We start from the raw sequence: 72,089 nt of genomic DNA on the forward strand, positions 1-72,089 counted from the left end.
AGGAGCCGTAGGTCACACTTGCAACCCAAAAACAACATTTTTTTCATTCCTTTAAATTCTTAGGTGTTACATTTATGAAAAGGGATTATTTATAATCTTGGTTGCTTTAAGATTAGCATTAATTAAGTTGTGAAAGGTTTTCTCACAATAAGGGATCATGGTTTGGTGAAAGGTTTTCTCACTCATGCATGATTCAAGATTTAAGGAGCTTTTCAATGATGTTTTTAGCTTGGATTAGTAACTTAATTGTGTTTTCCACGGATGATGATATGCTTATATTTATATGTTTAGCTTTGTGAGTTCTCATACTACGAGGACAGTGTAACCTTTATTGCTTTCTTATGTCTCTTAGGCTCGGATGTTGAACGTGCTGTACGAGTTACATTCTGACCACTCCTCTTGATGTAATAGATGGTTTGTCAAGACTATGTTAGACTTCCACTTTTAAATTTCAAACTCTTTTATTCGTATGAGACTCTTTGCTTTTATCTATTATATTGTGTATATGTCTGTCAAGTGGCTTGTGTAGGGTCTCTCGGTGTCTCACCCCTCATGTCTCGCCTAAGGTGTACTTTGGGTCGTAACAGCTGACCATCGTGATTGCAGAGGTTAGAACTCTCAATCGCAATGACCAAAAGAAGGTCAACTCAGTCAACCCTTCATCGCTATCGCGACCATGATGCATAAGGGATCAGGTCCTCAAAAACGTGACCAAGGGCCTTTGAACACTAAGGGTAAAATTACCTACACTAGCTGATGCACATTAACTGGTTTTGGCAAGTTTTTAATCTTCGGTGGAGTGTTTAGAATTTGTTCAGAACCCCGTGCACTCAAATGAGTTCATTATTCCAGACTCAATGGAGCAGTTTAAATTTCCATACGAGGTCATCTTAGTAAAAAGTGGGTCCCACACCCAAACTTTATTTTAACCCAAAATCCACAGAGGGCTCAAAATCGGCCCGAGAGCCTCGGGATCTGCAAAAAGGTCGTTCTAAACACAATTCAATATTTTAAAGCTAACCGTGGTGACGGTACTGTTCATCCATGCGAATCATTCCACTATCCTAATATTACCCTTTCGATGCTGAAGAAACCGTCAAAATTGGATTCTAAGGTCGCCTTCCAGAACCCATAAGTCATAAATGACCTAGGGTCACTATAGGAACACTCTAAACGACGAGCAAAAGGCATAAACAAAGAAATGACCTAGAGGGTCCTTACAAAGAGTTGGTGAGTACCCTTGTTTTAACCAGAAATGATATGATAATGGGTCTATAAAGGATAGGATTAATCGTTCGAGGATGTAAAAGGGTTTTTAAGTGTGAGGTGGTGATCAAGAGTGAAGTTATGCATTCAAACACCATAGCTTACCCCATGTTTTAGCCACATTTTGAGTGTAATCTAGTAAATAATCATGTGTTTATTGATTATATGATGTCATGAGTTAATATATATGATTAGGTTGATTTTCGGCCAAAAATAGCAAGAAAAGACCCATACGATGGATTGGAACACAAAGCGCAATAATCTAGACTAAGATGAAGAAAGAATAGATGCAAGAAGAACACAAAGATAGTCCTCACACCGTGCATGTACACAAATTGAACTGTAGAGATTCAACAAAATGAGGCTGGATTTGAGAAATGGACCCCGCGATGTGAGGTAGTTCCTCTCACAATGAGTCCCGCCTTCTGAGAACCTTATTTATTGGAATGGGTATGACCCAGTCAATTTAGAGTCCAATCGAGATTAAGATTTTGACACTATTATAATATATATGTCTTTTGAAAACACATCTAGGGTTACGAAGTATTTCTAAGGGTTTGGAATAACTACAAGATATTAGAATTAATTGTTCTTAGTTTTCAGGTTTTACTTTCTAGTTTTAGTAGATTATTGTTGAATGAAAAAGATTATCTTGCCAGAGGTGCATTAATCAAAGGTTCATATTACTTTCTATTGTATTAATGCTATCTATTAGTTTAAATTACTATAGTTATTATTTACTGCTAGTTATAAGTATATAAATTCATAATTAGGGTTATCGAACTTAGAGTACGAATGACGACAATAAATTAGTTACAATAAATATCTTTCTTATGAAGGGCTGATGATTGTGTATTAAGTTCCTTTCGCAATGGAAGGTTTCTTTAAATAGTCGACAACATTAAAAAGAACTTGGATCTATTCTAACTTGTTCGACAAAAGAAGTTAAGATTAGGAAAAATGATCATTACTAGGGATTTGGTGCTACGTGCCAACCACCATCTAATAATTTAAGCTCGAGAGACGATAGTTTATCTGAGACTTTTGATGAATGGACAAATTTACTCGACACCCAAGTGCAATTGTCAGTTTTGCACAATAAACACACCTGAATAAATTGATAGTAAAATTTTGTCTGAGTTTCGTTATCTAATAATTATAACCGTAGTTCACATTTATTATTGACACAAATCCAACTTGTCAAAGTAGTTAGCAGATTCTCATAAAAAAATCCAATTTTCCAGTGATAGTTACTAATTTGAATCTCAACATTAAATTATATAAGAACTCTAGTACGCTCTCTAAGGGATACGACCTCAACCTAGTTGGGTTACTATATTTATCCATCGACCATATAAAAATAGCATTTTGAGTTCTAGTTGGTTTGATTTTACTTTTTTTTTAAATTGATAATATTTGGTAAATATATATTTAAATTCAAAAGCACCATGTTTTGCCTGTAAACTTTGTTGTAACCTCAATGATATACAAGGGTTGTTTCTTCAAAGAAACAAAGCAATGAAGCATAATGGATTATTGTTTGGTTAGTTAAAAGAAAAGGATTACCTACGTCGTGCTTCCTCCGCCATTGTAACAACCCTTTCTATCTCAGCAATAATAGCTTCTGCCTATGCGATTGCAGCTTCTGCTTCTGCAATTGCTTGTGCTAATTAAGGTCCTGTTGTGGCTGCCTTGGAATCTCTTCTGACTTCCAAACTTTGCTTTCTCCCATTCTGAATCGAAAACCCATCCTAAATTGAAAATACAACAAGATTTGCGACTACAAAATTAAAGAACAAGTTACAAGGGGTTTGATGGTTTGTTTACAACAAAGTTACATGAGATTAATTTGAGAAATAGCCACCTTAGTTTTTATTTATTTAGTTTTTAGGTTTAGGGTTAGAAAAAGTGGGGTTGGGTTGTGGGGTGATGTACCTTTTCATCACTTTAAAAATTTTGGGGATAAAAATACAAGTATATAAAATATCATTTTCATCCCAACACTTCAACATTAAATAAATTCATCCCTCCAAAATATTAAATTACAATCCCAAGGGATATAAAAAAATGTTAGTGTAGGAATTTTAATATTCTATTATTTTACTTCTTTGAATTGCCACATTAACAATTTCTTTTTTAATTGTTCGAGTAACTAGCTACTTTGTTACAATGTATAGCATTGGTGCCTAATTACTGAATGGTCAATTAATGACCAGAGGCATTATGGCATATTGCTTTAGGAACGTTGCAGTGAATGTTGGCAATGAAACGTTGGCAATGGTCATATAGTAACATCTACACATTAGTGCATTTGTTGCCCTTCACCATTACTTCTCCATTATTCCTTTTAACATATGTAACTCCTAGGCCATTTATTTTTTCTATTTAATATACCATTATTTTCCTATCAATTGGTAGGAAGACTTCCTCAACTAAAAGTAGTGGTAGTCTTCATTTGTTTTATACACTAGAAAATATAGAGTGCATAAAGCTAAGTCTGTCAAAAAGAGAGTTCTTATTAGTTGAAGGGAGGTGTTTTTTTTGTGGAGCTTTGGACTAAACTCTTGTCCAGAGTTGTTGAATTATATTTTGTGATTAGACAATTATATCCTTGAGGGGACAAGTCAAGAATGATTTCTGCTGGACCGGTGAAAAATATTTGTTGCAGTGGGCTTGAATCTCCTTAAAAAGAGCGAGATATCCGCGCCTCAGCCAAAAGAGATTTTTATTTCTTCATTTTATTTTTCAATTGTAATATTGTAATGTAATTTTTTCACTAACAATTTTAAGGAAATTCATAATGGCTACAATTGAAAAAACCGCGAATGTCAAGATGGGAGACCTCACAAGCCATTTCGGTTCAATGGTAATCATTTCAAAAGATAAAAGGGTAAAGTACTTTTCTAGTTAAGTCTTCTCAATGTTCTTATGTGTTAACTGAGAAGAATACTAATAATGTAGACATCACCTCTATGAATGATGATGAAACTATTTCTCATCTAGAGAAAGTGGAAAAGTACGATGGTGATTCCTATAAGTGTCGGTATTATATTATTAATTGTTTATCTTATAATTTTTATGATTATTATGATAGAACTTATTGTAGTGCAAAGAAAATTTGGAAAATATTGCAGAGTAAGTATGATACCAGAGAGGCTGGAATGAAACAATATGTGGCTGGTAGATTTTTTCGTTTCCAAATGGTGGACAACAAATCAGTGGTAGACCAAGCTCAAGACTTTATAATGATTGTTGAAGAGCTAAGGTCTAAGGAGGTCAAAATTGGAGATAACCCTATTGTTTGTGGCATAGTAGATAAACTTCAACCTTCTTGGAAGGAATTTCAAAAAGCAATGCGCCACAAACAAAAGGAAACCTCTCTTGAGACGTTGATAATGAAAATCCGTATGGAAGAACAGCCAAGGGGCCAAGATGCACTTTTACAACAAAAGAGAGCAATATCACAACTAAGATAAACTTAATTACTTCAAATAATACTACTCCTGAAACTCACTAAAATACTTCTTTGAACCTAAGAAGAAAAAATTCAAGAAAAATAGTGGTAGACCTCCCAAGAAAAACAATGGTGAAAATAACCAAGCTCAAAATCAACAAGTTTAAGATAAGGTAGCATGCTTTGTTTGTGGCAAGAGTGGACATATTGCTCGATTTTGCAGATTCCGGAAACGTGGTTCTAACCCTCCGGCAAACGTTAGCGAAGAACCTTTTGTGGCGGTGATTACCGACATAAACATGGTTGAGAATGTTGATGGATGGTGGGATGATTCTGGTGCAAACCATCATGTCTGTTATGACAAAGATTGGTTTAAAACATATACTTATTTTGAGGATCCCAAAACCATCATTCTTGGTGATTCTCACACAATTCAAGTGCTTGAAATGGGAGATGTTGAAATGTGTTTTACTTCTGGAAGGGTATTAACTTTGAAAGATCTCCTCTATACTCCTTCCATAAGGAAAATTTTGATGTTTAGTTTTCTTCTTAATAAAGCAGGCTTTAAACAAATTAGTGAATCTGATCAATATGTACTTGTGAAAAAGGGTATTTTTTGTGGTAAAGGGGTATGCTTGTGATTGGATGTTTAAATTGAATGTTGAAAAGAATAAAGTTTCTACTTCTGTTTATATGCTTTCTTCTACCAATTTTGGGCATGCTCCTTTGTGTCATATTAACGATCGTTATGTTGGAATCATGAGTGGTTTAGGATTGATCCCAATGGTTAAAAAGAATGTTGAAAAGTTTGAGGCTTGTAGTAAAGTCAAAATCACTAAAAGACCTCATTTTCAAGTTAAAAGAAGAACTAATTTGTTAAAACTAGTTCATACTAATATTTGTGAACTTGGAGGAATTTTACTCGTGGAGGTAATAGGCATTTTATCACTTTCATTGATGATTTTTCTAAGTTAACGTATCTTTACTTGATGAAAAATAAAAGTGATGCTTTTGAAATTTTAAAACTTATCTCCATGAGGTTGAAAATCCGTTTGGAAAAAAATAAAAAGAATTAGAAGTGATAGAGGCCGTGAATAAGAGTCAAATGACTTGAATTCTTTTATTAGATCATTGTGAATAATTCATGAAACTGCTCCTCCTTATTCTTCTTCATCTAATGGTGTAGGAGAAAGGAAAAATAGAACTTTGGTTGAATTGACTAATGTCATGCTTATTGAGTAAGATGCACCTTTAAATTTATGGGGTGAAGCTATTTTGATAGCTTGTTATGTGTTCAATCGTGTGCCTCATAAAAAGTCTAAATTGACACCTTTTGAATTGTGGAAAGGTCACAAGCCAAGTTTGGGATATTTAAGAGTTTAGGGTTGTCTAGCCTTTGTGAGGTTAATGGATCCCAAGATTACAAAGTTGGGTAAGAAAGAGACTACTTTTGCTTTACTTGGTTATGCTTTTAATAGTACAATAGATTTTTTTAATCTTGAAGATAATGTTATAATTGATTCAGGTGATGCTATTTTTCATGAAAATAAATTCCCTTTTGATTCTAAAAATAGTAGGGGTCAAAGAATTAAACAAATTTTTTTGTCACCAACTAGTTCTTCTACTTCTACTTTAAAAAATAAAGAAATTGATGATTTTGAGTTAAGAAGAAGTAAAAGAGCTAGAGTAGAAAAAGATTTTGGTCCTGATTTTTATGTATTTAATGTTGGAGATGACCCTCTCACTTTGAAAGAAGCATTATCTTCACATGATATTGTTTTTTTGGAAAGAAGTTGTAAATGATAAAATGGAATTAATGATTTCAAATAAAACTTGGAAATAAGTTGATTTACCACCGGGTTGAAAAACAATTAGTTGCAAATGGGTCTTAAGAAAAAAAGATAAACCCGATGGATCTATTGATAAATATAAGGCTAGAGTAGTTGCAAAAGGTTTTAAACAACTAGAAGGCCTAGAATTTTTTGATATTTTTTCACAAGTAACAAGAAATACATCTATAAGATTTTTAATTGCTATGACTGCATATTTTTTATTTGCAAATTCATCAAATGAATGTAAAAACTATTTTTTAAAATGGAGACCTAAATGAGGAAATTTATATCGATCAACCTGAATATTTTATAAAAGCAGGCCAAGAAAGTAAAGTATATAAACTTACTAAATCCCTATATGGCTTGAAACAGAGACAAAATCAATGACATGAAAAGTTTGATTCCTGCATGATTCAAAATGGTTTTAAAACAAATCAGTGTCATAAGTTGCATATATCATAAGTCTTGAAATAATTCATATGTGATTATTTGACTATATGTTGATGATTTATTGATCTTTGGCTCTAACATAAATGTTATTCATGAAGCTAAAAATATTCTTAGAAGCCAAATTGATATGAAAGATTTTGTTGAGACAAATTATATTCTTGGAATAAAAATAACAAGAAAATGTGAGGGAATTTCCTTGACTAGTCACATTATGGTGAGAAATTTTTTTAAAAATATAACTTTCTTGATTGCAAGCATGTTGTAACTCTTTTTGATTAAAGTGTTCACTTATTTCCTGTTGAAAGTGAAAATGATGTGATAAATCAATAGGAATATGCTATCATAATTGGAAGTTTGAGAAATATGACTGATTGCACTAGGCCTGACATTGCATATGGAGTAGGAGTACTTGGTAGGTTTACAAGCAAGCTAGGTAATGAACATTAACATGTTATAACTAGAGCTATGAGATATTTATTTCGAACAAAAAATGTGGTTTGTTCTATAAAAAATATCTTGTTGTGTACTTGAAGGGTTTTCTGATGTAGATTGACACACTTTATCAGGTGATTCCTGTTCTACCCACTAGTTATGTCTTTACTTTAAGTGGTGGTGATATTTGTTGGAGATAAAAAAAGCAAACTATAATTGCTAACTCTACCATGGAAATTGAACTAATTTCTTTTGCTTCAGCTAGTGAAGAAGCAAATTGATTAAGAGATTTATTATTTCAAATACCTTATTTTGAAAAATCAATTTCTCCCATTTTAATTCATTGTGATAGCACCGCTGTGATTGGTAGAGTTTAAAACTGTCATTACAACGGTAAATCCAGATCTGTAAGGAGGAAACACAATAATGTAAGATCATATTTGACAAATGGTATCATTAATGTTGACTATGTCAAATCTTGTGATAATCTTGCAGATCCTCCTACTAAGACCTTAACGAGAGAAATGGTCTGAAGCACATCTAGGGGGATGAGATTGAAGCCTATAGATCCTTGAGTCATATATAAGGAAACCTAACCTGGGGACTAGAGATCCTATAACCAGGTTCAAAGGGAAAAACTAATCATATGATGACTTGTTGTGAAAAATGCACTATTTTTTATTATCTCCCTATTATGTGAGTGCATTGTTTCCTGTAGTAATTTATGAAGGTTGAGTTTAGAAAACTCTTAATGAAAATTTGTAGTCCGTATTGGTGGAATGCAAAACTTACAGGAGCGCTCTCGACAGATTTCACCTATGTGAGTGTGGAAGTAGGACGCTTCCTATGAGAATTGAGCTTATTCTCAAAAGCACTCATGAAACTGCGATAGCACAGGCCGCAACGTGCTGGATTTTGAAGCTCATGTCAACACCTTAATTATTGTGTGTGACTAGTGATATTTTATTTCCACAATGCAGTGATAGTTCAAGTCTGAGACCACTACGATCCTGGAGTAAAAATTATTGTTTCACTAAGTGAAGGTTCAATGAAGATCACACCTTCATTATGCATAGTAGTCTTCCTTCAACTGATATAATCTCTTGTCTAATATTTAAATGAGAGGGGGATTGTTAGTGTAGGCATTTTAATATTATATTATTTTACCTTTTTGAATTGCCACTTTAATTATTTCTTTTTTATTGTTGGAGTAACTAGCAGCTTTGTTGCAATGTATAGCATTGGTGCCTAATTACTCAATTGTCAATTAATGACAAGAGGCATTATAGCATATTACTTCGTGAACTTTGCAGTGAATGTTGGCAAAGGAACGTTGGCAATGGTCATATATTAACATCTTCACGTTAGTTCATTTGTTGCCCTTCACTATTACTTCTCCATTATTCCTTGTAACCAATGTAACTCCTAGGCCTTTTTTCTTTTCTATTTACTACACCATTATCTTCCTATCAATTGGTAGAAAGATTTCCTAAACTATAAATAGTGGTAGTCTTCATTTGTTTTATACGCAAGAAAATATATAGTGCATAAAGTTTGTCAAAAAGAGAGTACTTATTAGTTCAAGGGAGGTGTTTTTTTTTTGGGAGCTTTGGACTCAACTGTTGTCTAGAGTTTTTTGAGTTATATTTTGTGATTAGGTTGTTGTATCCTAGAGGGGACAAGTCAAGAAAGGACTATTGTTGGACCTGTGAAAAACATTTGTTGCAGTGGGCTTGAATTTCCTTAAAGAGAGCTAGTTATCCGCGCCTTAGCCAGAAGAGATTTTTATTTCTTCATTTTATTATTCAATTGTAATCTTGTAATTCTGTTATTTTGTAAATGTTCCACTAAAAAACTATTTTAAAATATTGGGTAAACATTTTCGAGAAAACCTCAGAATGTTCTAAGAGAACTCTTCGTCTTCCATGAACCTGCTTTATCAAAATCATCAACCTCCATAAAACTGATCATTCTCCAACAAAACATCCATCTTCCATTATTGAAAAACAAGAAAAGTGAGATCCTATAATCGTTCCTAAAAAATGAAGTGGAGTGTGTCTTTTTTTTATCAATCTTCTTCCCCAAGTTCAGTTGAATATTTTTCAATCTTCTTCCCCAAGTTCAGTTGGATCTTTTTCAATATTCTTCCTCTCAATTAAGTTTAATCATCTTTTCAATAAGTTTTAGCCTATTTGATTTTCCTATTGCGATAGTGTAGCGAAGTTTATATTTTTTCTTAAAGTTCTGGAAATCTCACCCATTTTAGTTCATGCTTTTTATTAATATCGACAAAAGTAACTTGTCACTAAATCATTACTTTAATTAGTGGAACCATCAATTTTCTCTAAAGTTATATGTGTTTCGTAGTCAAACAAAAGTAGTTTCTTCACTAAAGACGTTTCTTTTATATACGAAAAGATATTTTGTCCCCAAGTGTGTAAAATAGTGACAATTTTGTGACTTATAATTTTGTAGTTAAAATCTATCATGCCGTCACCAAAACAAATATTTTATTGACACAATAAAATTGTCACTAAAAATTATCATAATTAGTCACAATTACAGTTATGATATAATTCATATATAATTTGTGGTTAGAAATAGATTTTATTGTTAATGAAAAGACAATTCTAATACAAATGTTTTGTCACAAATGTAGTCAATTTATTACAAAGATGTGAGTATGCTGAACAATATAATACAATGTAATTTAACCACTATGTCTTTCTCCTATCTTATGAGCTTCACTTGTTTTGATCAAATCAAAACTTTGAGATGTTATTCCCAACTTTATAGATTTGTTGATGAAACTGCATTAACACACCTCCCTTTACCAATTGCATGTCTCATATAATTTTTTCCATAGACTACTTCATTTCGCAAGACCTTTCTTTCTTTCCATGAACTTTCTTGGTTTCAATAGAATCTGCATCTTAAAAAAGAAAAAAACAATTCAGAATACCATCATAAATGCGAAAAATGTTTAATACACAAATCTTTTTTCTTGAAGCGTATTCAAGTATATCCCATATATGCTTGTACCTCAACTTTAATTAATTTATGAAAAAAATTTCTATTCAGTAAAGAAAAAAGAACATGTAAATTACCCAGGCTAACTAGATCCTGCACTCCAAGTTCTGCAATAGTGGCCTTGAGTTTGGTCAATATTTTTTCAAGAACATCAAATATCTCCTAGCAACAACATACCTAGTGAAACCCAGTGAGTGACGTCTAGAGAGGGTAGAATATACACAAATGAGGTCTAGAGAGGATAGAATGTACACAAATTTTACCAATACCTGGTGGAGGTAGAGAATGTTTTCGAAAGACCCACGGCTCAAGTGCATCCAAGTAAAAATAGAAGAAGAAAAATGAAGCAAGCATAACACTTAATAATAAAAAATAGTGTAGATTCAATAAAGCATCAGTTCATATATAAAAAAACATTGTGCGGAATATTTGCATAGTTAGTAGATATAGCTATTTACAGTGTAAAGTGCAAGTTATGATATCAATCAACTATGTCTTACTCGCAAATTAGTTGGGGTTATCATACAAATTCCCCAACTCTACAATAATACCCTAATGCAATAAACAAAACTAGCAACGATATCATTAAAGGGAAGCACAATGAGCCAAACTCAAATATTAGTTGGGGAAAGTACTTCACTAGTAAATGAAATTAATTTGGTTGTCAAGAGATACAAACCAACACTCACTTAATGAATTAATGTAATATATGCCCCCCTATTAATTGAAATAAGAAAAAACAAAGGAAAAAAAAGATATTAGAAGAAGAAAGGTGAGATGAAATAGAACGCGAATAATGTCTACTAGAAGCCCCAAAAGGGTTTTCCCAAATTACTATCTCATAGTCATATGTTCTGACATGGACTAGAACAACATAAAGAATTTTAGAACCTTTGGAGGCACACCGGAAAGAACATATACTGCCAACAAGTATAAGATCAATCTGGAAAAACAAATATCATGCACGAGTAGGACACTTGTCCATTCTCCATATTCTAAATAACATGTTTATGGAGGTAACGCTTTCAACCATTATTAAATCCAAAGTTCAGAATTTGGAAAAAGAACTCTTTCCTTCCAAGGTTGCACTACTACAACTTCTTACCATGAGTTAATTAGTTATTACTCTCTTTGTCCCAAAATACTTGTCACATTTTGCTTTTGAGAGTCAAACTATATGAACTTTGACCAACATTTTAATGTGAACTCTTTCACCATATTAATATGAAAACAATTACAACTTGTAGTACTTCCTATATAGATTTTCAATATCTAAATTTTTATTTTAAAAAAATTTAATCCAATTTAATACTATTTTGGGACAGAGAGAGCATTTAACAGCTGATGATATTAAAATATCATAAGAGAATTTCTTTAGGAGGGTCTTTCAATGCTCTATCCTTTTTTTTTGGTCAAGAAATCATGTAACATATACTTTCTTGAGAGAAAAAAAAAAGAGGAGCACTAATTGGGGCCAAATCTATGATATAGAAGCTAACCTCCAATGTCAGCAGCCAAGAGAATACCATCTTGAATCTTAAGTACCTTAGAATTGGTTATCACTCAAGTAATGTGTATTGACAATAAACTACTTATAAGACAAAAAAAAGCAGCACAATGAGCAAAGTCCTAATCAACATTCTTAATAAGAATTGTGGCAGTCTGGTAGTCCAAAAATAAGGATGACAATAAGCTTGAATAAATAGCTCCAAGTTCCTCGCTGACACTAGATTCTTAATATGTATTTGGGGTAAAACATACCATTCTAAGGATATCCCTTCACCGGCCCTCATAAGGTAGCAAGAATAATTCTGCAAGACTGCTGGCTGTTTGAGAAAATAAAGTAGATGCCAAACACAACACAATGCTCCACACAAATTACAAAACATTGAAATCTACACACATATATATATATAAAGATATGTACAAAGTAAATCAAATAGGCCAAAAATTCCAAACTCATGGAAACACCTTTTTGATACTTCATTTCACTTTCAAATACTCATTATTCCTTTTTTTTCATCTATATCTTATAATAAATTTATTCCCTTACTTACTCTTTCAAATTTTAACTGTTTATCCAACAAATTTCACTCTATTGGCTCTAAACAAAAAATATTTTATTGCCCAGGAGACTAACATCAAGGGCAAAAAATAACTGTTCATTCATATGGAGATGGGGTGGAGAACAAGATTTCAAACAAACACCCAATCAAATAGGTAGCAGGCAATAGTCAAATGCCTAAGTTGTCAATATTGCCCATGAATTGATTAAATTGAAGAATTATCTTTAATTGTTAGCTTGATTTTTGGTGTAACTTGTGATGATTATGTACTCACACATATTAGATGTTTCAGGAACTCTCGATGAAATTGGAGTTGGAGTGAAGAAAGAGGGAGAAAAAATGAGCAAGAAAACCACTAAGGGAAAAATCAACAGTGCTGGGCGCACTGAGAGGCGTGCCACGCCAGAGGATGCCGGACTAGGGAATTTTTGGGGCACGCTGCTGGGCGCGACGCGCCAAAGGATGCCGGACTGGGACATGTTTGGGGTGCGCTGCTGGGCGCGACGTGCCAGGACTTCAAGAATGTAGCCACCTTTGTGGCGCGATGGCAGGTGCGACATGCCAAGGAAATGCCGACTTTTCCAACTAAAAAATCATTAAATAGGATTCCTAATTATAGTGGGATTTGACTCCAACATTTCTAACTCTTATAAATAGACTCCTAGGGCTCCATTCTGAGGGTCAACTTTTTGATTTAGTGTTCAAGAGCAAGAATTAAAGTTTGTACTAGGTTTTGAATCCGTAACTCTTCTACTTTCCAGAAATTGCATGAACTATTATATTTTCTTGTTTTCTTATAGCATGAGTAGCCAAACGCCTTAGTTCTGGGGCTGTAGCTACGAATTGATTGTTGATTATTTGAGGTTGTTGAATTAATTTTCCGTTGTCACTACAAGTTACTTCTATATTCTTGTTTTAGTATTTTATGCTTGCGCACCATAACATAAATATATTGTCTAATCTTAAAATAGGGAGAGGAGAGGTTACATAGACCAGAGAATATAGAGAGCTTGGTCCACCCATTAAATTGAGGTAATTAGTGTTCAGGAGTGACGCCCAGACAAACACCTTGCTTGGTTATGAAATAGAATGAAATATAAATGCTCATCAGTTAATTTATTTATCTCCGCTCAAAGATGTAGTTAGATAGCTAACTGGGGTAGGCGACGAGAGGCGTATAACCCGGATCATATCATCAACCCTATAAACCAGTAACTTGACAACTAAAATTAGTTCTAAGCCAATAATATGATACATGATATTCTTTATATGCTGCAACCCTAGAATTGATTTTAACTTTCTTGAAACATTATATCAAAGTCGTTCACAATTAGTTACTTTCAATTAGTGCATAATTATTAGTAGATAAACAATATATCATCAACTCTTGAAAATGTTACTTTTTACTTTTAGTTGTAGAATTAAGTGAATATAAGTTGATCATAAATCCCTTGGGAATGATAACTTATTTCTTTAAGAATCTATATTACTTGCGCGACCACGTACACTTGCGTGTATATTGGGGAGCAACAAGATTTTGGTATTTATTGATATGGATGAATGGGATAAATCGTGGTTGGTTGATGAATGCATATTGGGGAGCAACAAGTTTTTGGCATTTATTGATATGGATGAATGGGATAAATCGTGGTTGGTTGATGAATGTCCTTTTTGTGATATATGTGGTTTTTAATATATTCATTGGAATGATTGTCCTAAATCTTATTCCTTTCCCCCGAATCCCTATTATGATTCTTCTGTTATTTGTGATGTTGGTAGGGGCAATGAAGTGGAGAATGCAAAACAAGAGGAGCGCAATGTGAATTCACATACGGAATGTACGGACATGCTGGACAAAGTTAATTCAAAAATCGCTGAACAAATGTTCGAATAGGTGGAAGAAGTAGTATAAAGCTCTAATGTTGAGGTACCCATTCCTCAAAAGAAATTACCAACTCCATTTCCACAAAGGCTAACGAAGAAGAATGAAGATGAATGCTTCGGTAAGTTTCTCTCTCTCCTTAAACAGGTTCACATTAATCTACCTTTTGGTTGACATTTTGCAGGGTATCCCAAAGTATGCTAAATAGGTAAAGGACATTATGGCGAGCAAGAGGAGGCTCACTGAATATGAAACTGTAGCACTTATTGAGGAGTGCAACTCAAGGATCCAAAATAGACTGCCCAAAAAGTTAAAAGATCCGGGTAGTTTTACTGTGCAGATTACAATTGAGCAAAGTGTTCATGCTCGGGGGTTGTGTGATTTAGGGGAAAGTATAAATTTGATGCCCTTGTCTTTGTATCAAAAGCTTAGGTTAGGTAGTCCAAAACAAACCATTGTTATTCTCCAACTCACTGATAGATCCATTGCTAGGCCAGAGGGGGTGGTAGAAGATGTGTTAGTACAAGAAGGTTCATTGATTTTTCTGATAGATTTTGTGGTCTTAGACTTTGAACTCGATTCTGAAGTTCCATTCATTTTGGGACGACCTTTCTTGGCCGTCGGTAGGGCATTGATTGATGTAGCAGCTGGTCAACTAACTATCAAGGCACATGATAAGGTTGAAGTAATTGATGTTTACCGTGCTTTAAAATTACCTTCTATTTATGAAGAGTTGTCTGCTATTACTGTGGTTGATCGCATAGTAGAATCACAAGTAGTTGTGCCCGAAGATCCTTTAGAAAGAGTGTTAGCGGGTCATGATATAGAGTGAGACATTGAAGCTTAAGAGATTGAATCATGCTTAAATCTAGCACTAGTAGACACTGGTAGGAATCAAGTGGAGTCACTAGATCGCGAGTTGGGGCCCCCACCAAAGCCATCAAAAGAAGAAGCCCCTACGTTGAAACTAAAAACTATGCCGGCACACCTAAGGTATGCTTATTTGGGTACTAATGAGACTTTGCCTGTTATACTTTCTGCAGAATTTTCTGACTTATAGGTTGATGCGACATTGATGATCTTAAAGCGGATGCTAAAAGCAATTGGATGGCAGATGGTTGATATTCATGGGATTAGTTCGGCATTATGCATGCACATAATTTACATGGAAGACTGTGATGAAAGAAGTGGTAAGAAAGGAAGTAATAAAGTGGCTAGATGTTGAAATTGTGTACCCAATCTCTGATAGTAAGTGGGTAAGTCCGGTACAATGTTTTCCCAAGAAGGGAGGTATGACAGTGGTAAGGAATGAAAAGAATGAATTGATTCCTACTAGAATAGTGACCGGGTGGAGAATGTGCATGGATTACCTAATACTAAATGATACTACCCGGAAAGATCACTACCCCGTTCCCTTCATTGATCAAATTCTTGACTGACTAGCAGGGCAGGAGTACTATTGTTTCTTAGATTGATAGTTCGGTTACAACCAGATCTTAATTGCACCCGAGGATCGGGACAAGACCACGTTCACTTGTCCTTATGGCACATATCCTTTCAAATGCATGTCATTCGGACTTTGCAATGCACTGACGACTTTACAAAGGTGTATGATGGCCATTTTTTGTGATATGGTGGAAGACTTTGTTGAGGTGTTCATGGATGATTTTTCCGTCCTTGGGGAGTCTTTCGAGGAATGTCTCCGAAATCTTGATAAAGTACTTGCTAGATGTGAAGACACTAACTTAGTTCTAAACTAAAGAAAAACATCACTTTTTGGTAAGAGAGGTGATAGTGTTGGGGACACAAGGTGTCTAAATCTGGTCTAGAGGTTGATAAGGCTAAGGGAGAAGTTATTGAGAAATTGCCCCCTCCCATTTCTGTAAAAGGTGTGCATAGTTTTGTTAGTCATGCAGGTTTTTATAGGCGATTCATCAAGGATTTTTCCAAGATTGCCAGACCTATGTGTAGTCTTTTGGAGAAGGAGGTGAAGTTTGACTCTGATGAGATGTGTTTGAAAGCTTTTGAGATGTTGAAAAGGAACTTAATTGAGGCTCCCATCTTAATTGCTCCTGATTGGGGATTACCATTTGAACTCATGTGTGATGCAAGCAACGTAGCAGTGGGTGTAGTGTTAGGACAAAGAAAGAATAAAGTGTTCCACTCAATCTATTATGCAAGCAAGACCTTTGACTCTACACAAGCTAATTACACAGTGACTAAGAAGGAGATGCCAATTCTAATGTTCGCCTTCGACAAGTTCAGATCGTATTTGGTAGGTACTAAAGTGATTGCTTTTAATGACCATGCAACTATTAGGTACCTATTCAACAAGAAAGACGATAAACTAAGACTGATTCAATGGATATTGCTTCTCCAAGATTTTGACCTTGAGATCAAAGATAGGAAAGGTACTGAGAATCAAATAGTAGATCACTTATCTAGGTTGAAGGATTTTTCACATGTGAATGAAGGTGTGCAAATGCGGGAAGAGTTTTCGGATGAACAATTGATGGCATTAGATATCTCTCAAGTGCCATGGTATGCAGACATTGTGAATTTGACAGTAAGTGGCGATTATCCTCCGGGTGAAACCACCCAACAAAAGAAAAAGTTCAATCATGATGCCAAGTTCTATATCTGGGATGAACCATTCTTGTCCTTATATTAGGAAACACTTCCTTTAGTTCTTACAGGGTTAAGAAGAAGATGCCCCCTCACGCTGTCTTCGTCGCTCGCTCGGCCTCGGCCTCGACTTCGGCTTTGGATTTGGATTTGGAAAATGATGTGTTTGATTGATAATATTTTTGGACGAAATTTATTTAATCAATCTTGTTTATTCATTTTCTGTTCTCTTATAAATTAATTCATAATGTTAGTTAAATAACAGAATTAATTTGGCGCAACAAATTATTTGAAATTCATGCGTAATGGTAAATTCGTTTGAAAATATGTGTTCCTTCCGAAAAGTCGTTACTTTTCCCAAAAGACACAACGTTCTGGAAAAGATGGGTTTGAAAAGATTTTTCTGAACAGACGTATTCCTTGCTGTAAATGGCTATAAATAAGAGGTCTTTTTCCATTTTTCAAATTGCAAATTTTTCCTCTCTGCATACATTTTCTTACATAATCAAAATTGTCGATCGACTGAGTCTGTGTGTGCTCTTGTTGTTGTTCTTGCGTTCACTGAAGTTATTGAAGTTTGAGGTACCGCTACTTCTTTAACAAGTTAATCCATTTTATCTTGGGAGGAATTAATCTACAACCTCAGGTACAGTGAGGGGATTAAATTTCTTAAGGAAACACAGTGGTTTCTGTGGACTCGAATTAAAAATCATTCTGTCTATTTCATCTTTTTCTGTTTCTGTATTTTTAACTAACCTGAATACAAGAGATGACAATCTTAAGAAATTTAAAGTTTCTGTATTTAAGGTTTCTGGAGATTAAAATCTTTATGGTTTTCTACTCTCTTTGAATTTTTAAAATTCATTCAATTAACGATTAAAAGAACATAGAAACTTTATCGTTAAATCAGAAACAGTCTGTGTAAGAATTTATTCCTTACTATTAGTATTTCACATACCAAAATCTTCTGCTATTTGTGATAGAAAAATGAGTAATTCAAGTCAAGTAAATGCTGAAACAGTAAATGCTGCAACAACATCGATTGCACACAATCGTTCAATTGCTGCCCTTGCACCGGTTGAAAAACCTGCAAAGTTTTGTAGAGTCGATTTAAAAAGATGGCAGCAAAAGATGTTCTTCTATCTGACTACTTTGAGTCTGCAGAGGTTCATTAATGAGAACGTTCATGTTATGTCGGATGAAACTCCGCCTGAAGAAAGATTCTTGGTAATAGAAGCATGGACACATTCTGATTTTTTGTGTAAAAATTATATTCTGAGTGGCCTGCTGGATGATTTGTACAATATGTACAGTAATGTCAAAACCTCAAAAGAACTCTGGGATGCTTTAGAAAAGAAGTACAAAACAGAAGATGCCGGATTGAAGAAGTTCGTTGTGCCAAAATTTCTGGGCTATAAGATGATAGACAGTAACATCATCTTCACCCAAGTTCAAGAATTGCAGGTCATTATCCTTGATCTCCTTGCTGAAGGTATAATTTTATTTAATACCTATGTTAAACATGTTAAGTTTATTCTTAATACTGACATAATCTTGAATGTAGGATTGGTTGGGAATTATGCTTTTCAAGTGGCTGTCATTATTGAGAAGTTACCTCCATTATGGAAGGACTTCAAAAAATACTTGAAACATAAACTCAAGGAGATGACTGTTGAAGATCTCATGGTAAGGCTGAGAATCGAAGAGGATAACAAGGCCGCAGAAAAGAGGTAAAGTGGTAATTCAGCAATATCTGGAGTAAATATTGTTGAACAAGATCCCACAAAATCAAAGAAAAGAAAGAAAGTATCTGGTCCAAAGAGCAATCCTCCTAAGAAGAAATTCAATAGAAGCTGTTTCAATTGTGGCAAACGTGGTCATAAGGCTACTGAATATCGGGGTCCCAAGAAAGATAAGAAGAAGGATCAAGCAAATTTTGCTGAATCCGAAGGAGAGATAGACGATCTCTGTGCAATGCTTTCAGAATGCAACTTGGTTGGAAATCCGAAAGAATGCTGGATAGATTCTGCCTCATGCCATGTTTGTGCCAACAAAGAATTATTTGCGTCATACACTCCAGCACCAGCAGATGAGAAGTTGTTTATGGTAAACTCCATTGTTGCAAAGGTGGAAGGAATAGGCAAGGTCCTCTTAATGATGACATTAGGCAAGGTGGTGACTTTGAACAGGGTCTCGTATGTTCTAGAACTGTCAAAGAACTTAGTTTCTATACCAGTCCTGACTAAGAACGGATCCAAATGTGTGTTTGTTTCTGACAAAGTTGTAGTGAGTAAGAATGAAATGTATGTAGGAAAAGGTTACCTCATTGAGGGCCTCTTTAAACTCAATGTAATTGCAGTTGATATGAATAAAGATTCTACTTCTTCTTACTTGCTTGAGTCTAAATGTTTATGGCATGAATGGTTGGGACACATTAATAACAAAACCTTCCGAATATTGATTAACTTAAATCTTTTGCCTAAATTTGAGTGCAATAAATCAAAATGTCAAGTTTGCGTTGAATCTAAGTATGTTAGGCATCCTTATAAGTCTGTTGAAAGGAATTCATATCCCTTAGAACTGATTCGCACGGACATTTGTGACATGAAGGCAACACCAACACGTGGTGGGAAAAAGTATTTCATAACTTTTATTGACGATTGCACTAGATATTGTTATGTCTATTTGCTAAATGGTAAGAATGAATCAATAGATGCATTTAGGCAATATAAAACTGAAGTTGCAAATTAGTTGAATAGAAAGATCAAAATGATTAGAAGTGATAAAGGTGGAGAATATGAATCTCCATATGTAGAAATATGTTTGGAAAATGCAATCATCCATCAAACTACTGCACCTTACTCTCCTCAATCTAATGGAATTGCAGAAAGGAAAAACTGAACTTTAAAGGAAATGATGAATGTCTTACTTATAAGTTCAGGTTTACCACAAAACTTGTGGGGGAAAGCTATCCTTACAGCAAATCAAATACTCAATAGAGTGCCTCACACGAAGACACATGCTATTCCATATGAGAAATGGAAAGGTAGAAAACCCAACTTGAAATATTTCAAAATGTGGGAGTGTCTAGCCAAAGTCCAGGTTCCTATACCTAAGAGGGTGAAATAGGGCCTAAGACTGTTGATTGTGTATTCATTGGATATGCCACAAATAGTGAGGCATGTCAATTTTTGGTCCATAAGTCCAAACATCCAGATATTCATGATAATACGGTAATGGAATCAGATAATGCTGAATTTTTTGAACATATCTTTCCGTATTAAACTAGACATGAGTCATCTAGCGGGGGGTCTAAACAACCCAAGTAGAACCAAAAGAAAATGAAACCAATTAATAGAGTGCAAGGCACAGTAAATGTCAAAGGACAGCTACTTCATTTGGATCTGATTTTGTAACATTCCTTCTTGAAAGTGAGCCTCAAACATTCAAGGAAGCAATGTTATCTAGTGACTCAACCTCTTGGAAGAAGGCTGTCAATAGTGAGATTGAATCAATCTTAAGCAATCATACTTGGGAGTTGGTTGATCTTCCTCTAGGAAGCAAACCCTTGGGTTCAAAGTGGATCTTCAAAAATTAGATGAAAGATGATAGAACTATTGACAAATATAAAGCAAGACTTGTTGTCAAAGGCCTTAGATAGAAACAAGGTCTTGATTATTTTGACACATACTCGCCAATGACTAGGATTACATCAATTCGGATGTTAATTGCCCTAGCTACAGTATACCGTCTTGAAATCCATCAAATGGATGTTAAAACCGCCTTCTTAAATGGAGAGCTGGAGGAAGAGATTTACATGGAACAGCCTGAGCGCTTCGTAGTTCCCGGTAAAGAAAACAAAGTATGCAAACTTGCTAAGCCACTTTATGGACTAAAAAAAGCACCGAAACAATGGCATACAAAGTTTGATCAAACTATGTTGTCAAATGGATTTAAGATCAATGAATGTGATAAATGTGTTTATATTAAAGACACTCCGAATCAAGAAGTCATTATATGCCTATATGTAGATGACATGCTGATAATGAGCAAGGACATTACCAATGTAAAAGCTACTAAGCGTATGCTCGCAAGAAAGTTTTATATGAAAGATCTAGGAGTAGCCGATTTGATATTGGGAATTAAGATTAACAGAACTCCTAACGGTCTAGCATTGTCTCAATCTCATTATATTCAAAAAGTACTTGAAAAGTTCAAGTATTTGAATTTCAAAAAGGCAAAGACCCCAATTGATGTGAACCTTAATCTTGCTAAGAATAAATGTGAAAGTCAGTCTCAATTGGATTATGCCAGAGTATTGGGAAGTTTGATGTATGTCATGAATTGTACTCGACCAGACATAGCCTGCGCTATAAGTAATATAAGTAAACTGAGTCGATACACAAGTAATCCCAATCAAAATCATTGGTTGGCAATGAAGAGAGTTCTGGGGTACTTAGAAGACACTCAAAACTATGTTTTGCATTACAACAAATATCCAGCAATTCTTGAAGGATATAGTGACGCAAATTGGATTACTGGGTCAAGTGAAACGAAATCCACAAGTGAATATGTTTTTACTATTAGTGGAGGAGCAATATCTTGGAAATCATTCAAACAAACATGTATAACTCGCTCTACAATAGAGTCTGAATTCATCGCTTAAGACAAGGCTGGTGAAGAAGCTGAATGGCTCCGAAATTTCTTAGAAGATATTCCATTTTGCCCAAACCAATGGCCTCTATATGCATACACTGCGATAGTCAAGCTGCAATAGGAAGGGCTGGAAGCATTATGTATAACGGGAAGTCTCGTCACATAAGACGAAGACATAACTCTGTTAGACAACTACTCTCTAGTGGAATTATCACAATTGACTATGTAAAGTCAAAAGATAATGTGTCGGATCCACTTACAAAAGGCCTAACAAGAGAGGAAGTTGAGAGATCATCAATGGGAATGGGACTATGGATGAGAACAAGTCATCGTGGCGGTAACTCTACCTAAAAGACTGGAGATCCCAAGATCTAGGTTCAAGGAGATCAAACAAAGTCATAAATGACGGTTCAGCATTGTCAAAACTTATTTTATGGTCCATTCTCATGATGAGACAGTGTTCAATAACTAGGATAAAGGCATAAGAACTTTTTAATGGTTTCTAAGTTTGATATAGGGTATATCAAATAGTGTATCTACGGGATAACACAGTTAGAAACTACCTATGTAGGTGTGAAGTGTAAGCCTCTTCAAGGAGAATTCGGTAAGGCCAGTTCTCTAAGCACTTATTAACCGAGATGTGTTAATGGGTGAAACGAACAAAACAATGAGAACCAAAAAAACAGTTCAAGGGTTGATTGTGTAACTTATGTTGTCTAGGTATATACCAAAGCTCGATGGTTCAAAGATATCAAATCTACCGATTGACCAAGTATATCCGATATATGTTCACTACGAAAAGTTTAAAGGGAAACCTATTTATCCAGATCCGATTAACCCTTACTTACAAGACACAAGTTTCATGCATATGTTTTAACTATAGCCATTCCCCATTCATGTGGGGGATTGTTGGATTTAACAAGGTGTGAACGAGAAATAAAAAGAGAAAATGGAAAGTGGAGGAACCAATGAAAGTGGGGGAACCAATTTTGGAGGGAAAAATCAAAAGTCATTGCAAAGTGCAAATGAAAAATCATTTTTACCATATTGGTAGAAGAAAGGAAATTGTTGTCCTTATATTAGGAAACACTTCATTTAGTTCTTAAAGGATTTAAAAGAAGATTCCCCCTCGCGCCGTCGTCGTCACTCACTCGGCCGTTGCTTCGGCTTCGGCTTCGGATTTGGATTTGGATTTGGCAAATGATGTGATTGATTGATAATAATTTTGGACAAAATTTATTTAATCAATCTTGTTAATTCATTTTCTTTTCTCTTATAAATTAATTCAGAATGTTAGTTAAACAACAGATTTAATTTGGCACAATGAATTAATTGAAATTCGCGCGTAACGGTAAATTCGTTTGAAAGGATTTGTTCCTTCCGAAAAGTCGTTACTTTTCCCAAAAAATACAAAGTTCTGGAAAAAAAGGGTTTGAATAGATGTGTTCGTTGCTGTAAATGGCTTTAAATAAGAGGTTTTTTTCCATTTTTCAAACACTGCAAATTTTTCTTCTCTGCGTACATTTTCTTACATAATCAAAATTATTGATCGACTGAGTCTATGTATGCTCTTGTTGTTGTTTTTGCGTTCGCTGAAGTTATTGATGTTTAAGGTACCACTACTTCTTTAACAGGTTAATTCGTTTTATCTTGGGAGGTATTAATCTGCAACCTCGGGTACAATGAGGAGATTAAATTTCTTAAGGAAACATAGTGGTTTCTGTGGACTCGGATTAAAAATCATTCTGTCTATTTTATCTTTTTATGTATTTGTATTTTTGACTAACTTGAATACAGGAGATAACATGGTATTCTTCATAAGGTTTCTATAGCTTACCATCCTCAAACGAGTGGCCAAGTGGAGGTTTCAAATATAGAGGTGAAGCAAATTTTGCAGAAAACGGTGAATGCGCAAAGGAAAGATTGGTTTGAGAAATTAGATGATGCGTTATGGGCATATAGGACTGCATGTAAGACACCAATAGGGACTTCTCCCTATCACATAGTATTTGGGAAAACATGTCACCTTACGGCAGAATTATAACATCAAGCATATTGGGCAATCAAGAAACTGAACTTAGACCTCAAGCTAGCCGGTAAAAAGAGAGTGAATCAACTGCATGAACTTGAGGAGTTTATGTAACACCCCTAAATACTAGACCAACATTCGCATGTCGATACACCATTGTTTAATCACTACTGTATGTTTTACTCTCATTTTGGGAACTAGAAATGTTGTGATATTTACAAACTTGCTTAACATAAATTGTGATCGTAATTTAAGGTATTGTATTGGGGTATTTGCGTAATATTCTAGTTGGAAATATGTATAACTTGAAACGAAGGTGAGGGTTATACATATAGGTATATATGTATGCATTTTGGGCAGCCAACCTTTTTTTGGGCATTCACCTTTTGGAGGCAGCTGTGCATATGGTAAACATCACTATTGAGACTATATGTTTACACCTCCTCTATAGTGAAATTCGTGTTCCTTATCACTAAGAAACCTGGTGAACTCTCTCTAACAATACTGCTCTCAAAATCACAAGAGAAAAACTTGGTCCTTTTGGCTGGAATTCGAGATACACCCTTCTCTTTGGTGAGTAGTTGAAATCTGTTTTTGAGCTAAGTAGTGTTTAGTACTTTTGGAATATCTCGTTCTCTAGAACTCATATTTCAGTGAATAAATATGTTTTGGAGAGCTAATTCGTATACCTACAATTCTTATGTTTATGTAAAACTCTAATTTAGCTGTTATGGATTCGAAATATGGGATGCAACATAGGACAAGTTATGTCCAGATTTCGGATTTCGAAATCATGTATGAACAACTTTTAGTGTATCGATGATATATTTTTGTACAAAATATTTGCAGTGATTCTTGATTGTTTGCAATCTTAAGAGATGTACCTACATCTTTCATGAAGGATATACAGTCCAGTTTTGCCGTTTTCCTTTTCAAATCTAAGTTGCAACATGAGGTACTAGGTTGGCCAGAATTACTGTTTTGGGAGCATAGTCGTATTTGTACAGCCTAAGCTTACTTGTGATGATAATCCTGTTTTACATTAACATTATTGAGCTACTAGGGATTAAACAAGTTATTTAATTTTATTTTAAGGTTGTATATACTCGTGAACAAGTTGAGGACCTTGATACGTTGGTTGGTCTACGGTTTGAACTCTTGAAATTGTGTTGGACTGTTTCTAAGCTAAGCACTGAGGTTTGTGTATAAACTTGTACTTGCACTCTTTTAAATGCTGGTATATCTGAAAGTTGATCTTGGTACCTTGGTTACCTCTTGTCACTTTGCATTGCCGTGTTGGTATCCTTTAAGACGTTAAAGACTCTTGTGTAACTTGCCCACTTGTACGGATTGTTTGATTACTTGGCACTCTTGTTGGGACTTTGTTCTTCTTGTGGCTGTGAATTTGTCACTATTGGCATGCCTCTTGATTCGGATCATTTGCCATCTTGACTCTGGATTTTTAATTCGTCTTAAGAATGGAAGTTGTCCATTTTAAGTACGAACTGGAAAGTCATTTTTAATATGGTTCTTGGTTCTCTTGATTATTGGGTTTTGACCCTTCTTGATACAGGGTGTCGGCCCTTCTTGATACCTACTTGTGCTTGGTGCGACGACATGATGTATATATTGGGCAAGCCTTGTTGTTGAATCTCTTGGAAAACTGTGCTATGAGCGTTCTTGACATTTGGATCTTTAAATATCGAACTTGATACTCTTTATATATTGTTTGCTTGATTTATTTATTATGTTCAATTATGCTGCCCATGACTTTAGAAAGGTAACTTTGTGAATCTGATGGCTCTAAACCTATAGTTTTTGCACCACTAAGCTATATGCTTAGCAATAGTTGTTTCTATCGGAGGGAATGTTCGAGAAGATGCGTGAAGCTGGCCATTGGAGATGGAGATTTTGAGATCCTTAAGGAATATCATAATTGCATATAGGCATCTATATTTTGTATAAACCATGGGACTTGTACATGATCTATGTGTTGTTTATTTACATGAAATTTTGAGGACTAATTTGATCATGTCACCATGGGTTGCAATATAAGTATGTCTATATGTTTTGTTCATTTGGGATGTGCAAACCCAAGGCTTGTAATACACGAAAGATACTATTAGTTTTGAATGTTTGTGTAAAGCATGAACCGACTGATTTCGGTACTCGGAAGTTGGTAATATTCTTGTTATCTCATCGTTAAGTGTGAGGATAATATATGCATGAAAAAGCTCGTCAGTTATTTGCTTAAATTATTCTGGGAGGGTTTTTTCGTCATAAGTTAAATTCCGCGCCATGTCAGTCTTAACATTAAATAAATGTTTAAATGGACAAGATGTATATCCTTAACTAAATATTCGTTATGAACCTAATCCCTCTACTAGATTAAAATCAATATGGCCATAGTTAACCTCTTTTAAATGTCGCAAGTATTTAATTAGATTTCTTGTTTAAGTGGTAGTATCCTTTCGAAAGGGTCGCTACAGTTTAGGCCCCACGCTTATGAGAATGCCAAGCTATACAAAAAAAAGACAAAGAGGTGGCATGACAAGCACATAGTAGCTCTTACCTTCAATCTAGGAGATAAGGTACTACTCTTTAACTCTAGACTAAGGTTATTCCCCAGAAAACTAAGGTCGAAGTGGAGTAGTCCTTTTGAAGTGGTCAGAATGACACAACATGGGGTTGTTGAACTTATAGGTAAGACTGACCTTACGTTTTTTGTCAATGGGCAAAGGGTGAAACACTATTTCGGTGAGGATTCGGATCGTGATCGGGAAGTGTTTTATTAAGAAAATATATTTTGGACTGGTTTAAGAGTCGCCACTTAATTTTTAAGAAAAATTAAGAAAACTTATTTTTCAAAAGATTAAAACAGGGAAATCGATTGAAAATATTTAAAGAGGGGTTCGGGGTTCATATTAGCATTTCGGGAAGGGTTTGAAGGCACCCGAAATACCCGCTAATATGCGGTTATCAGATGATTAATCATTTGGCTAAAACAATTTTAACTTAGCTTGACTTTGCAAAATTGAACTACTTAGTACCATTCTAAGGGAGAAAAAGGAAATGTTGACATATTATCGAAGTGAGGTATTTTTGTAAAATTATTTATTTGTTTGTTTATTTTCTAAGTCAAGTAAAGACGAATAACTTAGTTAAGTGATTAATTCAAAATGGGTATCTTTCGGGGATTTGAATCTTTCGACCTTAAGATTAGCGGCAAATATTAACAAGCACGCAAATACAATAAAATAAAGAGGGAGAGAGACTCGAGCCCAAGTTTGGTTTTTCTGTCCGCCTGGACCAATACTTGGGCCCATCTTCATTTTGGGCTTTCGGCCCATTTGAGCCACTTGCACCTGTCCTAAGAACTAAAAAGTATAGCAAATAAGTGGGTTTAGGCCCAAAAATAACAAAATACAATTTTTGAATTAAGGGTGGACCTTTAGCCCAAATTCTTCAATTTTTCGATCTGTTGCTTCTTTCAGCTTCGGTACTTGTTGGTCGACTTTTATAGTTGGCTAACTTGGATGAAAATAGAATTGGGCCTCCATGACCCAAAGGAAAATGCAAGGAGAGGGTCCATAGAACCCGGACAGATTTTACATGCAAACACAAAAATGGGAATTTAGTAAGTGCAAACAATATGCAAATTATGATCAAATCAAATTTTATATTTATATTTTTTTTAGTCTCTGTCAATTCCCAATTCCATGTATATTCTCATATTGACAAGTTATTTAAAGAACTATTAAAACTTATAGGCAGCAAACGGAGCCATAGGAATTTATCCTTGGAATTAAAAAAAAAAAATCGGCATGTCACATAATGAAAGGTTAACCACCGAAAAAGGACCATGCTTGCAAATGACCTCGCAAATCCGACTCTAACAAAGACAAAATTTGGAAACTAAAGTAAGAAATTCGGATTTTTCGCTTTCACTCAATTGACAAACAGTAATCAATTCTAAACAAGAAATATTAAGCGAAACATGGTGGAGACTTGAACCGAAGATCGTTCTAGGCAGTGAAATCCCAAACCCCCCAAGACAACATAGATGAAGGAAAGGAGAAACAACCAAATATTATCATATCAAAAATATATACATGAAAACGATTTTTTGGCATGCTTTGCAAAAGGTAAAAAAAATAAAAAAAAAATAATAATAAAAATCTAATAAGAGGTCATCAAGGAAAAAGGAGACAGAGCAAACCACCATCGATTAATTTGACAACCAAATGTACAAATGAAAACATACACCTAAGATGATTACATTTGGCTAAGGAAATAAGACGTGGAATCATAAAAAATGACATAGATTAACTAATTCATGTTGGCATGTTCACTGGACTTGTACTCCAAAAAAAGAAAAATAAACAAATTTTATACTATTATAGACTTGGAACAAAATAAGATCAAAATATAAAATAATTATGGCTACATTATTACAAATGGCCCTTGTATCAACAAGCTAAGGAAAATCTAACTTAAATGCTCCACCTAAAGAAAATAATGATTTATCAAGTTGATCAAATCGCTACTGATTTTAACCTTTAGGACATTGACCAAACTAAGCGAAGAAAAGAAGAATATTGAAGGAGCCATGTGTTAATCTTAACAACCACAGAAACATACTTAAAAATGAATAAATAAGCGAAGTCGAGCTGGTGGCTACGCATTCACAATGATGCATGCTAGCAACTTATCATAAAATAAGCAAGGAATTTGTATGAGGCTTGCGGAAAGACACTCTAACAAACAAAGGGGCAGATTCTTTTAAATAACAGGAAGGGACAATACAAATTCACACAAATCAACAATCTGTGAGACCAAATCAATTTTTTCGCATCGTGTCTGCCCCCAAATCGCTAAACTAGTGTCCTACATATTCCAGGATACGACAGCTTAGGGGACAAAGAGGGTGAACGATACATAATAAATCGAAGAGAAAACTAGAAACAAAGGAGATGCAATCTGGAAAAGGGAAACAAAGCAATCACGAATACGATGTAAGAACTCGAGATAACGGTAAAATATGATATATAATTCTATGTATTGGCGCCTTTGTTCATTCATTCCATTTGAACTGAAAAGAATGAAGTGTAATGACCCGAAAGGTCATTTTGGTATTTTCGTGGAAATGACTATTTTGCCCTTTCGGTAGTTGCCCCGAGTCCCATGTTTTGTGGTTGTAAAGTTAGTTTGAGGAAAAGTTGGTAAAAAGTTGAGTTTTTGAGAAGTTGAGTTTTTATGAGTTATAGTTGGTTAAAAAGTGTTTTTTCGAGTTATTTGGAGTTTCGGGACTCGGATCGGATTTCNCATGGGAAAGGAATGAACTAAAAAAAAATGATTGGCTAAACAAAAAGCTATACTTTTGACTTGAAACCAAACAAAAATCGAAACAAACCAAATTTCTATCATTCGAATAACTCAATAGTTAACATACTAGCATTTTGGATATAACCGAAATACGAACTGAAAGCAGGGGTTACCTTATAGGGTGCAGCAAACTGGACAAACAACGAACTAAAGGCGCATCAACTTCACACCAAAGATGAGTTCCGAGAATTTCAAAACAAATGTCCGAATCGACTTCGAACACCGACCCTTTCAAGAACTTCAGACTAGAATACCGTATTCGACTTCTTTAAATATGAAACCTCAACTTCTCTTTTGCTTTCCCCAACTAAAAAACTTCTGCCCCCTTTTCTTATCCTAAATCTTCAACCAAAATCTCTCTAAACTTTTCCAATGTTTTTCTACTGCCTTCCTAAGAAAAATTTTCCCTCCCCTGATACTGAAATCGTAAAAAAAATTATATAGAGGGAGCTAGGGTTCGATTTCTAGGGGGAAAGGCTGAAATTCGAAATTCAAATCCTCAAAAGTCTTACACCATTAAGGAGAAACAAGTTTTTTTATGAAATCTCAACTGAGGATGGACGGTTGGATCGATTCCCATCGTCCTTGGAGCTCGACGTGGCCTCATCCCACTACCCCAAGAACGAGGCACGTTGCTGCTGTACGAACCTCTGGTGAAGGAGACGTTGCTTCTGCTTTAGCCTGCTGTGATATTGCATAGAATTGGAAAGAAAAAAGGGACGAGGTCGGTGTATTGCTCTTGTACGTTATATCTATTGTTGTGTTCTTATTGCTGGAAATTTTGTCATTCACGTTGAAAGGAATGGGTTATTGGGATTGAAAAGTGGGCTGGTTGTATTGTATTGTTGTTTGGAAAAATCACCCCATATATACATTTAAGAGTCAATATTACAGGTTTTAAATCTACTTTTAAAAAATTCTTGCTTATAACAGTTTAATTACGGGTTATAACATATCACTAATTATTTATAAATTAATTAAATTTTACTTTATTAAATAAGTAATTTTTTATAATTTTATATTATTATTAAATTATTTAAATAAAGAATACCCCATAATTATCTCTCACACAATTATAGGGATTTTACATTGATTACACTTCCTCATTTAATGTTATACTCATAACCTGCCATTAGTTAATCCTACCACCCTTCCCCCACACATATCCAACTATACACGCTATCACCCCACTTTCACCTTCTTCTCTCCCATTTTTCTCACCAGCCAACTACACAACATTCAATCTTTCGTCCAAATTTTTTTTTCCAACAAAATTATGTCTAAGAAATCCATTGAAACGCTTCAAAAGAGTCCCAAATTGGGTGAAAGAACATCTAATGATGATGTTCATGTTTCAAATTTTAATATATTAACTCAAACCCCCCCCCCCCTCCCCCGCCTAAAATTGTTGAAAATCCGGCAACGAATGGTTCATCTAAGTTGAAGGAGCGACAAAGAGAGAAAAAATGAAGAAAAAAAAGTCACCCCTGCAAATCAAAAGGGAAAGAAGAGGAAGGGGAAAATTGTTGAAACCCCTTCTGATTCCGATTTTGATTTTGTTACTGAAATCAAAAAGAAAAAAAAACAAATGTAGAAGTTGGAGCATCTTCAAAACCATCAACAAGAAGAACAACAAAAAGTTATTTTTTTAACTTTTGGACAATTTTTTTGTGTTTAAGTATTTGATGATATATAATATCATATGTTTTCTTTTAGGCAGATACCGTTTACATATGAATTATTGATTGCCTATTACAATTTCAAGATACTATTTTGAAAATATCAGTGTGTTTTCAAACTATACATTTATTTGATGAAATCTGTATGAAATCTAATTAATATGTGTATGACTACGCTTAAATGTTTTGATTTTGAAAATTTTATGAATTGTGATATACTAATGGTATACAAATGGAATGAATTGCGTTTTGACATTGATGTGATTGTCTATTAACTGTGTTTATGGTATAAATTATTAAATTGGTATGAAAATGGTATGATTTGTCAAACTATTGATTTTTTCTTTAAAAAATCACATTATGCTTACTTTATATTCTAAACATGTTTTGGATGAAACTTGTATGAAATCTGATTAATATGTGTATGCCTATGAGTTTAATATTTTATTGTTGGATATTGTATGAATTGTGATACAATATTGATAGACAAATGGTATAAAATGTGTGATTATATGAATTTATCAATTTTGATACATGTTGTTTGGATAAAACGTGTATGAAATTTTGATTAATATGTGTATGACACTAACTGAAGTTAGTGTGGGAATGAAACACTAACTGCAATTTGTTTTAAATTTATTTATAGTAGGACACTAGTTGAAAACCAAATTAATATTAATGTAAACTTACATTAAATTAAATACTCAGGATACCATAATTACCTTTTATAATTATCACTAATATTTACACTATCTTATGTATTAAGCTGGAATTTATTTTTAACAGTATGCAATCTGTATGATTAATGAATGAACAGTGTATAAAGAATGAACGGTATATTAAACACTAAGTTTATAATGCACTTCAAACCAATTATGTTTCATATCAAAACAAAACATTAATCTAAACGATAAAATAAAATAAAAATTATATATAGTCTAAACAAATAAACAGTCATTAGTTTTGCACAGGATAATTTGAGCATGCTTCATGTTGTGGCCAACTTGACAACATCTACTGCAGGTAACTTTGAACCTTTTGAATTTCACATCAGCAACCCTCTTTCATATATAATTCATTTCATTTGAAAATCAACATAATTCTCTGTTTCATTAAAAAAAAAAACAATTAGGCTAACATTATACAAATCAATTAGAAATATGTTAAATAATATTAACTTTTCATTCCAAAGACAGTACAAATTTTATCCATAAAAATCATTATAATAACAACAAAATTATACACACTCGCCATTACTTTTTCATACAAATATCATTCAGACAGTACATTACAAAAAAAATTTCATACAAAACATAATATTTCACATTTAATACTCACTTAATACACATTTCATACAACAATCATCATTCATACCAAATTTATACATTTTCATACTCATTTAATATACATTTCATACAAAACGATTATTCATTCAAACTATATACATTTCTCGTCTCAAATCACCCAACTTTATACAGAAATAACAAAACTAATATAAACTCAACAATTTCACATTTAATACCAATTTAAAACACTTGTAATACACTTCGTCAAGAATTCCAATTTTTTTTTTACATATTTCTTAACACACTTTTCATACATAATTCATTCAACTTATACTATCAAATTCAACATTATAATTAAATTATTTTTACAGAATAATTAGCACACTTTCATACAAATTTCATTTAATTTATTCTATCAAATTTATTCATAAAATCACATTAAATTTATAATTTCACAAAACAACAACCGTATACAAAATAAACAAATAAACAAAAAAAAACACTAAATTTTTTACATTTCACAACAGTAAACATAAGATTAAAACTGATACGTAGTTGTCCATCACAACAAAATCAAGAATTTTCAAAGATGAAAAAAATTTCAATTACTCGAATGTGGGATTTTTTTTTGTTGAAAATTGAAGAGAGAAACGTTGAATTTTTTTTGTTGCAAATTGAAGAGAGAAACATTGAAAAAAGAAGAAGATAAAATCTGAATTTTTATTTGATTTTAACTGATTTGGCTGAATTAAGGATACTGAATAATCTTAATTAGTTTAAATCCCTTAATTCGTGCTATTTATTAATTATCTACAAAAAAATGATATGATCTGATTTTTTAGTTTATCTTAACTGATTTTGAGTGAATTAAGGATAAAAAATATTGTTAATTTGTTTGAATCCCTTATTTCATGCTAATCATTAATTATCTACAATAAATTTCAAATTAAATTACAAGTCACACTTTCACTTTTTTACTTTATTATCTATAATTCCATTTTTTTAACTTTCGTTTTATTTTTAAAACTTTTTTCAAATTAATAAAAATATTTCTTTTATTTGTGAATTTGTTATAACCTAAAATTTTTAATGCTATAGCTTGAAAGTCTAAATCTACTGCTATAGCCTGAAAATAGTACTATAATATATGTCATATATGAAATTTACACTTGTTGTTTGTTGTTAATGGGTTGCTGGAAAGATGGAATAGTGGAAGTGGGCTGGCAATTTGCTGGAATTAAGGCCTAAAAATGGCCTGAAAGAGTTGAAATAATTGTTAAGGGTGGAATCGGATTTGTAATTTAGGACTTGGCCAAATGAGTTGCAAAATTAGCCAATTTAAGTTACAAATATGGCCAAACTTAGTTAATTGGAACAAGTTCGACTAGTAATTAAAATAAGATGAATTAATATAATTAATTTATGAGCTTATCAATCTTAACGAAATAAAATAATCGACTTAATTATAAACTAATCACTTCAAAATATAAACTATTATATAACTAAACTAATTAACCAAATATTTAAGTAAAACTAAAATCTTTTTGAGACGATTTTCAAATATTTATAAAATATGCTAACTAATAGTAATATATATATATGTGTGTGTGTGTGTGTATACTATTTAAAAGTTCCCAAAAAATGACAAAATCACATAAAACTAACTTAAAAATATTTTGAATTTTATGAGGTCAATTATTTCAAATCGTTCGAAATTTAAGAAGCTCGATAATTAATTATTATCGGGGAGGGTCAAAATTGAGTGTCAACAATTAAATATTTGGTTGAATAGATGAAACCTAATTTATTGAGGAATAAATCAAAATTCAAGTGCTTCCACCTCTAGTAAGTCATTGACACAACTATCAGAAGAAGATGGATGGTGTCCTTCTGGAACTGTTCCGATTAAGAGAATTACGAAGGATGATCTTATAAGACATAGACGTATGCCACCGCCAGAAAATGTCCCATTTGATGATCAATTTGTTGCCGTAAGATAATTCATGAACAATTTATCGTTATTGCTTTAGAAATTCATACCTAAACTTGAGAAAATTATTATTTTACTTATTATAAATAGATTCTAACAAATAAAGTATTTATTTATACATTTATAGACAAGAAAAAAAATTATTCCTTGACAAATATAAATAAACTTAGTCTTCAATTATTGTATATTGATTTCCATCTAATGCAGGGCAACAACAATATTAGTGAGCCAAAAGAAAGATACATGTCTTCACAAGGATATAAGGTACAATATTACGTTATTCTTTAATTATTATTATTTTCAACTTTAATTTGATCTCCTATGGATCGATATAAAATATTTATTTATTCAGGTTGCAACAGCTCGGACTCCAAGTGATCCATCTATTAGATTTGGGGGAGGTGGGATGATAACTAGCGTGTACAATCCTCATGTTAAAGGTCAACAACATAGAGCTTGTCGACTAAAAATTCAATCTGAATCTGATATCATACAAGTTGGTTGGAGAGTAGGTTTCAATTTATTTTTATCATTCCTAATTTAATTACTTCTCAGAAGGAGGTGAAAATTTTGTCAATGCTCATGCTCGAATATCATAATTGTATATCTACATTTCATATTTTAGGTGGATCCAATATTATACGGGGATATCAAAACACGACTTTTTATACATTTTCAGGTAAGGATTTCCACCATGGTTCATGAAAACTTAGAACTATATGTCTTATGGTTCAATTATTTTCCTCAAGTTACAAGAGTTTTTATATTTGATATATATATTTTTCTCTAATTTTTAGGCCGGTAAAGTTCATTGTTTTAATACATTATGTCCTGGCTTTATACAAGTAGATAGTGAAATACCTCTTGATGTGTCATACGAGGATCATATTTCACAACGTGGAGGAACAATATGGGAGGACACAATGTACATTGAACGGGTACATATTATTTTTCTCTTCTTTTTCATTATTTATAATTAATATAGACATTAACATATATTTATTATTTTATTTTTACAAAATAAGGATCTAGTCAACGGAAATTGGTGGCTTTTATTGGAAAATGACTATGCAGAAGTTGGTTTTTGGCCACGAAAGATCTTCACGCGTACTGGCTTGGCAGGTTTTGCTAAATCCATTAATTGGGGAGGAGTTGCATATAGTCCAACAGATGTAGATGAACCTCCCATGGGCTCGAGTTTCTTTCCCATTGAAAACTCCGGTTATGATGCTTATTGTAAGAAAATTGCAGTATTAGACGTGAAAGGAAAGACAATTGCAGTAGATAAAACAATCACACATATCGATAATCCTAATTTATACAAGGTTTTATTCAAGCCTCTATGGATTGGTTCAAAGTCTTCCTTTTATGTTCTTTATGGAGGACCTGGTGAGAGTGCACAAGTGTAAGCCTTATAATTTCTACTATGACAATTTTTATTTTTAGTATCTACTAAAATATCGCGCAACTCTTGATTAATTTACAATTTCATAACTCATTTGGTGGATTTAGCTCGCAATTTCTTTATTTTATTAGTAAATACATTACTTCTTAAAAGATAATTTTGTTGTTCTAAGTTTAAGTGATAACTACGGTCATAAGAGGAATCCAAATATAAAATTTATTCCCGCCCAAAATATTTAAATAATTTGTATAATATTATGATATGAAAATATAGACTTAGGTCCAATGAATAGAATATTTATTGTGAAAGGGATAAATTAAAGACGAACGCAAAATAGGGATGGAAGTGTAAATGACCCTATATAAACTCCACTAATTATTTAATGACTACTAGGAAATTAACAAGCCACTTGTAAAACTATATGAGCAAAACAACACAAAGAGGAATAGCAAAATCATATCAAATCTTAAATCCTTGATATAGGTTTCATGTAAGATAATAAAAATTAATTTCAGCGTGCATCGTACGTGCATTTTGGGCATCATACATAAATTTTGTATATCGCACATGATATCAATTTGCAAAAAACGAGGAGATCGATAAAATCAATAAAGAAATTACTCTCTTTTAGCAATTAACATAATGTCTCGAACCCACCAGGTCCTCCATAAAATGCCATATGTTGATATTTTCCACCTCTCCAATGTGGTACATCCTTAAGACCATAGTGATTAGGATCATCAACACGTACATTCGTTTTGTCTATATGTATTGTTTCCCCTTTATCATTTAAAACGTTAAATCTCCTACAATAAGCATCATAATTAGGATCTCCAATAGGAAAACATCTTGAGCCCATCGGAGGTTCAGGCACACCTGGCTCACTATATGCTACTCCTCCCCACTCGACATTATCAGCAAAGCTTCTCAACTCAGTGAAAATCTTCTGAGGCCAAAAGCCAACTTCTACATTGCTTTCATCGTACAGAAGCCACCAATTTCCATTGACGAAATCCTTTTTTTTAAAAAAAAGTTTATTATTTTGGTATTTAGAACCTTTCAAATTCTAAAAAGTGCAAATATGTACCCGATCAATGAACATTGTGATTTCCGATGCGCTTTTATCTCCACGATGTTGAAAGTTGTCAAAACTAGCATCAACGGGGAAATCTCTATTAACTATGATAAATCCAGGGCATAGCGTATTGAAACAATGAATATTGCCAGCCTAGGAAATATACAATATGCATAAACTCTTTTAAATTGAAGTAATTAGCTAGATTGATCACTTTCAAGACCACAAAACGAAAATCATTAACATATCTATGAATGAAATACCTGAAAATGTATAAAAGATCTAGTCTTAGTATCACCATATAGTGCTGGATCCACCTGAAAACATAGATTAGAGTTATCAAGATTGAATATGAGAGCTCATGATAGCGGTTCTAACCTATTCAATTCTCACTCAATCCAACCCCCCCCCCCCCCCCCCCCCCCNACCTAAATATAAAAGAAACTAGCTATATATTGAAAGTAAAAAAAAGTATATTAATAAACAACTTGTTAAGCTTACTCTCCAACCAACTTGTAAAATATCTGATCCTTTTTGAATTTTCAGTCGACATGCAGTGTGTTGTTGACTTTCAATACGAGGATTCCATAAACTTGCAGACATTCCAGCTCCAGCAAACTTATTATTTGGATCATATGGAATTTGAACTATTGCAAGCTGAATATGAAAAAGATTTTGTTAACTTATTATAATTTTATCGGAACTAGCTATATATATATGTTCATCGAAAATCTTATTTTAAAAATAACTTTTTTTGTCTTTTGGGTACAATAAATTTGGGACCCAGGATAAATTGAGAAAATGAGTGCTCAATATAATTCCAATTTCCAATAATCCATTTATTTAACTATTTGTATTTTTTTTAATGCCCAAAATGGCAAATCAAAGACCTTTAATGTTTTTTTTTAAGGAAATAAAAAAATTTATATTTGTGTACCTTGTATCCCTGTGAGGATATGTTACTTGTTTTTGGCTCACGATTATTATTGATCTGTAGAAACAATAGCAAATACAAATGGTCAATTATTTTTGTTTCTATTTTGTTAAAAATGAATTTTACTTAAGATAAGCAATGGTTGGGGTAACATTATCCTACATTAGTCAATGGGGATTCAAAGGTACCCTCTGGTGGTGGAATATGTCTTTGTCTAATAAGATCATCTTTAGTAATTCTTCTAATCGGAACAGTTTCCAAAGGACAACCATTATCCTTTAACCATATGCTCGAAGACTTATTAGCCGTTGATGAAGTATCTGGATTTTGCGCTCTTCTAGTTAAAGTAGGTTTCATCTGTTCATCAATAACTTACATCGTGTTAATAAAAAATTCTAAATTATTATCAAGAAAATTGAAAGTAAAATGAAAAGATCTAGAGTATGAAACATGCCTTAGGATGAAAATTGTGACTCTTTAACAAAGGGTGATCAAATGCAGGCTGTTTATAGAAATCTACACAATCATATGTATCTCCATATTTCGTCTGCATATAAACATCGTTAAACTTTTTCTAGATAAAATGAAGTTAGAAACAACATAAAAGGTACAACGATACAAAAATTATAACTTTCAAATACAATATCATTTTATTAAAAAAAATATAGAAGAATAAACAAATTTAAACAATATAGTGTGGTACAAAATATGGAATGGGAGGGTACTTTCTTTTTCCTACAAAATTAGTATTAAAACACCAATACAATAATCACTCAAAAACACTTACAATTACAATAGTTTTAAGCCAAAAAATATATACCTTAATTGTTTTGATAGCTGATTTATTCAAAAGCTTAAGTTGCTTCTCCAACTCTGAATCCTCTAATTTGGATAACTTTATTTTTCCTTCAACTCCGTCATAACTCAAAATAAAATATAACACCAACAAAGTTTGTCGAACAATTTTTTGGCGAATCAACATAGTCTGCAGCCATTAATTAAAATAATTTCTTAATATATATACCCAAAAAAAACTAAAATTTAAAGAACAAAAATAATTACTCCTACAGAAATGAATTTACTAAAGATTAAATTGAACTTACGTGATTTACAAGATGTATGAGGATTGAAATTTTTTATCACCTATCGAATTTCCCACTTTAAAATTTGCTATAGAGAAGTTCTAAAATGGGCATTATACATGTTTAGTATTAAATTACTGTGATTTTTAAAGCATGATTAATTAACATAATCTAGGAAGATTCTTGTAAATGAAATGTTGACTGTTCTCTTGTATGTATAATACAAAGATAATCTGGCCATAATTACCAGTAAACTTAATTAAATCTACTAAGTTAAAGTCCAAGAGATATGCAAGTGTTTGACTGAATTTAAACGGGTCAAAATATGTTTGAGTTATGAGAGGATTACTTGGGCTGGATGAATTTGAGTCAAATTGAGCTATATAATATATATATATATATATATAAAAATATATAACTGACCAACCTTCTAACTCTTGCCGACTTTTTTTTTTTTTTTTTTTTTTTTATAAACTACATAATTAGACATATTCAACTATCATATATATTATTATTATCTATAATTTTAAAAATTACGTATCTTACTACTAATTAAGAGTTTCTTATCAAATATTAAGGAAGATACACCTAGATATATGTATTTTTGCTACCAGATACACTACAATAAGGAGAGAGACGAGTGATATGGGGAGGGAGGTGAGCGAGATAGTCATGTATCTCAGATACATGTGAATAACACTAGATACATGTATCTGTATGCATGTATCTATAGTGTGATTCGCATGTATCTAGGGTACCAGATACATAGAAGAGTGGCGAGCAAAATGGAGGGGAGATGAGCGAATTTGTACATGTATCTAGTGTGATTTAGATGTATCTAGGGTACCAGATACATAGGAGAGTAGCGAGCAAAATGGGGAGGGAGACGAGTGAAATTTGTTATGTATCTTGGATACTTGCAAATCCACTTGGATACAATGTATTTAGAACAAATTACATCTAATTTTGACCACATGAATCCTGAGACACATGTATCTAGACGCACCAAAATCTGATAAGATTCATAATATTGTAAACTAGAGTGTATCAAAATAATTAGCTCTATAGGAAAAACAAGTCTCATTAGTGAAAGGAGATTATTCTAAGTTTATTGTCGTTTTTTCTCACCCACCCAATGCTCTCAACTCCTTGGCCATCTCCCACCCTCACCACCCCTGAACCCCCATCCCACCCTATAGTATTTTATTAGATTACATATAAATGTTTTTGTGATAATTAATATTTGTTTGTTTATGTATCAAACACTAGAAAATAATTAAGTAAGACACTAATTTATTTTCCCAAAAAACATGTCTAGTTCTTAGTTCAACATCCCTCTTACTAACTGAAATCAAAGAATTAGTTGATTTGTTTTTGTCAAAAATGGGAATGATCAACACGACCATCAAATTATAAATTCATTCCATTTCGAACCAAGCCAAAATAAGGTCTATTTTTCTTCGTACAAAATACACCCTTAAGTCTAATAGACGATAAAATTGAACAATTTCAAATAATACACCGACAATTTTTAATTTTTATTTTTAAAAAAAGGATGAAATCACACTTTGTTTGTGCATGTTTTCTTGTAAAGAGAAATCTCGAGAACCAACAAACACATGTAAACACTGCATGCGCACCTAGGAATATTTGATACCAACAAAATTCAAAAATTGTTGCTGCTGGTTTACTACAAAACATTGGTTCCCAAGCCCATGGAATATTTAATTTTCACTTTGTATAAATTGCACCTTCTATACCTTATTCTATAATCTCAAGAAATAATTACATTCATTTTTTGAGTGAACATTTTTGCTTCTCACTTTCAAAAAAATATCATGGATGTGTATATTCCCGAAGAATATGTTATTCAACGAAGACTCGAGAAAAAAACTGCTTCTGCTGCTACTACAGAAAAAAGTAACAAGGTGTTTCGTTCGGATAAAAAAGAAAGAAAAATAGGTGGAGGGAAATCATCACAATCCTCTAAAAGTGGCTATATTTGCAAAACAAATTCTGCTTCTTTTGGGGATAATAATGTAGTTTTCACATACTTTTCTGCTTAATCGTAATTAATAAGTGTATAATCATTACTTAGTGAGTTTTTAGAGAGAAAATTAAGGCTAGTAGCTATGTCAAATTTAATGTATAGAAGTAATTAGTGTATAATCATTGCTTTCTTTGGTATTTTATCATGACTTCTTCACTTTCGTTATTTATTTATTTTGAATTGCTTTCAAATGTTTTTCCTTCCATCGAACCGAGATTCTCCAAATTAGAGACAGAAATAGATTTAACTGAATTCATTGCCTTTAACTCGAAGTTGTGTATATATCACACTCATTTTGAAACTCATCGACTCCAAATGTTACTTGTTTCAGGTTATAAGTTCAAATTCCAGATTTGGCTAAAATGTTAAGTTTCAGTTTGAATGGGTCCAATCCTTAATATTAGTAGTTTGGTAAGATTGAGCCCATCAATCAAATGGCTAATACTTGGGCCTAAATATGACCAGGCCCATATTTGGGATTAAGTCCTTTTTCAAGTGTTACATGTCATAGTACCTTAGATCATTAATACTACCCAGATCAATTGTGATGGAGTGATAGATACTTCGTCATGCTTACCCAGATGTCTCGTGTTCGAGAGTCTTTTTGGCTACGTAGTGATCTTTGTTAGGGAGCGTTTTATTTCCTAATATGAAATTTCTCGATGCGAATTCAAATTTAGTCGAGCTTCAAGACGGATATCGAGTGTTGATCGATTGAGAAACCAACCAAAAAAAATCAATAACATTATATCCTAGATTGATTAATATATATTTTTTTGCCTGCAACATATATATGACAAAAAATAATTGCACCAAAGTTTGTAATTATGAGATTATTATTATTTTTTTAATTTTATATTAGCAACATAGGGTAGTAACTAGTATGATGTGTCCAACCTGTAATATTTCTACTTGCACAACTTTGATGGACACAGACTTTTGTCACGTGAGAATTTCGAACCTTTGAACTGTCCAGAATATNAATTATGAGATTATTATTATTTTTTTAACTTTATATTTGCAACATAGGGTAGTAACTAGTATGATGTGTCCAAATATTTCTACTTGCACAACTTTGATGGACACAGACTTTTGTCACGTGAGAATTTCGAACCTTTGAACTGTCCAGAATATGATAAAATGCAGATATATATATATATCATTATCGATTCCGATTGGTTGGATCTCTATTCTTAACTAGAAGTCTCGGGATCTCTTGAGAATGGAATAAATTTGTTAGGAGCGACAATTTAGAAATAAGCTCTTCAATATGCACAATACCAAATTTAGTCGCGAATACGAATATTTGGTGGGAAACCTTTTTTTTTTTTTTTATATATATATATCAATATGATTTGTGGTGGATGATTGATATCCCTCGAGCATCTTTAATCAGAAAGCTCGAGTTTAATCTCATGAGAATGGAATGAAATTTATTTAGAGAGACGACTTAGAAACAAGTGGACGATATCAAACTTAGTCGCGAATACGAATATAATATTGGGTGGGAAACAATTATTATTTGTTTGATATGTATCTTATGTTTGCATCTATCTTTACATTTTTACACTTTTTCAGCTTGTGTTTAAGAACATAAGACATTATTATAGGAGAGAAGGAGCCATTTTTCATCATTCATGGGGACAACAAATTTAAGGCAAAAGCATGTCATGTGTTTGTGAATCTAATGCTGTCTTCTTAAAAATCATTGGACCCCCCACCCCACCTCCTCTCTTGTCTCAACACCATATAGTATGTGATACTGTGTGTCTCTTTTGTCTTTGGGTGGGTGGGGTGGGGTGGGGATATCGATAGAGCTAAGGGCATAAAAGGTTTATCTATACTTCTTTTTTTGTCTAAAAATTAAATTATATGTATAAATTTGAGTATAATTATTTTTTATTTATAACAAATATTTTTATTGAAAATTCTGACTTCGTCATTATGGAATAGAGGGTGGGTGGTGGTGGAGATATCGGTGGAGCTAATAAATATGAATTTTTTAAATATTTTTTAGTGAAAATTCTGACTTTATCGTTATGAAATGGAGGGTGGATGGGGTGGGGTTTGAAGGTAGGGAACCATCACATGAGCACCTTGTGGTGTCTCCTTTGGGTGCACATTATCTAATGATTAATTCTGCACCTTCTATTCCTGTTTTTTCTAAATAGATTTTTAAAAAAAGTCTTTTATGATCTTTTTCTTTTGATGATTTTTTTACTTTTGTGTAATATAATTATCTTCTTTGATCTTTTTTTTTCACTTTAGGGTAACCTCCTCTACAAGTAAATGAAAATGAAAGCTTTTGATGACATGTGATCATGTGATTAAAAAAAAGAGAAAAAAGATAAAAACATCATTATTGTATATTTGAAAATAAATACTAATAATCATCCCCCTCGTGACCAAAAGTGAAACATCTATTGACTAATTTGTCATTAGCCTTTTAATTTGTCCAGCGTGATATATCTATATATATATTTTATTTTATTTTTTTATTATTATTTTTTTTTTATTCATTTTCAATTTTTAATTCTAATAATAAACATAATTATTTGGAGGTCATCATTTGAAATGACAAGATTAATCAAAATAAAACCGTAACCCTACTTGTTACTTTAAAATTCTATTTTGACAACCAAATTATTGTTCTAATTCTCTCTTGTGATTGTTATATACTTTTTAATTTATTTAATTGACATGTGATTAGATCTTAAAAGGCCCAAGACCAAAAAAAGATCATCAAAGCTTAATTATTATATACAAATTGCAATTTTTTGTAACTTCAACAAAGATTTGTCATGTGAAACAGTTCTCATCACATGACATAAAGCAACAAAATGAACATTTAATTTAATAATCTAAAGGTATATATTATGATTTGTAAATTATGAAACCAATATCTCTTTAATTTTCTGAATTTCTTTTTTGTTATATTACAAGACAATCTTTCATTTTATAATTTGATTATTCAAGAAACATCACATTGTCCTGATAACAACAATAATAATATATCTAGTAAAATCTTGATTTGAAAAAAATAAAATATTCGTAGATCTTATAAAAAATTATACTATATAAATTAACTTCTTTATTAGTGGAGAGATATTTTTTATTTAAAAAATAACAAATGGATATGACGGTGGAGTTACATTTAACTCATATTATAACTTTTTAAATTTATTGAAACTTGAGATCTAACTCATCATATGATAACTTTTCAAATTTACTGAAATTGGAGTGGTTATAGATATCCTGAATTACTATGTTACTTTATAATATGCTTCTCTTTTTCTTTTCTTCATCTTTCTTGGCAACGCTCATGATAGAGGGTGGATCAATGAGAATAAATCAAACAGAACAATTGATAGGATTTTAGACTGGAAAATGATGAACATGACACCTTACGCGAGCGAATTTAATATAGAATGAAAAAAAAATGAAAATAATTTTATAAGCACAAATTCACGTAGTACACATGTTTTTAAACTGGATGATGATAGAATCCAAAAAAACAAATTGTTAAGGTCTATTAGATCAAAACCAGCAATACGTACCATGAGCTTTGATCGTAATTAAATTCTTAAAGTACTTAATACTATTGTTACTAGGAATTATTTAGCTTAGCAGAAGTCTATGTAGATCAAAATGCTAGTTAATTATTTGTTAGGTAAGTATAACATAATGATAGACTAATAATTACTACCTAAAAATGCACCTACACTTTTAGCAAAAAATAGAAATATAAAAATATAGTTAGAAAATGAAAGTTGATTAGCAAGTGGATAAAAAGAAGCTCTCACAAGAAAGTTGAAGAGGACCATCTTAAAAAGACCATCAATCATATTTGTTCACAAGTATGTACTAATCTCCAAACTTTTTTGCATTAATATTAAGTTATCTTAATTGCACAAAAATTATTTGTTGAAAGACTAATTTGACTTAATTTAGATGTTGACAATCCTTTACATCAATTAATAAATTTACCAAATATTGGGGTTAATATCACAATATGAAACAGATAAAATTTCATAGTTAAACACAAAAAATTTCATGCTAATTCCATTTAGCTACGAATTAGTAACAAATTAAACTATATGAAAGTTCAATTAGCTGGGAGCTATTTAACAACGGATTAGTTAAGAATTGCTGATAAATTCCGTAGCTAATTTCATACTTTCTTGTAATTAATATGTTTTTTCACCAAATAAGTGAAAAATATTGAAAATTATGGAAAGTAAGAAAAAATTATTTCTACAAAAGAAGAATGCAAAATCAAGATTCAAGCAGTTTATTTACCCACACACAATGTACAAAAAGAAAACTTAAAAAGGTAAAATTATCCCTCTTGAAGTTTTCATCATTCCATAAATATACATATGGTGGGCTAATATGCCAGAAGATATTTATTTAATGATTCTGTACAAAATAAATGCCAGCTCCACTCGTATTTGTCACTCAACAATCAAAGGGTCACAAGTCACACCATGAAGTACTCTTTATAAAGTTTAATTTCGATATATTAACGTAAAAAAATATTTACGCAATCAGATCATTTATTAGTTAATTTTTTTACGCAATCAGATCATTTATTAGTTATATATATAAAATTTTCTTCATAAACAGTAACAATAAATAGTCTGATGAAAATGATATCTAGCTTACTATAAACATGTTAAGACTTACTAAGTAACGCTTAACAGAGTAAAAATATTCTTTATATCGATATATATAAGTTAAATTCTCCTTTTATATCTAAAGATACCGCAATTAAAGGTTTAACATGGCAAGGCAATGTCATATACGTACTGCTTCTCCAATTTATCACGGTGAATCTCTTAAAAACTTTGCGAAAATCGACTGAAAGTCATATCACCAAAATATTTATGTTACAAGTGGTGAATTAGAAATAAGAAAGTGGTGGACATACCATGTGTTAGTTTGGGTCATTGGCACTTTGTTATACCCACCCACCAAGGCATTATGGGAGGTTAAAGATGAGCCTTACAAGACAATCTTTAGGACCCTTTAAATGACACAAAATTTTTGGTCCCATTTTGTAAAGTGAATTGCAGTTAGGAAAGGGTAGTTATTGGTACTCACTTAGTTACTCTGAGAAAAGAATATTTATAGCAAGAAGCCACAGAACCTTTTTTGAGTCAGATGGACAATGGCTTGCCTTTCACTTTGTGCATACTAACATTTGCATCTACAACTTTTTGGTGCTAATAGAAGCGGATTTAGAATTTATATAACATGAGTGTATTATTAGAGGTGAATCTTGAATTTGAAGACGATAAAAGCACTATGAAAAGCAGATGTGGGTAAGTCGAAGAAGCACTGACACTTAATCAGAAAATATTGTCAAACAAGTATAAAATCAAATGTATATATAAATATCAATTAAACAAAACGTATTATAGTTCACTCTATGGTTGAATGGTCTAGAACTTTAGTGTACACTTTGAGATTGCTAGTTCAAATCTTGAGGTTTGTAAACCTCCAAAATTGAACTCGGGACACTATGCTATTGCGAGTTGGGAAGAAGCACAATACATAGTGTTGGACCACTGCACCAATTTAGCTTGTGTTTCAAGGTGCATACTTAATTATATGATCGTTATTTAGGAATATTCGTGTATATACACATAAATTTTCTGAAGTTAACGAATGCACATGCACCCACTCCCTTAAGTGTGGATTTGCCTTTGGCGGATCACTTAAAAAAGAAGAAGAAATAATGTATATAGTGGGAATTGACCCTATGTTTCTTTGAATAAATAACTCAACTTTCAACCAAGTGTATCATTTAGTCTTCTTGAAGCATGAAAGCCAATAGATAATATTACATTAATTCTAAAAAATATGTGCAAGTCCATATGCACCATAAACTAGGTTATAAATCCGCCCGTGAATGAATATATTTGTATAGGTTTTTAACTTCTTCATTATTCCAGTTTATCGTTCTTTTTAGGATAAATTTAAAAAGAAATTGCATCACACAAATTCGAACAGAAAAAATCCCTACTTTGAGAGATTACACTAGATCATGTTATTGTTATTGTAAATACAAATATAAAACTATATATATTTAATTAATATTCGAACTAAAAGTAGTGGATATATATCATTAGTTACTGGTCGAATTATGATACTAAGTACATATCTTTTTAATATAAAATTTTTATATTTTACGTACGCCACTGTAGGACACACCTCCTAACTCCTAATATAACTATGCTTTCGGAAAAAGTAATTAACGGAATATACACAAAATATTAACCAAATGGATACAACAATGTAATTAATAACACACACTTTAATTTGAGAATACTATATAGTTTGGTAGGCCAAATATATTACCATATGGTCTAGTCTTTTTCAGCTGGTGAGTAAAGAAGGAAGTGATTAATTTTATTTTTATAATATAGTATGACTGATATAAAAACGTCACTAATCTCACGCTCAATTCATGAACCCTCTTTAAAGCCAAGAAAAGTGGCTATTTTTTTTTTTGGTTATTTCCCTTCTATGGAAGTTTTAATAATTTTCATGTTACACGTATGTGTCTTTACGTCCTTATCAACATCCTCTTATCACCATTCTTTTTTTCTCTCTCGATATCTGATATCCATGTTGGAGCCCGACTAATAATAACGTATACATAATTTTGTACTAACAGTATTGATCTATTGACTAGGCCTGTATATGAATTTTGGTTTCGAGTAGTGTGGTTTCTAATGCCTAATTACTTTATATTCGGAATAATATTGATATTTACTTTGTATTATTTTCAAGCGGTAATGACATGTTGAATACATATTATTTTTTAGAGAACAATAATGTTATGTAAGTATATATTTAGTAAATTTTCTAGAGAATAATGAGGCTGTAATATGCATACAAAAAAACGTCTAATTATAATAAGAGTGTTAATTAATTAAGACGTTTAAGAGAGCTAAATAAAGATTAATTTAGACAAAAAGTTTTATGAGTTTTTATTTTCCCCAAGAAACCCTCTCTATCACTTATTAATTAAAGTAAAAGGCAGTTTCCTTAGTCACTATTAAAAAGAATTTACATATTTTAAAAGATAGATAATATGAATTTGAGACGATAAATTAAAGATTATTAAAGTCATAATACTATACGTGTTAAACTGTTAATAATAAATAAACTACATATTAAAAATAAAGTAGTAAGACCATAAAAAACATAAATGATGTTTATTTTTTTGGTAATTATGAACATAAATGTTATTGGTACTTCACCATTCCTAAAACGTAACTTAAAGTGACCCCAACATATTATATAATCCAACAGCTTACCTTTCTAACAACTCTTTTCATTCTTATATTTAAATTAATAAGGTTTGAATAGATATATGTATTTTCATGAACCTAACGTATGTAGGTTGTCCATTTCTGTTATACATGTCTTTCCTAACAAATAATATTCCAACATGCACAATAGAATTTATCAATATATATTTCTATCGTTAAAATAATATTTATTAAATATTTCTGTATAATTTATGGGTTGTGGGTTTGAGTCGTGGAAACAGTTAGACAACATATATTTCACACCCTTGAGATATACGGTCATTTCCTGAATCCTGAATAATCGCGAAATATTTTGTGCACTGAACTGTTATTTTTCTTATTACAATAATAATAGTTCAATTTCTACCAAACAAATCTTTCTTCAAAGTATCTAATAAATACTCTATTCCATTTATTAATAACCATATAAAAAATTAGTACCACCCACCTAAAAGTTCGAATATTTTTTTTTACTTCAATAATTATGACTCAATGATTTAGAGTACCACATTAAATTAATAATGTTCAATATTGTTGATAAATATTGGATAATGTTTATGAACCTTTAATTATTCTCCTAGCAATCAAGTAGGTCTTCGCAGTTACATTACAACTGTTAAACAAAGAAATCAACATTAAATTTGAGTATTATTAACTTCCAAGTTGGTAAAACTAATTAGGTGTCAAATATTAATGCAAATAATAGCTGTGAAAATTAGCTATACGTATATAGTCTAGATCTACTTTGTGATTTGTTGTTCTTGATTGAATTACCAAGGTCAACCAATATAAATCGTAGTCTGGGATGGTTCAGGATTCATTCATACTTAATCAAAGGTCTTGAGTTTGAACTTACGAGAATGGTAAAAATATTGTTGGGAGTGTTATTCTTAGAAATAAATCATATTGTATGTAAATTTGAATTTAATCAAATTTCAATATAAATATCGAAATCAAACGGAAATGTTATTATTCTTTATACAACTATAATCCAACTGACTTACCTATACCACGTGCTATGTCAATTTCTTATTATTATTTCATGATTTAATTACTCTATTATTATACTTCACTGCGTTTACTTTTTTATTTTATTTTATTATCTACACATTTTGAGACTACAACTATTACGATATTTGGGTTTCTTAACCAAGATCAGTAGTATATATATCTAGGATATAACAATTCCTTAATCATTATATATTAACTATTTATTCTCGTTATTATATTAACTATTTATTCGCATTATTATATTAACTATTTATTCTCGTTATAATATGATAATAATAATAATAACTAAATGTGAGGGACATGGTATGGTGAAACATAAATGATAACGGTGCCAGAAAAAATTGCAGAACAAAATATTATTTTCGTGTCCATTATCAAATTACAAATTTGTCAAGAGGACAATGGGTCATTATTGAGTTGGTTTTTGCTTACGTTATTATATTACCCAAATTGAGTCATAAAATAATTTAGTAAAAGGGGATTTAATTATTTATATATTTATTAGTTAAAAGGTCCTTTTCTTAAAATTAATTAATCAGTAATTAATCTCACTTAACACGTAACCTTACTTTGACCGTTGGTAACAGAGCCTTTGGATTTGTTTTACAGCTCCTTTGTCTCCAAGCCACCGTCGGTATATTATTAGAAAATGACCGTTTTACCCTCCCGTTTAAATGTTACCCTTTTAATTTTAAATTTGTTTTTATTGACCTTTTATAAATTTCACTCAATTTTTTTACTCTTTCAGCTTTGGACTCATAATTATATTCTCATTTTTCTTAAATACGTACTTGTATAATATACATCATTATTAAGTACTTAATAAGATAAATATATACATAAAGTTAGAGACATATCCGAATTCCAAACTTGAATATATGTCAGCCATAATAAATTTGATAAAAGTGGGTAGCTTTTAATTGTATGATTTTAATTTAAGTGAGCCCCCAATGTGAGGAAATGGGATATTTGAGCTTTTAATATGTATTGGTATTTTTATCCACTTTTTATATATATTTTTTCGCCCTTTTTAGTGAAGGGAATATTGATATGACATTAAGATTTATGAGTCAAAAAAAGTGTAGTTTCTATAAGAAAAAATAATAATAATGGACCATTCACCTATAAGTAAGGGCCACCTAATCTCTCATTTACTTCGACAATGATTTTGCATTTTCCTTAAAAATTGAAAAGGAAAAAAAAAGTTGAATACATGTAGGTAATATTATTTATTTTCATTTTTTATTTTATCTCAAATTTATTTCGATTATCATACTATTTATTATTGATATTATTTTTTTCTTCATTGTTTTTCTCATATGGCTTCTTCGTGATTGTATTATCTTCTTCTTCTTCTTCTTTTTTTTTTTTTTTGATTTTGATGTGCTTTACTTGAGCAGGGAGTTTATTAAAAACACTATTTCTATCTTCACGAAATAAGATAAGCCGAGTNAAAAATTGAAAAGGAAAAAAAAAGTTGAATACATGTAGGTAATATTATTTATTTTCATTTTTTATTTTATCTCAAATTTATTTCGATTATCATACTATTTATTATTGATATAATTTTTTTCTTCATTATTTTTCTCATATGGCTTCTTCATGATTGTATTATCTTCTTCTTTTTTTTTCCTTTTTTTTTTTANTTGATGTGCTTTACTTGAGCAGGGAGTTTATTAAAAACACTATTTCTATCTTCACGAAATAAGATAAGCCGAGTACAAATTATCTTTTTCAGAAATCACTTATGAAATTACATTATATATATTATTATCATTATTATTTTATGTATCTCAAATAAATAATAATTCAAACCATAAAAGTTGAGTTATGCTTTGATTATACAACATAACTTATTATCTCAAACCAAAGATTTTTGAAGTCTTGGTGTGCTTGTTCTTGTCAAAATAATTTTTGATTTGTACCAAAAGGAAAATTTTAAGGAATAGAGAATTAAGAAAGTTCACACATATACAAGTGATTTTTTTTTTTCTTGAAATAGTAACTATGATCTATATTACATGATGATTGTGATTTAATGAAAATTGAATATTACCAAAAAAAAATAATTGTTGAATAAATGGATGATGTAATAACAAATATTTTTTTAAGACCCAAAAATAGAATTTAAAAAGTATATATTTTTGCATTAGAATCCTATGCCTAGGAACAATTTATGTTGTAAAAATAAAATTGAGAGCACGATTCTAATTTCGTTTTTGCTTAGCTTGATTGATCTTTATGATTCTACTCTCCTTAGCCTTCGACTTAAGCGTGATGAAGTAAGAGGATAAGAGGAAGTATTTGCATGCATAAGAAAATAACACATTGATTTTGATGAAAAAATTTCTTAGAATTGTGGGTGTTTACCCAAATGCAGAAAGTGAAGAACATTTTTCTTTTTGATTGACATATTTAATTAACCATTAAACAAGATCATTCCTACAAATAATTTGAAGGTCATTAAAGACCATTCAAGATTTAATATTATAATGATCATTCCTACAAATAATAACTTTTATGGAAAAGTGAGAATGTTTTTTATTAGCCTAGACAAAAATTAATATAAGAGAGTGATTCCATTCATTTCAATTTATTGATTTGATTTTAATTTGACAAAAAATTTAAAAAAACTTATTCATATTGTCCTAAACTCTCACGTGAAATCTATGAAAATGTCCTTTAATCCTATGATCTTCAACATGTCACGTGAAAAATTATATAACAAATATTTTTTTAAACACACCAAAAAGAAAAATAAAAGTAAATAAATTAAAATTGAGGAATAATAGTTTTACAATTAATTAAGTATATGTCATACAATTAATTTAATAATTTTCCTATAAGATTTCACCTAATATCTGATCAGTCAGATTCTTGAAACAAGACAAAGAAGCTTCCCTTTCCAATACTTTATTTTTTTCTTTCTCTTCCCCCAATTGTTAAAAAAAAATAAAAACAATAAAGCCAATTATATTGCCAAAGTAAAATAATAATAATAATAATAAGAAATATAATACTATATATAAATTGTCACTATTTGAGTAATCTTTTTCAAAGGGCACTGTTATATATATATACACATACACAAGATAGAGAGAGAGAAAGAAAAAGAGGAAGAGAGAGAGAGCCACTGTGTGTGTGTGTGAAAAATTGGAAGAAAACCCACTTCAGATCTACTGATCTCTGTCATCTTAGCACATTCTTGATTATTTTCACAAGCATTTCATGTAAAACCTCTGAAAATTTCAACAATGGCTCCATTTTAACTCTGTTTTAGCTCACATTTTCATTCACTGTGTTAACTCAGTGCCACGTGTCTCCTTCTCTGTTTCTTCCTCTAGATTACTTTTTTCAGCTCTACGCTGCAAAACTCAATCTGGGTATTCTTAAATTTGGGAATTTGAGTGGTTTTTCAGCTGTATGGTCATTCCCCGGCAGTGTTCGCCGGAGCTCCGGCGAGAATTTGAGGTGGGTTTTTAGGAAAATGTGTTAATTGAGGGTTAAAAGTGGAAAAAATGTTCAAGTCTTCGAGATGGAGGAGCGAGAAGAACAAGATCAAAGCTGTATTCAAGTTGCAATTTCATGCAACTCAGGTATTGTTATGTTTTTGGGAGCTAATTTAGTTAAAGATTGGATTTTTATTTACTCCCTTTTCTTGGAAGTTAGTGTTGAATGCATTGGAATTGACAATGTGAAATTTAGTGTTAGTTGCACCTTTTTTCTTGATTCATGAATGATACAATCTAATTTTTCTGTATGGGGTGGGGGTGGAGTGGGGTGGGGGATGGTTGATTTTGTTAAAATGAAGTTTCAGTACTTACATTGTGAAGATCTTTGATTTAGACATCATATGATTCATTTAATTTTGCATTTTCTTGTCAATGGAGCTGTTTTGTGCTTCCATTTTCCTATTCTAAGTTGTTTTTTTGGTTGGATTTGAGTGTTGAGGTTTGGGGGTGTTGGGGTGGGGTGGGGGGTGTAAATTGGGTGGTTGAAGGATTGACTGTTAGGCATTGAAGTGTAATGGGGATATTTGTTAGGTGTCACAGGTAAAAGGAGATGCATTAATGGTATCTGTGGTCCCTGCTGATGTTGGAAAGCCAACAGTAAGATCAGAGAAGGCCACGGTTCGTGATGGGAGCTGCTATTGGGAAAATGGAGTTCTCGAAACTGTGAAATTTGTTCGAGAGCCAAAGACTGGGAAGATTCATGAGAGGATCTATAACTTTGTTGTGGGAACTGTAAGCAACATTTCTAGTTTATGGTTTTGTTATGAGCTACATTGCGTGATAATTAAGTGAGTTATATGAGTTCTTTGGATGTATACTGTGTAGGGTTCTTCAAAAGCTGGATTAGTTGGTGAAGCTTCGATTGATTTTTCGAGTTATGCTGATGCAACTAAGGTGTCCTTAGTGTCTCTTCCTCTCAAAAATTCAAAATCTGAAGCTGTGTTGCATGTATGTCTTTTAACCCTTTTTTAAAGAGTGTTTTAGGATTGGTATTTTGTAAATTCTTTTCGATGGTATAACTGGTTTCCGATTGCTATTGTTAAATTATAGGTTTCAATACAACGGATTCAAGATTCTGCTGATCAAAGGTGCTATCCGATTTCCAGAAGAGTTTCATGATTTTCAGTGTGTGTTTAGTTCTTGATTGCAAGTTGAATCTAATGACTAAACAAAAGTTTCCATTTTTGTGGTGTTTTTACAGTGTTGTTGAAGAAACCGAAAATGCAAAAGTTAATTCTCTGGATAGAAGCTTGAGGTCACAATTAAGCAATAGTGATTTCGAAGCAATAGTTGAAGACAATTCTATTGAGGTAAATACATAAAGACCTTAAAGATCTCTCTGATTTGGTGATATTTTGGAACCATTTTGACTCTGTCCTTGACTGATAAATTTTGGGATTAACTTCTCAAAGCTTGCTATTGCACTTGGTTCTCGTGTGTGTGTGTGCACACACACACAAAAAAAATCGTGTATCTGCATATTCAATCATTCAATCAACTATGCTTGTTCTTGGTTTCCGATTCTTGACTGATAAGATTATGTCATTACTTGATCCTTTGTATGACAGGATGATCTGGCCAATAATCCTGCATCTCAAAATGCTGGAAAGAACGATAACTGCCGGACATCAAGTGAATCTGATATTACCCTGTCCAGCTCTGGGAGCAGCTCAGGGCTTGATATACCTTGTGAAGTTTCATTGAAGAACAACACGGGCCATCACGAGCAGCTAAACTTCCCATCCTCTCTGAATCATGCTTTGGTTCCCTTGAAGCAAAATAGCAATGTCTCAACAACAGTTCATGAAGAAAGTCCGGATGTACAATGGGAGTGGATGGGAGGTTCTGCTTTTGAAGCAAGTACAGATGCTTCAGCAGGCACTCTGAAAGATGCCCTTCTTCTAACATTAACATCACATGAGGACTCAGATGTTGTTGAAAAGCTCAAAACAGATCTCATTGCTATGGCTAGGCAGGCAGACTTGACAGATTTGGAACTACAGACTCTTCGGAAACAGATAGTCAGGGAGAGCAAAAGGGGATCAGACCTATCAAAAGAGGTAGCTAGCTTGAAGGAGGAACGAGATGCTCTCAAGGAAGAATGCGATAAATATAAAGCCTCACAGAGACGTATGGATGATACAAGGTCCAAAGACAAGTTGATTTACGACAATGGAGATATTCAAGCTCTTGTAGATGAGCTTAGGCAAGAGTTGAATTATCAGAAGAACCTTAATGCCAATCTTCAGATACAACTTCAGAAGACACAAGAATCAAATTCTGAACTCATTCTTGCTGTCCGTGATCTAGATGAGATGTTGGAACAGAAAAACCAAGAAATTGCTAGCCTACCGAACAAATCAACGACCTCTGATGATACTGAAAAGTTTCCTGATGTTATCTCCAACTCCAAAAATGAAATGTCTGATGAAGACGATGAAGAGCAAAAAGCACTTGAGCTGCTGGTGAGAGAGCATACTGATGCCAAGGACACACATGTGCTAGAGCAAAAAATCATGGATCTACATGGAGAAATTGAGATCTACCGAAGAGATCGAGATGAGTTAGAGATGCAGATGGAGCAACTTGCGCTTGACCACGAGATACTGAAGCAAGAAAACCATGACATGTCTTGCAAACTGGAGCAAAGTGAGCTACAGGAACAATTGAAGATGCAGTATGAATGTTCTTCTTCATATGCCACTGTAGGTCAACTGGAAGCCCAGATTGACAGCTTGGAGAATGAGCTGAAGAAGCAATCTGAAGAATTCTCCGACTCTTTAGTCACCATTAGTGAACTGGAAGCTCAAGTTAGAAACTTGGAGGAGGAACTGGAAAAGCATGCCCAAGAATTTGAAGCTGATCTGAGTCTGCTGACTCGTGATAAAGTTGAACAGGAGCAGAGAGCGATACGAGCTGAAGAAGCCCTGAGGAAGACAAGATGGCAAAATGCTAGCACAGCAGAGCGGCTTCAAGAGGAATTCAAACGGCTCACTGTCCAAATGGCATCCACTTTTGAGGCTAATGAAAAATTGGCTAGCAAAGCAATGAATGAAGCTAACGAATTCCGCTTAAAGAAAATGCATCTTGAAAATATGCTCCGGAAATCATCTGAGGAGCTTCAGTCAACCAAAGACCATCATGAAGTAAGGGTTTTTGAGCTTTCCAGCCAGGTGAGTAAAATGTCAGGTCAAATAGAAAAGCTGCAGACAGAAGTTGAAGAAAAATCTATGCAAATACAGAGACAAGAAGAGCTTGCCAAAGAAAATCACCTGTACTTGTCACAGAAAATTATAATCCTCAAAGCTGAGATTGAAAATCTTCTAACAGACAAGAAAGTATCTTCTGATCATGAAGAACAGAAGAACAGCCTGATGGCAGAGTTAGATAAAATGAGGACATCAATTAAAGACATGGAATTGCTTGTAGAACAAGGTCACAATGAAAGAAGTGAACTGGAGACTAAGCTTGCTTCAGTGAGAAAAGAAGCCGATGAGTCTCTTAAGGAATTAAACAATATGAGGTCTCTTAAGGATGAGAAGGAGGCATTAGCTCGTAAACTGCAATCTGAAGTAGATAACCTTAAATCTAGGTGCAATGAAATGAAAAGGATGTTGTTTGAGGACGAGGTGGAGAAAGAAAAATTGAAAAAGCAGGTATCTCAATTGAAAGGTGATCTAAAGAAGAAAGAGGATGCATTGAATGGTTTAGATAAAAAGCTCAAGGATGCAAATAGTCGAGTAATAGCTACTAATGGAATGAAAACAATATCAAAGAACAACAAATCCATGCCTGCATCCGCAGGCTCAAGAGAAGTTGCAAGTCTTAAAGAGAAGATAAAGTTGCTTGAGGTAAATATTTACCAGCATTTACTCTACCAGAATGTAGTTCTAACTTCAATAGGAGTTGCTATCTTCATCTTCTATGACATATTTTGCTCTTTTTATTATATACAAAGATTGTCTTTATGATATTACTAGGAAATAAACTGTGTATTTTTAATAAACCTATTGTGTTCCTTCGCGCTCGAAACCTTGCATGAATTATTTTTTGAAATAGTAACAGTTGTTAATTTTGTATAAATTTTTAATGATCAACAGGGTCAAATCAAGCGGAAGGAAAGTGCACTGGAGAGCTCAACTAATTCATTTTTGGAGAAAGAGAGAGATCTTCAAGACAGAATAGAGGAGCTGGATAAAAGATTAGAAGAACTCAGTCAGAATGCAGAAAGGCTCTCTGAACAAGAGTCCCGAAAGGTCAGCTTCATGCCATCTAACTCGTTACTTAAGTTACTTTAGTAAATGTCAGCAGCAAGACAGTTTATTCTTCTCTTGAGAACTTATAAATTGGTGCACAAGGATAACACATTGAGCACACAAGTATTATTGTACGGTTATAGCTAACTGCTTAAGTACTGAGCAAAATAAACTCGTTCAAGTTTGAATGGACACTCGTGAGATTTTAGCACGTATTGAACTTTATGAAATAGCATTGTAAGTTTTTGGTTCATATATGATACAGGTAGTTGCAGAAGTTCTTAGTCCAGAAGAAGATGAAAGTTCCAATCAAATGTTGACAAGGAAGAGGTACGAGTTCTCATAATCTTAGTTCATCTTTGGCATAATGCATAAAAAAACACTCAAAACTTGACCTCAGCTAGCATGTAAACACTTCAACTTGGAGAGTTCACATCTAGACAACTCAAGTAAACACCCCAACTCGTCCCCACTGTGTCTCGTGGACATCCTACACTGACATGGCACATAAATTTGGAGGTGTCTATATGATCATTTTGTAAGTTGGAGTATTCAACTGACACTGTGGAGACGAGTGATATGTCTAGATTTGCATACTCAAAGTTGGAGTGCTTACTTATCAGCTAAGGCCAAGTTTGAGTGTTTGTTTATGTATTATGCCTTGATCTTCCTAGCATTTTCTTTCAAATCCTGCTCGGATAGCTTACCAGAAATATGAATGTGTCCTCTCTTTATCGTTTTTCTTATTGGAATACCTTTGTACTTGCAGCATGGAAGCCTCAGCATCTAATACAAGACATCTCGAGGAATTGTCCAGCGAAGTTGAACTATTGAAGGAAAAGAACAATGTAATGGAAGATGAACTGATGGAAATGCAAGAGAGATATTCTGAATTAAGCCTCAAGTTTGCTGAGGTAGAAGGAGAAAGACAGCAGCTAGTAATGAAATTGCGTAACGCGAAAAAGAATCCATAAGACATTTCCAGCCTCCAGGGAGGTAATGAAGCCAGGTTCTTTTCTGCCAGAATATTAAAATGTGAATTGTATCAACAAAAAAAATAAAAAAATAAATGTATATTGGTGAGGGATTTTTTCTTTTTTTCTCATTTTTTAAAAATATTTTGTTTCTAGCATATAGTGCTTGACTTTAGCCCTAGATATTATACAAGAATGTAAAGTAGTTTACCTCATAGGTTAATATGTCTCACTTGCAAGTTGTGTAAGAGTATTTTCACTTGTTTCTGTGAGTATTGACTAGTAATGTCTTCTGTTTATCAAGAGTTCTTTTCTTTTTTTTAGTTTCATATTTCATGGACTGAAATCTTTCATTCTTTGATATGTAAACAATAAGAAAATTTGTACTAGCTATTTGATCATTAAGAAGTTTATTGCGTAGACAGTCTATCCTAATACACACATTAGTGGTTGCTTTAACGGATTGAATCCGTGACCTATAGGTCACACAGAGACAACTTACCAGAATAATGCAAATACAATAATGTTAGACGCTGCTTAAGCTTTCATAAGAATCTGATGCTTGTGCTGGTAGTAGGTAGCAGTCTAGCAAGTATTTGATGAAATAGTCGAAGTGCACACAGGCTGGTCTGAACAACACGGTCGTCAAAAGTGATTCACTATCTCAAAAGTTGGGAAATTCATTTATTATGAAATGGTTAGGTAATCTATCACATCAGTAAGATGTTATTCCAAATTTAGTGATAATAGAGTTGTACACTTCAACTTTAATCACAAGATTTACATGTAAACAACTCATTCCTCAAGGTACAAACTATAATAACTTCTCTTTTCACTGTTCCCAAGAACAAAGGGTAGATAGTGATTACAATTATTATTACATTAGAAAAAGTAACTAGGAAGAAACTTATATTTGTACTACTAAACTACTAATTAATAAGTACTAATCAAATTTTGTGATGGATTAGACCACAAACAGTGACAAGAGCCATAATTAATGATTGATCAACATGAGGTTCCACCACCAATGNTTTTTAAAAATATTTTGTTTCTAGCATATAGTGCTTGACTTTAGCCCTAGATATTATACAAGAATGTAAAGTAGTTTACCTCATAGGTTAATATGTCTCACTTACAAGTTGTGTAAGAGTATTTTCACCTGTTTCTGTGAGTATTGACTAGTAATGTCTTCTGTTTATCAAGAGTTCTTTTCTTTTTTTTAGTTTCATATTTCATGGACTGAAATCTTTCATTCTTTGATATGTAAACAATGAAAATTTGTACTAGCTATTTGATCATTAAGAAGTTTATTGCGTAGACAGTCTACCCTAATACACACATTAGTGGTTGCTTTAACGGATTGAATCCGTGACCTATAGGTCACACAGAGACAACTTACCAGAATAATGCAAATACAATAATGTTAGATGCTGCTTAAGCTTTCATAAGAATCTGATGCTTGTGCTGGTAGTAGGTAGCAGTCTAGCAAGTATTTGATGAAATAGTCGAGGTGCACACAGGCTGGTCTGAACAACACGGTCGTCAAAAGTGATTCACAATCTCAAAAGTTGGGAAATTCATTTATTATGAAATGGTTAGATAATCTATCACATCAGTAAGATGTTATTCCAAATTTAGTGATAAACTGATAATAGAGTTGTACACTTCAACTTTAATCACAAGATTTACATGTAAACAACTCATTCCTCAAGGTACAAACTATAATTTCTCTTTTCCCTGTTCCCAAGAACAAAGGGAAGATAGTGATTACAATTATTATTACATTAGAAAAAGTAACTAGGAAGAAACTTATATTTGTACTACTAAACTACTAATTAATAAGTACTAATCAAATTTTGTGATGGATTAGACCACAAACAGTGACAAGAGCCATAATTAATGATTGATCAACATGAGGTTCCACCACCAATGTTAATACATCATCTCCAAATAATACTCCTGAACTTGCTTGTTTTTGTTTTACCTGAAAATAAACACAAACTCACTAACACTATTAGTAAAATAACTTAACTCATCTCCTTTACAAACAATAGTTATCTTTTAGGTGATCTGACAGATTAATTACCTCAGCGACAAGTCGGCCATGTTGGTTCACAATTTTTGATAGATTTTGTGGTAAGGATAATGTTATAGCAACTTGATTCAGAATTACATCCTAATATAACATTATAATAGTTCACATTAACTTCTCTAAGAACATTGTGAATTTTCTTCACTTGAAACCATGGTATTTCTTTACGAGTAACTCCATCATTACTCCATTTATAACCATCCCAATGTCCAAATACAGGAACTTTCTGTTCAAAATAATAATAATATGTCAGTATCGTTGGAAATATAATTAAGTAAATAAACAGGTGAAGGGTACTTAACCTATTTCGAATCGAGAAGAGAACTTTGCCATTGGAATCCATGAGATGAACTTGTTTGCTACGTTTAATGTTGTAATTGTCAATTCTATAAACAATTTTTCCATTTGAGTCATAAACAGTACATCCATTTCCATGGTAGACTAGAGATTTCATCCACAAAGTGAATATTTCTCTTCTTGGACTCACATAAAAGTTAGATGAAACAGAAGAAAAAGATGATGACTATGAAGAAGTTGTACTTAGATAATTTGACTTGTTTGGGTGAACTTTAGCCATTGAAATATTAATAGGCTTAATTTAGAGGAGTTGGAAATATTTTGAGGTGAAAGGGGACACTAGAGCACAATATATATATATATACTTGTCGAAAATAAAGGCGTTAGCGGACCGACTTGATAAAAGGAATCAACAAAGGTTATAGAGCATAATATGTACAACTAAAGTTCTCCACTTTCTTAGTCACTTCCTTCTGGCTAGTGTTAACTAACATGCAAATATAAACTTAACTCTTTTTATTAATTATTTTTACATTAGTATTCGATAGGTCGACCAGAAGGATTGCTCGGATGACAAGCACCCTCTATCTCGAGTCGGATAATTGTGTGTTCAACTTTTGTCAATATGTATATATATATTTCAAAATGTATTCATCGAGAGTGTTTTGGATATACTTTTTTGTCAAAATATCTGTAATGACCCTAAAGGTCATTTTTGGAAATTTTCATAAAATGATTGTTTTACCCCTCCCGATAGTTGCCCCGAGTCCTAATTGTTGTATTTTTGAAGTTGGCTTGGAGGAAAATTGATGAAAAGTTGAGGTTTTGGAAAGTTGAGTTTTTAAGAGTTAAAGTTTGGTTAAAAGTGCTATTTCGAGTCATTTGGAGTTTCGAGACTCGAATCGGATTTTCGTCGATTCCAGCAGTTTTAGAGTGTCAAAACAGGTCTATGAGAATTTACGAAGTCGAATTTGGAGTTAAAACGAAGATTTGAGGTCCTAAGTTGCTAAAATTGTGAAATTTTGATCAAGAGCTGACTTTGGTCAACAAACGAGGTTTCGGTGCTCGAAATGGAATTCCGAGAGCACCGTTGGATTCAGGGGGTGATTCTAAGTCTAGAATGAGTCTTGGTTGAATTTTTAGAGGCCCCGAGTGCGTTTCGAGTTTTTGAGCCTAAAGTTAGTTTCTTGACACCTTATCGGATACCGGGTCAAGGAGACCTCGAATTCAAATTCCGACGATTTCACTGAGTCCGAAATGTCATTTTCAAGNGTGGGAGGTGTATAAATATTGGGAATATAGGAATATTTGATTTAATTGACCCATGTCTCCTGCATTATTTGTGTTTAGTTTAGTAGTAGTAGAATCAATGTGCCAAAATCACAATTTAAAACAAATTAAGGAATTATAGGGAAGACTTAAAAGAAGTCAAAAGATGCTAATCCATTTTATAGTTTCTAGATACATGTTATTATTGTACCAAGCAAAAAATTCTAGAAGAGTTTTCTTACTAGTATAATTTTTTGTTGATAGAATTACTCGATATCGAGCGAAGAGAAACACTCTCATCTAATTAAGCCATAGATATAGTTTTTTTTTTAAAATTTTCAATCGTGATCGTTTAAATCAACTTGCGGCACATGAATTCTAAAGTTTATATGTATATGAAGTTGGGGTGTACAAAATCAAACCGAAAACCGAACCAAATCGCAAATTGAGTCAACCCAGAAAAAAACCCGACTAGTGGGTTTGGTTTGATTTGATTTGGTTTTGAAAAAAAAAATCTGACTATATATATATTCATAGTAAAAAGATAGTTTTATTAGATAGTAAAAAGTATCAAAGAACAAATAAAGGATTAAAACTAGGTAAGAATTGTGTGGATTGAATTATGACCTGCATTTTAGCCAATTTAAGCTCAATTCATTTTAATTCAAGTTCATAACTTTTTTTAAAGAGTAATAATCCGCTCGTTTATTAACTCAATCATTTTAATTCATCCAAATTGAACCTAAGTCGCTTATTTAACACCTCTAGCTCGTATGGTGTTTGGAGTTTCATTTTGCACTAAATAATTGGAGTATTGCATAAGTATTATATATATCCATTGGTTTGACAAAAATAAAAGAATATTTTTTCCTTAAATATATTGTTAACAAAGTATTGATAAAAGAGTGGAAGGTGTATAAATATTGGGAATATATGAAATTTTGATTTAATTGACCCATTTCTCTGCATTATTTGTGTTTAGTTTAGTAGTGGTAGAATCAATGTGCCAAAATCACAATTTAAAACAAATTAAGGAATTATAGGGAAGACTTAAAAGAAGTCAAAAGATGCTAATCCATTTTATAGTTTCTAGATATATGTAATTATTGTACCAAACAAAAAATTATAGAAGAGTTTTCTTACTAATAGGGGTGTACATGACCGGGTTGGTTCGGGTTTTTCAAATATCAAATCAAACCATTTGTGTAAAAATTTTAAATTTATAAACCAAACCAAGCTAATAAAATTCTGATTTTTTTGGGTTTTTCAAATACCAAACCAAACCATTGTGTCGAATTTTTAAATTTATAAATCAAACCAAACTAATAAACCTCGGATTTTTTCGGTAAAGTTTGCATACAAACATACAATTAACTTGTGCTCCAAATATTTCTTTAGTCCAACCAAAATACAATTATCTAAGGTGTTTCTTAAGAAAATAACACAAAATATGAGATGAGTACTGATGACACTAAAATATTCAATAAAAAATAATAATGAAATCATCAGATAAAATAAATATTGCAAAGTCATAATGAAAATGATCATAATTTAAAAGTACTAAATCATGCTAAAATAAGTTTAATAAGTATTAGTTACATTACTAAATATTTAAGAAAAATTAAAATTAGATTATGCATTTTAATTGTCTAAACCAATGTAAAACTAAAGAATAAATATTCAATGTTATTGTCATTCTTAATGTTGAATTGATTTTCTTTTTGCATTAGTATTAATTTGATTTGATTTAAGTTTTATTATAATCATCAACATCTATGAACTATAATCTTTATTGGACCATTCTGAATTTTAAGTTTTAAACTTGAAATAATATATTAAAAGATAAAAACTATGAAATAGTATAAGAACTGTTTTAAAATTATATCAAAGTAAATATTTTTATGTATAAAATAAATTTTAAAATTACATATATAATGTCGGGTTGGTTTGGTCTCGGGTTGTTTTTTTTTANATATGTTATTATTGTACCAAACAAAAAATTATAGAAGAGTTTTCTTACTAGTAGAGGTGTACATGACCGGGTTGGTTCGGGATTTTTTTTCCGATTTGACTCAATTTGCGGTTTGTTCGGTTTTCGGTTCGATTTTGTACACCCCTACTCACTAGTATTAAAAAAAATTGTTGATAGAATTACTCGATATCGAGCAAAGAGAAATCTCTCATCTAATTAAGTCATAGATATAGTTTTTAAAATTTTGCAATCGTGATCGTTTAAAATCAACTTCAGGCACATGAATTCTAAAGTTTATATGTATATGAAGTTTGGCTTGTCAAAGTCTCACTTCAAAGAACTTGAAAGCAAGCAATTTCAAACATTTTTCTTACGTGAAGTTTAGATCCTATATAACTTAATTTCGAATAATTTTCAATTTTTCCTAACGTTTTTAATAACCCTCCTATTGAAACTCACTTTTTTTTATATATTTAAAATCAAGACCCATTATTTTATATAATGGTGATTTTATGGAGAACTACAAAAAATTTAAAAAATGTAGCTACGTCTTTAATCGACACTCACTATATTAATAATGATCTTTAGCGGTAATAACTTAAATATTGTTGCTAAATATGTATTTTTAGCGGCAATTAACACTCTTTGTATGACTTGTAATCGATCCGGCTGTTGGACCCAAGACCTAGCCCAGATATTTCATAACTGTTTCATTCGAAAGGCAGGCCACATCATCGATAGGGGAAAGCGGAACTGCTTGACGTTGTTTACTAAATACAACAAGCCCGATTCGCATCATTATGCTCAATAAAAGGAATGAGGGAAGCTAAAATTCAAAATATTGGAATTGGAAGGAAGGGAAATTGGAAGATGAATCTTTTCCTCGGAGCTGGAACAAGTTGTTCTTCCTGACCCGATTCAACGCCAATTGACACTCACTATATTAATAATGATCTTTAGCGGTAATAACTTAAATATTGTTGCTAAATATGTATTTTTAGCGGCAATTAACACTCTTTGTTTATGTCCCTAAAACCTTTAGTGACATTGGATCTAATGACACTTAATTAATGTCGGTAAATACTATATCAATCTTTAGTGTATATTATTGCCGCTAAAAGTTATTTTTATTGTAATTAGCTACACGTGCAAATTAGTCTCGACTCTCAATACTTACGCTAATGAAGCTAGCAGATATTCGTTAAAATAGTTTGAGGCACATAAAAATTGATCAAAATATTGCCGTAAGTTCAAAAAAGATACTCCTGTTGTTCTAATTTATGTTGTATCATTCAACTATTGAGATTTAACCGAATTATTCTTTTACTGTTATTTATTCATAAGCTTTTTAATATTTTAAATAACTAATATCGTGACTTGTAGTACTTTTTATATAGTATTAAAATACATACATTTTATTTTAAAGAACTTAAAATTCTATGTTCGAATTAATGGTAAAGTTAAAAAAATTGAACCATACCACGTAAATTAGTACGGAAGAATAAAAAATTAGTGCAATTCACACATAGAAGTGAATATATCGATGAAGAGCATTAACTATAATTACTCTCATAAACTGGTAGGATATGAATTAATATTCCATTATCTTTACTTTATTTTGTATTCTTTAATCTTTTAAACGTTTTAATATAAGAATATATATGTGATTAGGATTATTTTCATTTTTTTTTCTTACAATGGTATTGTGCATTATGAAAAAAAGATAAATTCGAACCACTTAAAGGAATAAGTATATTAATACATGTTCATTTGACTTAATTAATTTGTCCCAAGAGAGTGTACGTACTATTGCTTTTTTTTTTTTTTTTAAACATTTATAGGTACACATGAAATCGAAGAGAATTAATATATACTAATTATAGATGGCTATGAATAGAGATTTGGACAACTAGTCAACTACTTTATGTTATTGAATATCACATCAAGGGTTTAGACTATAATATAAATGATTACATTGTTGGGTTCTGAAGGTGATTAAGGCGTCATGCGAAATTTTACAATTGCAAATTATATGATTGGTAAATCAGACGACAAAAACTTATGAGTACTAAAATATAATATTATTATATGACAACTAATATAAAAGAAAAATATTAAAATTATTGAGAGATAAATTTCCCCATAAACAAAATTCCTGAATATCTACATTGTGGATTATATTGTGTTTTGATATGAGAACAAGGTCTTCAATTTATAGATCTCTCAACCTTTCCTCTAAGGAAATAATAAACCAAATATGGAAGAACAATATATTTTCCTTTCATGAAAAGTAAAAACATTTATGGTAATATTTTGTCTTTTATTTAGGAAAAAAAATAAACTTAAAATAAGGTAAGAAAATCAGGGCAAAATCCTAAGAAAAATCTCCCATTTTGGCTGGATTTTCTTGACAAAACTTGATCCACCTTCTTCAATTGCATGATAATCTTTGTTTTTCACATAGTCTTCATCATTGTTTCTTGCCAAAATAAAGTTAAAAATATATGGGTTAAAAATATTTTGTTTTTTTAAAAAAATTGCAGCAACATGAATGTTGAAAATATGGTTTAAAACTTCTTCTCCACATGTAGTAGCATAAAAATCATCATTATCATCATGTTGATCGCATATTGATTTGAAACCGGCTTGAACATGTCTTCAACTTTGTTCCATTGGATCGTTGAGCCATGTGCTTTGATACCACTTGTTGGGTTCTGAAAGTGATTAAGACGTCATGCGGAAGCTTACAATTGCAAATCATATGATTGATAAATCAGATGACAAAAACTTATGAGTACTAAAAACATAATATTATTATATAAAAAATAATATAAAAGAAAAATATAAAATTATTGAGCGAATAAATCTCTCCATAAACAAAATTCATAAACGTCTACATTGTGGATTCTATTGTGTTTTGATATGAGAACATGGTCTTCAATTTATAGATCTCCTAACTTTTCCTCTAAGGAAATAATAAACCAAATATGGAAAAAAAATATATTTTCCTTTCATGAAAAGTAAAAATATTTATGGTAATGTTTTGTCTTTTCTTTTAGGAAAAAAATAAACTTCAAATAAGGTAAGAAAATCAGGGCAAAAACCTAACAAATAACGTGAAAATTAACGTTATTGTCTACGATATAGAATTTGCGCGCATGTTAGAAAATAAATATAATGGAAATGGAGATGTTGAGAAAAATATGTGGATATACTAAGCGAGATAAGATCAGAAACGAAGATATTTGGACAAGATGTGTATGGCCTCTGTGATGAGTAAGATAAGTGAAGCGAGATTGAGATGATTTCGGTATGTACGTGATGATGAGGAGTGTGATTGGTTGTTTTTGGTGGGTCTGAGGAGAGGTAGAGGTAGGCCGAAGAAGTATCATGAAAAAGTGATTAGATATGACTTAAAATACCTGCAACTTACCGAGGAGACGAGGACATGACTCAAGATAGGAGGATGTGGAGGTCAGGGATTAAACTAGAAGATTAGTAGGTAGTCACAATGTCTAGTTTCCTTTATTAGTGGTACTAGTATTTTTTCCTCCTACTTTTTTTTTAATTTTTTATTATTATTATTACTTGTTATTTTCTTTGCTTATATTATCTATTATTTGTTGGTGCTACTTGGTATTCTTTTTAATTTTAGTTATGCTTTATTAGAGCCAGGAGTCTAACATAAATGGTCTCTCTATCTTCATAAGATAGGAATAAGACTGTATACACATCGCCCTCTCAAATATTTATTTTTGAAGTTACACTAAATATATTATTATTGTTTTCACAGAAACTTACATATTTAATTTGTAGGATACCAGTTTTATCTAAAAGCAATAGATATAATCATATAACTATGTGAATTTTGTTTTTAGTCATTTATAATATTTTGTCCATCACTAATTTCTTTTCGTTTTTAGTGATTAAGCTTTCTTGATGTAACGACATGTTCCCGTCGTTACAGAAAAGCCAATGGGGAAAATTTTTGGGCCGAAAAACTTTTTGATAGTAACTTGAATTTCCTAGCCTAGTCCAGATTTGGACAAAATCGGAGTCAGTGAGGTATAGAGAAATCTGGTAATGAATGAGAGATTTAATAATGGTTTTGATTGCGTGAGTGGATAGCTAAGACATTAAGGAACCCATACGACTTACGAAATTGAATTCGGGCGCGTAGAACTCTCGAAATTGATCTTAGCGTGAACGGATGTTTTCTGAGTGTCGTGGGATGAAGGTGTGTTGTGAAATGGGGGTTGAGAGCTTTTAATTCGACATTTTGTTTCTGTGCAAGCCGTTGTGGCGGGATTATACTCGCCAGGGCGGGGTCGCCATAGCGGGACAGTCGCTATTTAAGTCGAAAATAAACCCCAAATTTGTTTTATTCTGCAAGTTTCGACTGTGAGAGCTAGGAGATGACCTCAGGTGCTTTCTTAACAGTTTTCCCCTATTGTTGAGGCTAAAGGTAAGGTTGTTAACTCCCCAAATCCGTTTTTCAATTCGTAGAATGTAAATTCGTGGGTGATTATCGATGGATGAGGGTTTTGATCTGGAAATTATGGTGAAAAAAGCCCTAATCTGGGTATTAGGATCTTGGGTTTGGTCTAGGGTTATTGGATTTGTTATAATCTGAATAATTAAACCTTTGATTATTGATCCTTGCGTATATTAATTGTTTGTAGACCTAGAACAAGCGAAACGAATCCAGAAAGGGATGATTCAAATGCCTTATGGGATTCAAGCTTGGATTCGAGGTAGGTGATGGTTGTGATTTCATGTTGGTGTGATATCTGTTTGTAATTGCTCATTATATTGCATGTATGTATGCGAATGTTGCATTATTGATCACCTTAATCGTAAATGAGGATAATTGAATAATTGTATGCCATGAATCACTTCTTGTTGTATGATTGTGAGAATATACACTGTGATTGTGGTTTGTTGAATGGATCGGGTGCTACGTTTTGACACACTAACTGGAATCAGTTGCCACGTTCCGACATAAATATGGGATTGGTTGTCACGTTCCAGCATAAACATTGGATCGGATACCATGAACCGGTACACTAACAGTTTAGGTTTGGGTTCCATGAGAGGACGATTGAATTGGGTTCCGTGAGAGGACCATTGAATTGTGTTGTGTATCTACTTGTGATGATTATGTTCATATCTAATGGTGATTGAGGTTGAAAGACTATTTGTTGCTCTAAAATGATAATCAATGTGTATTATTGAGAACGTGAAATGCTACATTGATCTTGAAAAGATGACTAATATTGTATATGTTTGGTATATGCATGTTTTATAATATTGTGGTTACTTGCATGTGTTTCATTTATTGGGATAGCCGGGTGATCCTACCAGTACACTGTGATTGTGTACTGATACTGCACTTGGTTGTTCTTTGTTGAGTACATGGCATCTTCAGGCGGCTATNTGTCGTGGGATGAAGGTGTGTTGTGAAATGGGGGTTGGGAGCTTTTAATTCTACATTTTGTTTCTGTGCATGCCATTGTGGCGGGATTATACTCGCCGGGGCGGGGTTGCCATAGCGGGACAGTCACGATTTAAGTCGGAAATAAACCTCAAAATTGTTTTATTCTGCAAGTTTCGACTTTGAGAGCTAGGAGACGACCCCAGGTGTTTTCTTGACAGTTTTCCCCCATTGTTGAGGCTAAAGGTAAGGTTGTTAACACCCCGAATCCATTTTTCAATCCGTAGAATGTAAATTCGTGGGTGATTATCGATGGAGGAGGGTTTTGATCTGGAAATTATGGTTAAAAAGCCCTAATCTGGGTATTAGGATCTTGGGTTTGGTCTAGGATTATTGGATTTGTTATAATCTGAATAATTAAACCTTTGATTGTTGATCCTTGCGTATATTAATTGTTTGTAGACTTAGAACAAGCGGAAAGAATCTAGAAAGGGAAGATTCAAATGCCTTATGGGATTCAAGCTTGGATTCGAGGTAGGTGATGGTTGTGATTTCATGTTGGTGTGATATCTGTTTGTAATCGCTTATTATATTGCATGTATGTATGCGAATATTGCATTATTGATCACCCTAATCGTAAATGAGGATAATTGAATAATTGTATGCCATGAATCACCTCTTGTTGTATGATTGTGAGAATATACATTGTGATTATGGTTTGTTAAATGGATCGGGTGCTACGTTTTGACACACTAACTTGAATTAGTTGCCACGTTCCGACATAAATATGGGATCGATTGGCACGTTCCAGCATAAACATTGGATCGGGTACCACGAACTGATACACTAACAGTTTGGGTTTGGGTTCCATGAGAGGACGATTGAATTGGGTTCCGTGAGAGGACCATTGAATTGTGTTGTGTATCTACTTGTGATGATTATGTTCATATCTAATGGTGATTGAGGTTGAAAGACTATTTGTTGCTCTAAAATGATAATTAATGTGTATTATTAAGAACGTGAAATGCTACATTGATCCTGAAAACATGACTAATATTGTATATGTTTGGTATATGCATTTTTTATAATGTTGTGGTTACTTGCATGTGTTTCACTTATTGGGATAGCCGCGTTGTGTACTGATACTGCACTTGGTTGCTCTTTGTTGAGTACATGGCATCTTCAAGCGGCTATTAATAGGCCTCAGCTAGGTGACTATTGAACGTGGTCGGATTCAAGGGTGAGCCAATTCTTTCAGGTTGCCATGAATCTTTCTTGTTTAAGCCCACTCTTTTCGGACTCAAACTATTTGTTTAAGGTGTTTGTTTAGTTTTGGGGTTGTACTCCTTGTTCTTAGACTTGTCGTTAGTAGAGTTTTTGTATGATGACTTTCAGGTTCTAAGGGTTAAGACTTCCGCATTAGTTTGGTTAAGTTGTTTGTTTAAACCTTTGGAGTTTATCAGAACTCCGTATTTTTATTGTCATTTAAACATGCTTCCGTATATTTAAATGTGTAGTATCTTGGTTAAGGCTGCTTAGTGGGGTTGTAGTAGTGGTTCTCCCAGCGGAGAATTAATGTGCCAATCACGACGGTCTAGGTCGTGACACTTGAGTAGAGTTATTATATGATATTTGTGTTGATGAAATAGCCCAAGTGCGTACAAACTAGTCTGAACAAAGTGCTTCTATCAAAAGTAATTAGACTGTACACATTAATATTCATCACAAGATTACATCTAGAAACAACTCATACCTCAAGGTAGTACAAATCATAATTAACTTCTCTTTTCCCTATTTTCAAGAACAAAGGAAAGATAGAGATTACAATTATTTATTATAAATATAAAAAGTGACTAATGAAGAATATAAATTTATTAATTACTCTTAATACCACTAATTAAATTCTGTGATGGATTAAACCACAAACAGTTACAAGAGCCATAACTAATGATTGATCCACATGAGGTTCCACCACCAATGTTAACACATCATCTCCAAATAATACTCCTGAAGTTGCTTGTTTTTGTTTTACCTAAAATAAACACAAAGTCGCAAACACCATTAGTGAGAATTTTTAACTTAATATACATGATTAGTTGGTACTAATCAATTCTATTATGAATTTGATTACATGTAGTTATCTTTTTAGTGATCTGACAAATTAATTACCTCTGCGACAAATCTGCCATGTTGGTCCACAATCTTGATAGATTTTGTGGCAAGGATAATAATGTTATAACAACTTGCTTCAGAATTACATCCCAATATAACATTATAATAGTTCACATTATAACCTCTAAGAACATTGTGAATTTTCTTCACTTGAAACCATGGTATTTCTTTACTAGTAACTCCATCATAACTCCATTTATAGCCATCCCAATGTCCAAATACTGGAACTTTCTGCAGAAAATAATGATAATATATCAGTATTGTTGAAAATATAATTAAGTAAATAAAATACAGGTGAAGAGTACTTACCCTATTTCGAATAGAGAAGAGAACTTTGCCATTGCAATCCATAAGATGAACTTCTTTGCTACGTTTAATATTGTAATTGTCAATTCTATAAACAATTTGTCCATTAGAGTCATAAACAGTACATCCATTTCCATGGTACACTAGAGATTTCATCCACAAAGTGAATGTTTCTCTTCTTGGACTTACATAATTCGAAATTTTAATTGTACTTAGGTTTGAGTAAACTCTAGACATATTTGAAATAATAGCTAGGTTTAATTTAGAAAATATGAATTGGAAATATTTTGAGTTGTGAAGAAGATTTTAATAGAAAGGGGTATATATACACACTTACAAAAGAAAAGAAAAGAAAGGGAATATAATCATGCATGCATAATATATACGATATACTAAAGTTTTCCTCTTTCTTGGTTATTTCCTTCTAGAGAATGGCAATAGAAACGTGTAGTATATTAACTTATACCTTTAAAATTATTTTAGTGGTAGCTCAATTATATTGCATCGATATATCCAAGAAGATTTAAACCATGGTCTCTATATATAACATGTGAATTTTCGATGGAATGATCAGTCGGTAATATTTTTGACGAACTTTCAATAAAATGTAATATTTACAATGGCATTTTGATATAAATATACGTTAAGAATTAACCACTAAAACACACCTTGAAGACTGATATTACCCCTTTTAAATTCCTTATAACTAAATTATTATTTTTCCTTAAAAAAAAGTTGCAAAGGGAATATATGTGCAAAAGTCAAGCATTAGTGTTAGTGCTATCAAGTTTACATGTTGCCCTGTTTTAGGGTGATTTTTTATTTGTATCTCTTAATTTGATGTTTATTTTTTATTTAATGAAA

General features: G+C 32.4%; 3 protein-coding genes across 4 annotated transcripts; 1 reads left to right on the top strand and 2 right to left on the bottom strand.

Moving 5' to 3' along the window:
- Nucleotides 1-36,101: 36,101 nt before the first annotated feature.
- On the bottom strand, nt 36,102-38,458 carry LOC125863680 (uncharacterized). Its single transcript, XM_049543716.1, has 8 exons — nt 38,297-38,458; nt 37,931-38,023; nt 37,639-37,833; nt 37,480-37,533; nt 37,044-37,199; nt 36,806-36,859; nt 36,555-36,695; nt 36,102-36,482 (listed from the first exon to the last, which is right to left on the bottom strand). The coding sequence occupies exons 1-8, from the start codon at nt 38,456-38,458 to the stop codon at nt 36,102-36,104; spliced, it is 1,236 nt and encodes a 411-aa protein (XP_049399673.1).
- Nucleotides 38,459-52,030: 13,572 nt separating this feature from the next.
- LOC125865228 (uncharacterized) lies at nt 52,031-58,003 on the top strand. 2 transcript variants are annotated; one of them, XM_049545435.1, is made up of 9 exons: nt 52,031-52,537; nt 52,985-53,185; nt 53,279-53,401; nt 53,504-53,541; nt 53,655-53,763; nt 54,022-56,304; nt 56,554-56,709; nt 56,975-57,039; nt 57,479-58,003. In XM_049545435.1, exons 1-9 carry the CDS (start codon nt 52,460-52,462, stop codon nt 57,681-57,683), a joined length of 3,258 nt encoding a protein of 1,085 aa, XP_049401392.1. In that variant the 5' UTR covers nt 52,031-52,459; the 3' UTR covers nt 57,684-58,003. The 2 variants fall into 2 exon arrangements, with proteins under 2 accessions (XP_049401392.1, XP_049401393.1); XM_049545436.1 differs by having other exon boundaries at nt 52,994-53,185.
- A 12,641-nt stretch (nt 58,004-70,644) lies between these two features.
- LOC125865243 (protein LURP-one-related 11-like) lies at nt 70,645-71,462 on the bottom strand. The gene is made up of 3 exons (XM_049545449.1): nt 71,229-71,462; nt 70,917-71,150; nt 70,645-70,779 (listed from the first exon to the last, which is right to left on the bottom strand). The coding sequence occupies exons 1-3, from the start codon at nt 71,460-71,462 to the stop codon at nt 70,645-70,647; spliced, it is 603 nt and encodes a 200-aa protein (XP_049401406.1).
- Nucleotides 71,463-72,089: the final 627 nt, after the last annotated feature.

Source organism: Solanum stenotomum, chromosome 5 (genome assembly GCF_019186545.1).
Source record: "Solanum stenotomum isolate F172 chromosome 5, ASM1918654v1, whole genome shotgun sequence".
In the NCBI taxonomy this organism is placed as follows: Eukaryota; Viridiplantae; Streptophyta; class Magnoliopsida; order Solanales; family Solanaceae; genus Solanum; species Solanum stenotomum.

Bases quoted from the DNA above. Each gene is read 5' to 3' on its own strand.
- LOC125865228 (XM_049545435.1), top strand. From the start codon at position 52,460: ATGTTCAAGTCTTCGAGATGGAGGAGCGAGAAGAACAAGATCAAAGCT. The intron at 56,305-56,553 runs GTAAATATTTAC...AATGATCAACAG, and splicing joins AGAAGATAAAGTTGCTTGAG to GGTCAAATCAAGCGGAAGGA. The intron at 56,710-56,974 runs GTCAGCTTCATG...TATATGATACAG, and splicing joins CTGAACAAGAGTCCCGAAAG to GTAGTTGCAGAAGTTCTTAG.
- LOC125865243 (XM_049545449.1), bottom strand. From the start codon at position 71,462: ATGTCTAGAGTTTACTCAAACCTAAGTACAATTAAAATTTCGAATTAT. The intron at 71,151-71,228 runs GTAAGTACTCTT...TATTTTCTGCAG, and splicing joins TCTTCTCTATTCGAAATAGG to AAAGTTCCAGTATTTGGACA. The intron at 70,780-70,916 runs GTAATTAATTTG...TGTTTATTTTAG, and splicing joins ATGGCAGATTTGTCGCAGAG to GTAAAACAAAAACAAGCAAC.
- LOC125863680 (XM_049543716.1), bottom strand. From the start codon at position 38,458: ATGTTGATTCGCCAAAAAATTGTTCGACAAACTTTGTTGGTGTTATAT. The intron at 38,024-38,296 runs GTATATATTTTT...GTTTATATGCAG, and splicing joins CAGCTATCAAAACAATTAAG to ACGAAATATGGAGATACATA. The intron at 36,860-37,043 runs GTAAGCTTAACA...CTATGTTTTCAG, and splicing joins TTTTACAAGTTGGTTGGAGA to GTGGATCCAGCACTATATGG.